Consider the following 70,995-nt stretch of genomic DNA (forward strand, 5'->3'; position numbering starts at 1 on the left):
TAAAATGATTCCAGAGGACTGTATCATTTCCAGTATAACTGGAAAAAGGGATTGTTGTGCCATTAAGCAGATGACAACAGTGTGGTGATGTCCTCCTTATGTCACCCAACTTTTCTTGACTGGTTGCCAGGGAAGGTCTCTTTTAGGAGACTTGACAACATGATCCAACAGCATGTGCCAGTTGAATTCTGATCCTGTGTACACAAGGGAATTTATGGAAAAAAATTACAGGAAACCATAGTACCTTAAAGGGTGGCCCACAGTCAAAGCTGAAGGGTTTTTCCCACTGTCCTCAAAAATCCCCACGTGTCTCTGCCGTGTCTCTGTCCACGTGTCTCACCAGCCTCTGGGCAGGTCCTTGGCAGCCCCAGAGACTCAGAGAGCTCCTGACCCAGACCCCGAGCCCCACATCACACAGTGGGACTGCTCCAAGGAAGGCACCTTGTGGGTGTCTGCAGCTTCCATGTGCTGTTGGCAAGGTCAGTGCCAGCTCTCCCAGGATGTGCTCTCTCAGACTGAGCAGGATGTGCCCAATTGAGCATCTTCCCCACCCCCTGAGCCCCCTCAGTGCCCTGCAGGGAGCTCGCCTTTGGTTGGGGTCTCTGCTGCCATCTCTGTTTTTCAGATTTCCATGAAAATGCCTCTGGAGATCCCAGCTTGCAGCAAACACAGCTCCCACACAACCACATTCCCTGCCCAATTGGGAACATCCCAGAGGAGCCGACTCCATGCTGCCCCAGGACCCAGCAGTCCTGAACATCTAGAATGTCCTGCCTGTAAGTGCTTCTCTGGTCTCATAGTTTTCAGGAGATAAAAAGCAAACAGAAAACCCCCAAAAAATCAACCAAAAACCAAATGAAAAAGACCAAGGAAGTTGTCAGCAGTGCCTGCCAATATTGAGTGATGTTTGCATCAGACATGGAAAGGGAGATTCACATCCCCGCTACAAATCCAGTCCTATATGAAGCTCCTGCTTCCCAGGGTGGTCCTCCTTGGGATGCTCTGGGATCTGTCTCTGAACAGAAAGGTTTTCTTCAATTAGTTTTCCCCTACAAAAAAAAGAAGAAAACAAAACCAAAAAAACCAGAACTAGACCATGATAAATCTGTGTATTTCCATGAAAACAAGGTTTAGTTCGAAGATTCCCAACTAGTTTTCCCTGGTGCCTTGCAGGATAGCAAGGGCCAAGTGCCCACTGCAGTGAGGAATGTTGGTGGTCTGGAATGTCCAGGCTTTTCTGCCTGAGGACGCCCTGGAATAGCACAAGACATGAGCTATCACACACCATCCTTTGGTCATCCCACAGACTCCGAGAGCAGTGTGTCAGGCTGCCTGAGCTCCCCAGGAGGCTGCTGGGGCCAGAGCTGCTGCATCCCATCGGCCTCTCCTGGACCCCTGACTGGCCACCAGCTCCCCAGTGCCTAGAGACACATTTCCTGACCTTTGTCAACCTCCTGAGAGAAGCAATTCCAAATATTAACCCACTGACTCCCTGCAGTGGGTCACTGACCCCGAGCAGGACCAGGCCCATGGGGCCACTCACCGAGGAACCCCCCAACGCTTCCCAGGGGGAGAGGAGCCCACCCACAGCCCCAGCTGGCACAGCACCCACCAGGTGCTAAGGGAGGGCTGTTTCTGGGCCGGAATTCCCTTCAGTTTTACAACTGAGATGATTTGCACAATTCTTCAGTAAGCATCCAAGTTCTCAGTCTTATAACAAGTCACTTTTGCTTGTTGTTATGATGATATTCCTCTAAACCTTTTCTGAATGGAACACCACTAAAGCCACCCTGGGAAGTGCAGCTCTGGTCTGCCAAGAGGAACACTCCTGGCACCATCCAGCTGGCTCACTCCACAGACCTCCCAGGTCTGTTTCCCAAATCTGATTCACAACTTCAGAGGATTTTGCCCCATGAAAGCTGGATTTCCAACTAACACCGAGCTGACAGGTGGAACTTACCTTGACAATTAATTAAAGGGTACAGAAAGGAACCAGCAAGAGGAAAGCAGCTCTGCTCTGTTCATGGAAGCCTGAAATTGGAGCCACTGAATGAGGGGAATAACATGATATTCATGTAGAATGAAATCCTGAGCATGGACGTGCTCTGTGCAGCCAGAGCTCGGAGCATGTTGGTGTAACAAAGGTTTTGGCAGCAGCACAGACAAAGGCAGGATGTCAGAAGGAATCTGCAGCCCCAGCCATTCCCATACCTCACACATCGGGGTCACGGGTTCGTCCTGCCTGGCTGTTCCACAGACCTGCTTGCTCGGAGTGAAGTCCTGAACTTCAGCGTGGGAGTCACTCCAGACTGCAGTGAGGAAGGGGATGGTCTGTGGACTCAATGTCCACTGAATATTTTATTGAAAAGTGATTTACTGGGGCTCATCCTCTTCCAAAATTCAAACCCCAGTTGCACTGCACAGCAAGGCAAGGGAAGAGCAATAGGTGCTGTTGCTATAATCCACAGGAAATCCAGGCTGTGTGCAGAGCCAGAAGGATCCCTGATCAGGCTTCGTGGGAATGAGAGTGATGAGTCCAAGCCCTGATCAAATCCCATGGTTTTCCCCTCGGTGTGGCATTCCGTGCTGTGGATGAACCATGGATGGTCTGTCCCAGGGTCTGTGGGGCCAGAGCAGCACTGAATTTTTCACACAGGCACAAGCACTGGATGCCAAGCTTGGGGTCCCCTTGGCGACACCCCAGGGTGAATTCTTGCTCTGCAGCATCAGAGGAGACCTGACAGGTGAGGCTCCTGGCTCAGCTCAGCCTCTCCTTCACGAGCTGCCATGTGCTGGTTGTTGCCTCTGCTGGTACGGACAAGCCATGGGCAAGTTGCTCAGGCAGCTGCCTGGGCTGAAGTTCATCATTGGCATGGCAGGACAGGGGGCATCGGTGGGACCAGCCCCCCCCAGGGAGTAGTGGGGTCAGGGGAGCCCCATCCAGGCAGCCCCAGCTCCTGGCACAGCCCCTGGGAGGCCAGTCCAGCCGACAAGACACACTCTGTGTAGCTGTGATCTGTTTTCCTGAAGTTGTGTTAAGCCTGGCTGATTCACTGTAGTTCTGAGGAGGCTCTAATTATGTCTGTGAGCCAGATGGGATGCTGACAAGGGAGAAAAGAAAAAGCAAAAAACCAAAAACATCCTTAGTCTTGTTTGAGGAGCAAGATGAGACAGGGAGAGCTGCTGCCACGCCAGGCTGGCAGTGTGGCTGGAGGGGCTGGGGCAGCATGAGAGAGGACAGTCCCACGCCAGTCCCCAGCTGTCCCCCTGCCCCAGACTGTCCCCTTAGGGCTGACATTGCCCCAGAGCTCCTGGCATACTGTGCTCGGTGCTTTGTCTGTTCCCTGGCACTCCTGGCACATAGTGCTGGAGCAGCCTGTGGTGCCATCACCCAGCACAGCCCAGGTTCCCCAGCTGGTGCAGAGGAGGGGGGCTCTGCGGGGCAGCACCTGGTGCCCCAGGGCTTTCCCTCAGGGGCAGATGGGGCTCCCTCTCTGCCCAAAGCCTGTGCCATCACCCAGCACCGAGGGGCAATGCTGGGCAGCTCTCCTGCAGCATCAGTGCCCAAACCAGATGGTCATCCCAGGCCAGTGGCACCAGCAGCCATGAGCTGGGGCTGGGGCAGGGCACAGCTCACTGCTCCCACTCAGACACACAGGGACCCCCCACCATCGCTCGCTGCAGTGCCCAGCCCCACCCCACCCAGCACGGCCGGGTGCACAGCCCCCTCTCTGGATCAACCAACCTGCCAGGTACAACCCCCGGATCAACCAAAATGCCCACGCTGTTGTAGTAAAACATTTATTGTTCAGGTGATAGAAGCTACCGTGTTTACAGCTCATGACCTCACCACTGGCAACATGGAACATGACCTGGGACTGCAGCTGTTGCCACCAGATTTTTTGTCAGAATTTTTAGTTATAAAAACCTTGGACACCAGAAAAAAAGGTAATTTAGAGTGGCAGTTGGGAGATGGGCAACCTGTGAGGGGGGAAGACAGTTCTATCGAGGCAGCCGACCTCGCTGTGGCCTCGGCTGCAGCTTCAAGTAAAGGTTTCGGTGGGGTGAGTGCGGTGCGACACGTCAATCCGTGGAGAGTTGGAACCGGATTGTTTTCTGCCGAGTAAGAACGTCGGTGGCAACATTTTCAGGGAGTGGAGAAGGGCTGGTGTCCTGCGGAGAGGCCCCGGCTTCTGCGCAAAGAAACAGAACAGACACGGTGAGGGGACAAGGAGCAGGATCAGCCCTTCCTGCGGCCGAAGCCGTGCTGATGTGGGACCTCACTGACAGTCCTGGGAGCTGCTGAGGGGCAACCCAGGCACAGCACCACCGACAGCCCTGGGAGCTGCCACGGGGCCGATCTGGACATGGCACCCACCGACGGTCCCAGGAGATGCTGCATGGCCAGCTCGAGCATGGCCTCACACCGAGAGTCCCAGGAGCTGCTGCTCCGGGGCCAGCCCGGGCAGGGAGCAGCAGCAGAGCCTGCCCTCGGCCTCAGCACCCACTGCGTTGGTGCTACCAGCACCACGGGGGCCAGGGCACAGCAGGGGAGTGTGGTGACTAATGGGAGACTGGGCTAATGGGAGACAGGGTTAAAGGGAGTCAGGGCTAATGGGAGAAGGAGCTAACAGGAGACTGAGCTAATGGGAGACAGGGATAATGGTACCAGGGTCCCCAGCCCCTGGCTCAGCCAACAGCTTCAGCACTGACAAAGAGTGCTGGCACAGCACTACTGCTGCTGCTGCAGCAGGGAAAACCCAACTAACAAAACAACCCCCAAAACCCCCAACAGAACCAGCAAAGCTCATTGTTCCAGAACCGGAGACTTCTCCAGTTTCTAGATTTGCTCCTGCTCTTGCCAAGGCCAAGGCTTTGCCCCTGGCAGGGACCCCGACCCCACACAGTGCCAGGGATTCCCACATTGCTGAGGACGCCAGAGCGGAGCAGAAGGTGGGCACGGACACAGCACTCGCCTTCCCGAGGTTCGCATGCATGAGGAAAGGTCACTGCAGCGAGGACATGCCATGTGTCACTGTCCTGCCCCGAGCCCCCACATCGACCCACGGCACAGGGACAGCCCTTGGGGCAGCTGTGCCACCGCCTGGCCTGGTCCTGCCGCCCCGGCACGGCTCCACTTACCTCGGGAGTGCAGAGCTGCCGCTGCCAACACAAACCAGGCACCACGGTTAAACTCATCCTTGGTTTGCTGCGGGTTACAGCCCCCAGACTACAGACTGGCCACGGGGAACCTGGGCTCAGGTCAGGCAGAGGTCCCTGCATGCCCACCGAGGGGTCTGGGCCCCCACCCCAACTGGTTCTCTGCATTCCCTCTCCCAAAGGGAATTTCCCCTCCAGAGGAGATGGCACGGCTTGGCGGGTGCCTCCAGAGCAGCAAACTGGCAGTGCAGAAGGAAAACCAGCTCAGACCCAGCCGGGCACACCAGCCTGGGCTAATCTTCCAGATTCCTGACTTGGATGCTTAAAAAGTTCAGTGCTTGAAACGACCTGAGGCGACACAGCACGACAAAACCAGGAGCTTATTCTGTCCATTTTCATACACAGTTCCCAACGTGGGGTCTGCAGGCAGCCATGTGCCATGTTTGCTCTTTTCCTTTTGAGTTTCCTTCCTTCTCAGCCAATCTTCCCTCTCCAGCAGCAGCTTTCACACCAGCTCTTGTGAATAAATCCATTGTATGAAAAGTCCACAGTCAGCAAGACCAGTAAACTTCACCTTTTGCTGGGCTTATGTTACTGGTGCGGGGTGTAGGTGCTGTAACCGGCACCGCAGCCACCCCATGCACCAGGACTCCTGTCCCACGGGGTCTGTGCTGCTGCGACAGCCAGACCCCAGCCACACTCCAGACCCCAGCCACGCTCCAGACCCCAGCCACACTCCAGATCCCAGCCACGCTCCAGACCCCAGCCACACTCCAGACCTCAGCCACACTCCAGATCCCAGCCACATTCCAGACCCCAGCCACACTCCAGCCACACTCCAGATCCCAGCCACATTCCAGACCCCAGCCACACTCCAGACCTCAGTCGCAATCCAGACCCCAGCCACACTCCAGACCTCAGCTGCAATCCAGACTCCAGCCACTCTCCAGACCAGTGACAGTCAGCACAGGGCACGGGTGTTCCCGCTCAGAGCCGACTTCCCTGGCACTCAGTGCTGCTGTGTCCCTGCCCACAGCCAGCACCGCTGCCGTGCAGGTGAGGTGCTGCCAGCCAGACCCCTCCGTGGTGCCTGGTGGCTCCTGGAACAATTCAGCACCACACAGCCACTGGCACAGGACTCGGCACTTTGCCTGTGGGGAGCCCTGGCTGGGCCAAGGGGCCATTGTGGGCGACTGACCCAGCACAAACCAACCTGGCAGCACCAACTCTGCCCCAGACCCAGCACTCTGACACACATCCAGGCACACGGGGACACATTTGCAAAGGGGAAAGGGGGGATCCACATTTTCTATAAGGACCCTGTGGACTGGCCACAGTTTGCAGCTTTTAAACCAGAACTCTGACCAACAATACAATTACCGCCAGGGAAGACACCGTGCAACCAGGTGGCTGCTGTTAGTGCAGCTTTAGGGGAGCGATAGTGCACCCCAGGTGAGCAGCAGCACCCTGGAACACGCTGGTGAATGTTCCTGAGCGATGGCAGTGCAGAGGTGTGCCCACTCTGTGAGTGGTCGTGCTCAGGCTCTGGTACCCCTGACACTCCAGGGTGGCCGAGGCTCCGGCACCGCCGAGGCTCCAGGGTCACCAAGGCTCTGGTTCCCCTCGGTTGCTGGGAAGAGAAGCAGTCATGGTAGCAGCTGTGGCTGTTACTCCTAGTTGAAGCCATTCCCGGGAAAGCAGTGTGCCCCTCTCTGTGCCGGGTGCCTGCCGTGGCTCTGGGCATGGTCTTGCCATGGCACGGAAAGGGCCTTGCTGCACCTTCTCGAGGGCACATGTGGCTGCACGGGACTGTCACCTGTCACGGCTCAGTGTCACTCCACCGGCCCGGGATGCTCCCAGAGCAGTGCCCAGCAGGGCTGTCGTGGTTCCCAGGAGGCAGGAGCATCCCTGTGCTCCTGGCATCAGATCTCCAGCCTCCAGCAGCTCTGCCACTGGCAGGGATGAGACCACCTCGTGCCAGTGCCCCAGCAGGAGCCCTCGGGCAGGCGGCATGTCCTGGCAGTGCCGGGCCCTTCCCAGCCAAAGTGACGTGTTCCCAGGAGCTGTGTCCTTTCTTCCAGGCATGGGGCACACAGCTGTGCTCCCCAGCTCCCCCTCCCTGTCTGCAGGGCCACGTGGGCATGAGGACGGCTGGCAAACGCACGGGGACACGCTGCAGAAATAAAGCCACGTTGGCACCAGAGCGGAGCAGCACCATGTATTGATGGTAAGGACACGCCTGGGCACAGCAGGAAAGCAGCAGGGAAACAACAGACACAACACAACACCCTCCTCCTCCATTCAGGCACGGCTGCACCAGCCTCTAACACAGCACCACCTCCAGAGAAGATCTGGGCCCAGGGGTGTGTTTCAGCCATTTCAGTAAGAGAAAACAACTTTCTGAAGCAGTTTCTCCTCCTCCAGTGCCTGTGAATAAAGACCCTCTTACCGCTAAAACCTCGGACAATCTATATCCGAGCAGGAGCACATGGAGCCGAGCCAGGGGTGGCACCAGGGGCTCATGTCCCTGCAGACCCCTCTGCAGCTGGGGGTGACACTGGGGCCACAGTACATCACACCTCCCGTCCCCCTGATATCCCCAAACTGCCCGATGTGCTCACACCAATCACCTCCAATGGTGAGCAGTTATTCCAATTTGGAGGAGATGACCGATGTTATTCTGATCCAGGAGCATCTCAGCACTTTTTCTGCCTCGCACTCCTGGCAAACTCTGGTTTTGCTGAACAGAAAGAACAGAGATTTTCCTCCTCCACGAGGCTTCCCATACTTTGAATCAAGCCTGAATAAAACACAATGTCCCACTGCACAGTTACTCCAGTGGGAACAGCCAATTTCGTGCCTGAGGCATTCCCAAGGGATGCTTCTCTCAGCCAGGGAGAGGAATTGGCACCAGAGGAACCCACAGCTGCCCAGGTCTCCGTTCCTGCACTGTCAGCAGAGAATTCAATCGAACATAGGGCCACGTGGTCCCTCTGCGCTGCTGACGCAGAGGCACCGTGGACAGAACATCAGCTGCAGTGCTTAGAAAATGACTCCTTTGAGTAAAAAATTAAAAATATAAAAATAAACTTCCCTAAACCACAAGAAGCCATTAATATTTTAACACTTTCACAAAACATCAGACACATTTAGGTCCAACTTTAGACAACATATAAAGCATTTTCATTTGATGTTTTTAAAAAGCACAATTAAACCCAACCCCTCAGCAGCAAACCTGTGACGCTGTCCCTGTGCCCCAGCACGGAGGGAAGGTGCCTCTGCAGCCCCTCACCAGGGCTTGGACCTTCGTGTTTGTTCCATGCTGGGCAAAGCCTTAACTATCATTTTGCCAGTCCCTGGACACACCATCCCTGTCCTTGGCAGCACCTTATTTCACAGCTCCCTTCTGTGCATGCAGCCCTTGAAGAGCACATGGGCTGCCAGAGCAATCCAAGGAGGGATTTATTATAATTTTTTCTAACTTTCCCAGCAGGAAGTGGTTTTTCTCATTCTGAGGCTTCGTTTCATATTTGGTCTCTGCATTTCCCAAGGGAAGCAAAAAGGGTTTCTAAAAAAGAAACAAGCCTCTTCCTTTTGTGTTCTCTACACTACCCTCATCCAGACTTCATTCTTCCATGATGGGCAATAAAATCACCCAGAGCAACCCAGGACGGCCAAGAACACCATCCCCACCCTGCAGAGTCCCAGAGAGAGACAGGGATACCAGGGGACATTCCCCTCACAACTGCCTGGGGCCAGCTGCTGCCCTGGGTAGAGCCAGGCTGTCCTCAGGCACCTGGTCTGGATTATGTTGCCCCCAAGAACAAACACACAGGGTGTAAAATTTAACTGTTCTCTCACTTTAATGGCTGCAAAGCCCATCTCGAACCTATTATTTGGCATCTGAGAATGCACAATGCACTAATGTTCAGAGTTAAGCTGTTGCTAATTTGAACATGATGACCATATGAGTTTAATTAATATTAACTGCAGGCTTCCCTTTGCAGAGCAGAGCAGCACACGCAGGGTTGCCACCCACCCAGCGTGGGGTTTGCACCTGCTGTCCCCCACTGCTGCATGTCCTGTCCCTACAGAGCGGCCCCAAATCACTCCAGCCCACGGGCTCCGCAACCAACAGCAGGTTAAAGGTGAGACCATCACCTTTAAGTCCCCTCACTGTGTTCAGGGACTGAAGAGAACTGGAACAAAACATAAAGTTTACAGCAGACATGCTCAAAAGTCTAGGACAGCAAGAGATGACCATCATCATCCCGATCAACCACCAGCGAGGCGCTGAACAGCCCCGTGCCTTCCTGCTGCAGCCCTGCCTGCACCCCCGGCCCCGCTCGCTGCCCTGCCCGGCCCCACAGCCCGAGGAGCCCCAGCCCGGCCCCAAAGGCTGCAGGGCGGGGGCGATGCCTGTGCCGTGGGCTGTGGGTGCTCAGGGACCGTGGGTCGGGCACCCTCCTGAGGAGACCTGGCAGGGCCCCGCTGCTCCACCTGGACCCTCGCCCTGGCACCGTCCTCGTCCCGGCCCCGCGGTGGGACCCGGCCCGGCTCCGGCGGGGCAGTCACCGCGAGGCTGGCTGGGGTACCGAGTGAATATTTTATTTTACACAACATAACAACACAGCGTTGTTGCTCCTGTACAGCATCTGCCTAAAAACAAAGGCAACACCATTGTCACGGAAAAGAAATGTACAGTCTGACCAGTTTAAAAAATATCATTTTACTGATTGATCCAGAAGTGGTTATTTGTTAGCTTGGAGGAAATTGCATTTCCTTTATAAAAGGCTTTTTCTGTGAAAACTCTCTCTTTTGTTTTCTGCTACTGCAGAACCAGGAAGCCAGTCCTAGAGCAGGGAAGGCACTGGTGCTGTTTCGTGCTTTTTTTCACCCCTTAATCTTTTTTTTCTTTTTTTTTTCTTTTTTTTTTAAATCTCTGAATGTTGCCTTCGATTTTGATATTAAATAAAACCAAACAAAAACTAAATAAACCCCTGTGTGCACTGGGTGGTTTATACAGAACCCCGCATGAACAAGCCATTAATCAGCGAGATAGCAGTGGACCTCCAAATCCAATTCCCCTGGAGAGGGAGTTTCACACAATGTTTGGTGTTTTGTTTATCGTTAAAATAAAATTTAAAAAAAAAAAAAAAAAGAGAAAAAGAAAAAAAAGAGCAGGTCACACAGTGCTTTCCAATATCCACTCAGAACTGGAGAAAGTTGCTTTTCCGCTATCGGCACCGGCGCTGTCTGCCTGGACCAGCATCCCGTTCATGGACAAGCTCCGTTTGGAGCGCAGTCCGCCGGCACCGGCGCCGCGGGGCTCCAGCAGCTCCCCGCCCAGCGAGCGCCGGCGCTTGGCCCGGGATGTGTCGGCCGGCAGAGTGAGGAACTTACTTGGCTTTGATTGTGCTCTTTTGTACGTGGGGGCGGCGGGGGCCGCGGCGGGGGCGCGGCTCGGCAACTGCAGGGCCGTGGAGTTATTTCTGTTCGAGTTCTGGGGCTCGGCGCTGCCGCCAGCCTCGCCCTGCGGCTCGGGGACGGGCTTGGGCCCCGACTTTCGCTTCTGCTTCTGCGAGAGGGAGGTGCTGGAAGTCCAGGCGGGAGGCAAAGCGGAGGTAGTGGTGGCCGAGTCCTGGCTGGAGCCGGTGTCCGGCGACTGCATCGTGCCGTCGCCGGCAGCCTTGCAGCACTGGACGCCCTCCTCGTGCCCCACAGCCTGCTTGGACACGGACTGCGACAGCACCCCGCTGCAGCCCTGGATCTGAGCCCCGTTCGTCTGCGAGTACACGTTGCTGACCTTGGTGGCCTTCTGCTGCCCGTTGTTGTTGCACACCTTGTAGCGGATCATGAGGATGATGATGAACACGAGCACCGAAGCCACGATGATCCCACCAATGATGATAATCATGGTCCCCCCCAGGAACTGGGACTGCATGAAGTGGCAGCGCACGTAATCCTGCTCGGTGGTGAACTGTGTGCAGCCCACGACCCTGGTGGCCGTCAGCGAGGTGATCCCGTCGTCATAGATGGCCAGGACGCACAGGTCGTACATCGTCCCCGCGGCCAGGTTGTTGACCAGGAAGGTTTTGCTTGTGGGAGGTATCATTCTGGGGGAGAAGGAAACCAGCGTGAATGACCCTAGCAGACACATAGGCACCTCCTGGCAGCCCTGGACATGCTGAGCACCACGGCTTGGCTGTCCCACCTCTGCCACAGCCCCCACAGGGCTGATCACTGTCCCCCAGCAGCTGCTGCCCACTGTTTGATGTGGTGCAGTCACCAACAAGCTCCCCAGCACAGCTTGGCACGGCAGAGTCTCCCATCAGAGCAACCACATCTAAAGCAGAATCACAGAATCCCAGGCTCGTTTGGGTCAGAAGGGACATTTAAAGGTCACCCAGTGCCACCCCCTGCCATGGGCAGGGACATTTTCCACTAGCCCAAGTTGCTCCAAGCCCCGTCCAGCCTGGTCTTGGACACTTCCAGGGATCTAGGGGCAGCCACAGCTTCTCTGAGCAACCTGTGCCAGGGCCTTCCCACTCTCACAGCCAGGAATTCCTTCCCAGTATCTGATCTGTATCTACCCCCTCTCAGTTTAAAGGCAGCACCCCTTGTCCTGTTAATGGGACAAAGAAATTCATAGAAGAAATAACCAAACAAAGACGGTATTGAAGGGTGTGATGGCCACGCCCAGCAGCAAAGATCTCCCCTGCACTTCCCCAGCACCGACACCGCCGGAAAGTACTGCAAGGAACATGGTCACAGACACTGTCCTCCCTCTGCTTCCAGAAAGCCGAGCACATTAAGATCCATTTAATCCATCTACCCTCACAACCCTACCCGGATCAGTTCAGAGGATTAGAGGTCTGTTTGGATTATCTAAAAATAACACCATTCAAGGTAACTTCCCCATCTGTGAGTAGAAAATGGCATGAGTCCTTCCCAAGGCTCCCACCATGAGCTGCCAGGGGCCAGGCTCTGCTCGGCCGGCCCAGCACGGCACGGGAAGTCTGGCGGATGAGCTGCCGGGGCCCGGGGCCCCACACCAGCACCGAGCACCCAGTACAGCCCTGCACAGGCTGGGGCAGCCTTACCTGTAAACAAGGGAGTCATCGTAAGTACCATTGTACTGGATTTGGAACATACGTATCCCAGGTATATTCCTCTGGAAATTGAATTTCAGCAGAGCAGTGGAGGACGTTGCTTCCGCAACAACCACCTTCTTATCCTGGCTGACTTTTGTATCCCCGTTGCTACTGCTCGCGTTGGAGCCCGACTTGGTGGACGTGGAGATATCCGAGGAGCCCGGGTCGGGCTCATGGATGTGGTTTGTGCTGTTCAGCAGGTGAGGCAGTTTGATGATGTGCAGGTCCACCGTCTGCGTGGCCTCCCCTGCCGGGTTGGAAGCAATGCAGGTGAAGGAGCCCGTGTCCTTCACCGTCGTGATGAGGATGTCGAGCGTCCCGTTGTCATACACCACGGACCTGGTGGCATTGGAAATCAGTTTGCCCTCAGGTGAAATCCAATGGATGGCTGGCTCGGGGTCGCCCCGGGCCTTGCAGCGCAGAGCTGCCCGCTGCCCCTCCAGCACCCGCAGCTCGTGGGTGTGCCGGGTGATGAGCGGGGGCTCGCAGAGGAACTCCTCCTCGGGGATCGACCAGAAGTACCGGCCCGACAGGAGTGTGGGAGAGGCACAGGTCTCCAGATCGTCCTCCCTGGAAAGGCGCCTCAGCCACAAAAGCTCACAGTTGCAATGCAAGGGGTTCCCACCGAAGCTCAGCGCAAACGTCGAGGGGCTGATAATTCCTGAGGTTGCCAGCACCTGAGCACGCTGGAAGAGTGGGTCAGGAGGAAGCTTCTGCAGTTTGTTAGACGTGACGTCCAGCCTGGTCATCTTGTGGAGGTGGGAGAAGGTCCCCTTAGGAATATGGTCAATCATGTTGTGGTCTAGACTGAGAGTGTGCAAACTGACCATCTTCTCCACGGCATCCCAGGGGATGGTTTCCAGATTGTTGTAAGACAAATCCAATTCCTCAAGGGCTAAAACATCATCAAAAGCTGTGGAAGAAATTAAAGTCAGCTGGTTGTTGTTCAGTATCAAGTGGTGGAGATTGGAGAGCCCGCTGAACATGTCATTAGTGATCTTAGTCAATCGGTTGCTGTTCAAATGCAGAGCCCGCAAATTGCGCAGGTCGGCAAACGCGTGAGGGGTGATAAAACTGATTGTATTCCGGGACAGCGTCAGGTCCACCAGGCTGGTCATGTTGGCAAAGTCTTTCCTTTTAATGTTTGTAACAAAGTTGTCTGCCAGCCGCAGCTCCACAGTCCTCCTGTCAATGTTGGGAGGAACAAACAAGAGCCCTTTCTTGGCACAGAGGGTGGCGAGGTTTGGAGACAGGATCTGACAGACGCAGCGCTTGGGGCAGATCTGAGCTCGCACTGCTATGCCAATGAACAGCAGAAACAAAAGCAGTTTTTCCATTGTAGATCAGGTTCAAGAGCCTGCAAGGGAGAGTAAATGGCAGTTAGTCTCTGTGAGACAAGCATAGGACATGATAAAAAAGCCAAGACAGACTGTGGTTAAACCATGAAGGTTCAGGTAGCAGTGTGCCCCTCTTGCTGCGTTACCTGGTTCTTTGTCATTCCCCTGTCCTGACAGAGGAGCGCCTGTGCTGCCTGCCTGGGGGACAGCTGAGAGACAGACGTGTTTGCAAACACACAGATACACACACAGACTCTCACATACAAGGGACAAAACGACTGGGAAGCCACTGGTGGCACTGCACGTGCAGCCTCTCAGGCCCCTCCTGCTAGAGCCCATCCCACCACACAGTGCACCTCTGCATCCCAACAGATCCCCCAGTCTCCTGGGCTGGAGATGCTTGGCCATAATGACAAATGTCCAGGTGTGGAAAATGAGGGGTGGTTCATGTGTGCTTCACTTGCTAAGCTGAAAGTCCCAGTTGCCTTGAAATCACTGCAGCTCCATGGCTTTACAGCCGTCTCCACTGAACGTTTAAGCTCTTAATGCTATTTTCAGAATAAACTCAGAAGGAGCTAATTTTATGTCATTCAAACCCCAAAAATGCAAATAAAACAAAAAAAAAATATATATAAAACAAAACCCAAGAATAGCCCCCACAACAGGGATCTAAATAAAAATGGATCACGGGCTAATTTTAGTGGATCACAGCTCTCCGGCTGCCGCTGCTCCCCCCGGAAAGCCCGGCGGCTCAATTATCCTTATCGCTCACAGCGCCAGCCCCGGCTCCTCACGGCGTGTGGGAACAGGGCCGACAGCAGCAGTGCCCACGCCAGCTCACTGAGATCATCCATCAGTGACTTTGCCAAAGGCTCCGTGGCGGGAGGGATGGGGGATGCTCCTTTGTGGAGCAGGTGAGAGCACCGCGGAGGTCCCGTGGAGAAGCACCCACGTGTCTGAGAGGGAATGTGCCATCGTGAGCAACGTAGCTCAGAGGGGCTTCACACTGGGAATGAAGCACCCAGCTCCCTTTGGGACCAGCACAATTACACGTGTTCAGATTGGATTACTCAGACCCATTATCATCCCAGAGATGCATTAATGAAGATCAGCTAAAATACAGTTTCACAGCCAGCCAGGAGCAGGAATCTTAAATTGTCATTGATATTTAAAGCCATTTAACGTCAGAACAACAATTACTGCTCCTGTTGTCCATCCATAACCCATCGGTGGTGCCATGCAAGCCGGGGAGGCAACAAAAAGGATGAGTGAAAACACCAGACTAAACTCTGCTTTTCAGCACTATTAATGTATTTTTTCCAGATACTTCTGAGGACTGCAGGTGTTCAGGACTGCTGGCTCCAACTCTTGAGTCCCCATTGGAAAAATAAAAGATCGTGTTACCAAGGTCCTCAGCGGAGTCTGCTGCAGTGGGCAGCGCTGGGAGCTGCTCCCATAACCAGTACAACCATCACCATTCCTGCTGCCGTTAGCTGTGGCAGGAAGCAGCATAAAGGTATGTTCTGTGGACTCAGCTTCGTGCCAGCACTGCAGGTTGGGGTGGCCCCGCAGGTGACAAGGACCTGGAGGAGAACGGCGATGCTGAGCAGTGGAAGAAAGCGCCTGGTGCGGCCCCCAAACCCCACTGGTGTCACCCGCTGGCCACCTCCTGACCTGGCATCTGCAGTGACAGCCAGGGGCTGCCACCTGCCCTTTAATCTACATCTGGCACGTACCAGACTGGAAGGGGCTCGGCGGCTCAGGGCATCTGCAGCTCGGCCACCGGGGTCCCCAGACAGCCTTGGCTGGGGACACTGCGCTCATTTAGATTTGCTAACTTAATGCTGCTAATTTAGGTTCGTGGCTGTGATTAAAGTCACATGCCTGGATTCAGCCAAGTCCACTCGAAGAACTACACAAGATTAAACCAAAATCAGCATGTTTATAAGGTTGGAAATACCGTTACAAGACAAAACAAATTAAACCATAGCCGGAATGACAAGGTTACAGAGAGGTTGCCCACCAGCAGAGGTGGGATTTTTGGATTTTAGGAGAGTTTTTGATACTTTCTCTGTCAGTATCCTCTGGACAAATGCCCAGCACATGGCCAGAGCTGGATGCAACGCCCCTCCTCTCCCAGCACACCTTGTCCCCCACACAGGGAACTCGCAGGGGCAGCAGAGCTGACATGGCTTACAGCTTCTTGCAGAAAACATCTTTTCCAATAATCAAATCATGATCTCATTCTCATTAACTGCTTCAAAGATTTTTTAAAAAGGAAAAGAAAGTGAATTCATACATAAAACAAATGCCAGTTTCCTAGGAAAGTGGGCATCACTCATTTACTGCTTAGTGCCTGCAACAGGACAGGGGTTGTCAAGCTCCTCACGTGACTTTGGGATTCACAAAAAAAGTCTCTCGTACACTAATCTTCAAATCCATTCTGTTGCTACATTTGATAATTTTGAGTGATTCATCTCTCTATAAAAATTAAGTTTGAGTTGCCATGGGCTGCACAGCTCATGGCCACACAGAGTAGGAACTGTGTCTCCAAAGAGCAGAGAACCTGTGAGCCCTTGCACACACTGCCAGGGGGCTGGGAGCCCCTCCACTGCTCCCCCATCAGCCAGAAGGGACTGAGCATGCCTCAGGCTCTCAGCCCCAGACCACTGCTTCTGTCTCAGAGCAGAGGAACTCCTTCCCCTTACCCCTTTTCCCAGGTAAGGAGCAGGTATGACTGGTTGGGCAGGGCCTGGGCTCATGGGAGCAGGGACCCCTCAGCACTATCACCCCCCTCCTCACCTCCCCCTGGCCACTCTCAGGTGGGATGTGCTCAAGCCATGGGTGACACTTTGGTGTTCCTTCCCCTGACAGGTGTTTCTCACGGGACTTCTGGGCTTCACTCCAGCTCCCCCCAAGATGTGGGACATGGACCACTACTGCAACACCAGCTCCACTCCAGATATGGAACATGGACCACTGTTCCACTGCAGCACCAGCTCCACTCCACATGGACACAGGGCTGCTGCTGGCCCTGGCTCAGGAGCCCTGAGCTCACCTGGGGCCAAGCCCACACACAGGCAGGGTGCAGGGACAGCTGGGCACACTCCAGCCCCAGCACCACACATTGCTCTGTGAGACCCACTGGAGGGGAAGGACAGCTCCCAGCACTTCCAGAGGAGCCACCTGCCACTGTCAGAGAGCAACAGCCATGGCATTCCCTGGGGCACACATGGACCCCTCTGGCCAGCCCTTCCCAAGGGCAGACCCCAACCACAAACCTGCAAGTCTGAGAGGTGCTGGGGCACAGCCAGAGTGAGCCCAGCCTGTGCAAGGCATGGCCACTCCAGAGCCCTCACCAGCAGCACCAGGGTGAGCGGCAGCGCCATCCCGGCACCCGGTCAGCAGCACACCATGGGAATGACCACCCACCAGTTCTAGCAACAAACTGAGGTCATAGGAAGTGATAATGAATTTAAAATTCCTGCCTGGAATGGATCCAAGGGACCTGGGACAGAAACACCACATCCATGGCTGCAATGGCTCGCTGTGCCCAACCTGCTGCGTGCTGGGCGTTTTGCCTCCTCCTCTTTGGAACACGAAATGCAGCCTCTGCAGATGTCTCCAGTGCTCCAACGGGTCACTTACATATTGTGGCTGTCACAACACGTGGGAGCAGCGGGGTCCAGGAGACCAATTAATTAGCAAACCATTTCCAGTGCACCCGATTCCTATTGGGATGGTCGGTGTTGCACACAGCCAGTGTGCCAGGGATACACACCAGGAGCTGCTGGAGCCAGCTGCCAACTCGGGGCCTGGCTCAGACATCCCCTGTCATCACTGAGGTCATGACAGAGCTATTGACTGCCCTTCCCACCTTCCAGAAGTTGGGATTCTCAAGGTCTTTGCAAATGCAATTTTGTGGTGGAGAAAAAGAAAGTCTGGAATCTGACAGTGTTCCCCTGCTGGGGATGGAGGAAGGGAAGTCCTGGTATCAGCCACCACAAGCACCCCACAGCCATGCTGAAATGGGGACATGTAAAGGGAAATGCTGGGATCTCTGACATTTCAGCTGCTGGGACCAGTGAGGTGGGGAAAGAGGAGTTTCAGTTTCCCAGAGCTCAATGGTTTGTAAACCCTACGGAATGTTTTGTTGAACTGGAAACAAAGTACCTGAGAAAACAAACACTTGGATCAAAGAAACTCAACATGGAGGAGCCCTGCTGGCCACCCACTGCTGCCCCAGCCAGGACCACATGCCAGGACCACAGCCACCACGTTCTCCACCTGCAACCCTTGCAGTAGGACTGGACGGGTGAATCCCTGGGGATGCCTCTGGGAAATCCTCTACCCTTGGCTTTGCTAAAGGGCTTCAGACAGGCACAAACACAACTGCACCACTCAGACCTCTGGGAATCTTAAAAGCAGGAGCCATGTGAGACCCAGGCCCAAAGCAAGGGCCAGGGGCAGCACTGCCAGCTCACGTGGGGATGCTGTGTCTCCTGGCATAATGTGTGCTTGTTCCTCAAAATCTCCATTTCTGATTTTTGCTGGTTTTCCACTGTCTTCTACACAGCAAAGAGCTCCAGAGAACCCCCTTGGCTCCAGCACTGCTCACCGCAGCTCGTGGCTGTGCTCACCTGGGACAGGGACACAGTGAGCACGGTCAGTACAACAGGCCCATGGGATTTCCAGGGATCTCATTTCTTTCCTTTTCCATTCTGCTCCCCGTCACGCCCCACGCTGTCTCTCTCACACACGTGTCCCAGCACACACATATATCCCAGTTTTCCACTCCGAACACTCAGTGAGCAGCACTCCCAGCACCGCTGCCTGCTATGCACTGACAGTGGCAGGCAAGGTGGTAGCATGCTCCCAACACACCTCCTGCACACTTCCAGCACACTCCCTGCACACTTCCAGCACACTCCCTGCACACTTCCAGCCCGCTCCCTGCACAGCTGCTGCTGATGTGGCCCCGAGCCCACGGGCACACGCGGGAGCTCCACACACAGCTGAACTGGGCACTCCTGCCACGCCCCGGAATAAAGGCTGAGCCAGCTGGAGCAGAAGGGGGGCTCTGACACGACACCCGGGGCTGCAGAGGAGGCAGCTCGTCAGGCTTTGGTGTCACAGACAGGAGCCCAGAGTGACCCACGGGGTGAGTGAAGGTGGCAGTGTGGAGCACGAGGCAGCTCTGGAAGGTATTCATGGCTGTGCCGTGAGATCTCACCGGGCGATCCCACGGCCCCTGGCACACCAGGACAGGGGCACGTCCCACTGCTCCACCAGGGACAGGGGAGAGGGACACTGAAGCCAGCACAAGCCAGAGCAGCTCGTGAGAAACACCCTGTGATAAAAACACACATGGAGAGATCATCTCCTGTTTCTAAGGGACAACTCCACACTCCCACCTCACCCACTGTCAAACCCAGCAGGCTCTGGTTTAGCTGTGTAACTATGCTGGGCTCTCCAGGCCTAGCCAAGAGCCTGTTTGGGCTCTTTTCACTGTATCCTCCTGCTCCCTGGGGCAGACAGATTATATAGAGCTTTCCAGCTCCTGAGGAGTCACTGTACCAAATGCTGCACAGATACGCCAAACACTAACAGCAACATCAGGATCAGCTGCTCAGCTTCCAAACGGGAGCAGGCCTAAGTGAATAATTGTTTAAACAAAGCGACTTTTAACTTATCAAAACATTTTTACTGAATTGGAGTGTTGTGGTATTTTAAAAACTAAGTGGTTTTGCAACACCAAAACACAAATGTGAAGGGATTTGCTTTGCCACTCCTCTGTCACCCCTGTGCCATAGCCATGCTCCGACAGCAGCGCTCCACGTGCTGCTGAGCCACATCACGAGGAAATCCGGGACTTCACTGTTATTGTCGAACACCCACCGGCACCCAGGGAGTGCCAGCTGCCGGGGCTGCCTGTGTCGGCACCACAGCCCCTCCAGGGGAGCGCGATTTGGGAGAGGGAGAGCGGTGGGGCAGGAAGGGCAGCAGCTGCTCCAGGGTCCAGCAAGGCCAAACCACATCCCATTTCCCAGTGGGCACTGGAAGTGGGACAGGGGCGAAGGGGGACCCAGGTACAAATACAACGTGCCCACACACAGTTTAATGGGAGGAAATCAGAAGCACAGGAGGTAGCACCGTGAAAGGGGAATTGGCAGCAGGATGGATCAGGGCAAAACTGGGAGCTTAACCATAAACAGATTTCCAAGCCTGAACAGTTCGTAGGTTTTATCAAGCACTCTAAAAATAACTTATTTCTTCCACAGTCTCGCTTCTGCACAGCCCACCAAATTAAATGAAAAGTAAACTAACAATGATTTACTCCAGATGGACATTTATTATCTGTGTAATAATATCAGGCAATTGTCACAGCATTAACTGAGGCCAATTCTTTTCTTAGTCATTGTACTCTTACATAAACATATAGTAAATTAAACAATCTAAAACCAGACGGGCATTTATTAGGGTTGTCTCTATGCTCGCCTGAACATCACTTGGGGATGTGAGTCATAAAACATAAGCTGGATTTTAAGTTCTGAAGTTTAATTTAATGTCAAGTAGCACCAGGTACAAACTGAATATCCCTCTCATGGAAGAACACCTATTTAGTATTTAGGTCTGGCCTATTAACTGGTAAATCAAACAGATGTGGCCAAATCAGCTACTGAGATGATCTAAGATGTGCCATGTCTACAGCAGCCCTGACACTTCAAAGGCAAACCCAGGGAATCTCAAGGAGATGAAACATTTCCATCACAATAACGGGTGACGTGCGCCGGCAGGATACATGTAATAAAGGAAGGACAACAAGAGATGAAATGGAAATTTGTTTTGCAGAAGCCAAGAATAGAACATGATTTATATGTACTTATTTTAATTTATTTCAGGCTGAATGCAATTTATCTAAACTCATCAAAAATTAATAGGCCATACAGAAAGGAGTAGTAATAAATCCAAACTTGGGGCACAGAGAGTACATCTCTTCTCAGTCACTATTAGCACTTCACTATCTAATTAATCCACCATGTTATATCTCGCCTGGAAACCCAGGTAATCCCACCTGGTGGGACGGGCACTGACCACACAGCCCCCAGCACAGCCCTGGCACAGCCCTGGCACAGCCCCTGGTGTGCTGTATCATTAAGGACACCGACACAGAGACAGAGACCACTCCATGCAGGGAGCCCCAGCAGGACCTGCTGCCCTGCAATGGGCCCCAAAGCTGCTCCAGCCCCCGAAGGCTCCAGGCCACAGTGCCAGAGCTGGAGCACCACGTGCCCCTGGGAGGGAGCTCCCCAGGGGAAGGCACAAGGCTCCAGCAGCTGAGCCCTCAGCAGAGGCTCTCACCCACCTCAGAATAAACTCCAAGCACTTTCAGGAGAGTTGAAACCCCTGGGATACAGGAGCACCTCACAACTCGGCCAACACCTAAAAAACTCGTGACAGCCACGTGCGGCACCATCCCCACACACAGCTTGTGCCCAATACCAATGGCACCAAGGGCAGGGACAGAGCAGGGCCAGGGGCAGTGCCAGGCCAGCCCCCAGCCCCAGGCCCATCCTGGTTGCCATGTGCTGTGGTGCAGCTGGGGCAGGACAGGCGGCACATCGCCCGTGCCAGTCCCTGCTCGGTGGGACCCCGGGGATGGGGAGCAGTGCTGCCTCCCCTCAGCCGAAGGCTGGGAAAGAAATGAGGGTGATGCAGTCCCCAGCAAAGAGCAAGCACAGAGCAGAACCCTCCCTGCCTCTCCTCGAGCCAATCCACAGTGGCTGTGCCAGAGGGGCTCCAGAGCCCAGCGCAGGCAGCCCATGCCCAGGGGCTGCCAAGGGGACAGAGCTCTGGGCAGTCCCTCCAGCTGCCCACGGCAACTCAGAGGAGAGCTTGGCCATGGAGCCAGGCTGGAACAGCTGCTCAACACACAGACATGGAGCCCACTGACCGCACAGCTGGAGCAGGAACTCAATGGACCCTGGTCTGTATTTAAATCCAAAAGAAATCAATGAGCACTCTAAAAGGAATATTTTCCTTTACCGAGGATGACAATTTCAGTGAAATACTGGGACTCATATTTTTTAAAACTTCAGATACATCTGTCAGGGTTGGGTAATTTTGCCTAAAAGAGAAACTTTCAATGTGCCATAAGGGAGAAACTATTTTTGCAATCTTCCCTTTGGCTCAAAATCTGCTGCTGGGATTTTTCAGGAGGCAGCACTCCGCACACTCAAAAAAACTGACGGCTCTAAAATACATATTTATGGTTTCCTGATATAGGGAATAAGAACAGAAGAAAGTAATGATAAGCTGCAGGAAATGTTAGAGAACTCCGGCAGCAGGACAGACAGCAAACTGGGACCAGCGGTGGAGTCGAGGGAAAACAGGAGTGAAAGGAAGTGTTGCTGTACTCCAGGCACTGCCCTGGTGCTGCTGGACAGGGATAGCACAGGCAAGCCCAGGGGTGCTTGAGCACAGGAGTGCTTGGCCACAGGGATGCTCGTCTGCAGGGATGCTCCAGTGCAGGCATGCTCAGACACAGGGATGCTCCAGTGCAGGCATGCTCAGACACAGGGATGCTCCAGCACAGGAATGCTCTGGCACAGGGATGCTCAGGGGGGTCTGTCAGGGATCCTCAGGCACAGGGATGCTCAGACACGGGGATGCACAGCCACAGGCGTGCTCAGGTGGGTCCTACAGGGGTCCCCAGGCCTGGCACCACACACCAGCTCCAGCTCACTGGCTGCAATGACCGACAGCCGCGGGCGGGAGCCCCACCCTGGCAGGACCTGGTGTGTCACTCCCTCGGATGACACAGTGTAACTCACTGCACCTCCGCTGGGTTCCAGGCTCAGGGAGTTGACCCTCCCAGAGAAAGTGAAATGCAAATTTGCAGAGCACGGGAGATAACATGCAGCAGAAAGTCAGGAGGCCAATCTGTTGCACAACTGGGAAATCACTGAGCCTGCACTATCAGCTCCCATCGGCTCCTCCAGAATCGACTCCTGGCTGCTTAAAGGCAACAGAGTAATGATGCCAAAGGGCTTAAAAACCTGTTTTGGAGAAGATCTGAGGTCCTCGGGTAGAAGGAAACATGTAAGGAAAGCTGTTGGGTGGGATGGAGACAGAAGCTCCGAAGCCTGTGAAAGGCACAGCCTGGCTCCGGAACAAGGACCGGTGAGCCGAGATCGGGACACGCGGGAGCACTGAGGCCTCACCAAACCCAACACTGAACCAAACTCTTGTTCAGGGACAGGGACTGGGTGTTTGCTGGGTCAGTACCTGCCACTGTACCATCACACAGTCACATCCCACAGGGGTCTCACTGGGACTTCCAAGGCTGGGGACACTGGAGGTTGGAGGGAGTGGCAGCAGCCAGAGGCTGCAGGGCTGCCATGGGACCAGCGTCCAGCATCAGTAACCCTCACATGGACCCTGATGGCATCAGCCAAACCACTGCCAATCCATCAAATATGCCAGGACAGGGTGGGAGAGGGGCTGAGCACGGCTGTGCCATCCCGGCACTGCATCCCAACAGGAGCAGGAAGGACAGGAGACCTCACTGCTCTCCATGGCCAGGTCTGTGGGAAGAGCCTGTGGTGGCAATGGTGAGGGATGTGAGTGGGAGGAGAGCAGAGTCAGCAGGAGAGGGATCTGGCCCAGGAGGTGCTGATGACACAGTTCCCCCCGGACACAATCATATTTAATTTTTCTATCAATTTTCATTAGCCTTTTCCCATGCCTCTGGTTCGTCCACAGCATTGCAGGATTTGTTAAAAATAAACCGTTACTGTCTCAGGGAGCTCCTTGGCCAATTATTTTAATACTCCTGGGTACCAGTTATCCAGCTCTGCCACTTTTAAACTGCCTTACTTAAACTGTCACTTTTTAACCTTTTTCTTAGCAGTAGAAAATAGCTGCCATGAGCTTGCATTTTGCTGCTCCTTTGCAAAGGGCAAACAGAAATAATCACAGAAAACTTCTGCATCACCCCCACGTATTCCCTGCTTTGTCTTGTGAGGTCCGGCCCTGTGACAGGCTTCTGTTTGTACCTCAAACGTAATTCCCCTCCTGCAGCTGGTACCTGACCCAAGGATATTGAACATTTCAATTAAAAAATTTCCACCAATCTCAGAAAACAGATATTCAGGCATAAAAAAAAGACCTTCAGTGTGATGAAATGTTTTTGGTGAGTGGGGCAAAAAATTAACACTATTGGACACCAGGAAGAATTTCTTCACTGAAAGAGTGGTCAGGTATTGGCAGGGGCTGCCCATGGAGGTGGTGGAAACCCCAGCCCTGGAGGTGTCCCAGGAAGGCCTGGCCATGGCACTCAGTGCTCTGGGCTGGGGGACAAGGTGGGCATCGGGCACAGGGGGGATCCATGGGCTGGGAGGGCTTTTCCAGCCTCAGGGACTCTGGGATTCTGTGGTCTGGCAGAAATGCGCCTCATGAAAGGGTGGCAAGACAGGGGGCTCCAGCAGCAATCCCTCCTGCACCCCAAAAGCCCCCTAGCCCCAATGCCAAAGGCTCCCTGGCTGCTGCTCCGGACCCACAGCTTTACAAGTCTCTGCTGGAACAAGTGCCTCGTTACCTCATTTGTTAATTGGCCACTTCTCCATCCCCTGTCGCCTCGCATTAACAAGCCCCACTGTCAGGGCAGCTCGGGCAGTACCCACACCGGTGCCTGCTGGTCATTAAGCTCAGAGCTCTGCTAACGAGCACAGCCTGGAGCAGAGCGGGGCTGTTCCCTTAATGAACCGCAGCTCCGGGCTCACAGAGCCCGCGTCAGCGGAGACGGCAGCGCTGACACCAGGAGAGGCTCAACAGTGACTGACTGCGACCTCATCCACCTCTGAGTCACAGTTCTGAACAGCTGGTGAACGTGACGACCAGAGATGGTGTGAACTGCTCCGGGAAGGGCTGACAGAGCCGCCCTACGTCCTTTCCTCTGCTTCCAAAACACAGATCAAACATCTTGTGGGACAGAAAAAAAATAATATAAGCAAATGAAACGGGTTTTCCTTCAGCTGGACAAGATCAAAACTACTTTATACAGATTTTTGGAAAAAGAAAAGATATCCTTAGCTGCTTTCAAGACTTCCAGCCCAGAGGAATTATTCTGAATGGTCATTTCCCTCCTCTACATCTCGGTGCATGGAGCAGATACCATCAGATCTGCCACGTGCAATCCCATCAGTTTGCAGGATTTATATCTCCCTCTTCTATGCCAGAAAATTTAATGGGTCTCTTGATCCTGATGTTCTTAACTCAGCAAAGAGTCTGAGCATTTCAGATAAGAGACATACTTAAGGCTTTGGCAAAGAAGTTTAGATTTTAATTGCTGCTTCAAAAATTGATCAGCCGTGCTGCTGTGGCAAGATTTCCATGTTCCATGGAATTTGAGAAAGAGATGCCAGCAGATGGACACCCACACCCTAAATGCAGCCGTATCAGGCTGAGGCTGATCCTGCCCCGAGGCCCCAGCAATGCCTAGCAAGGGCACACCACAGTCCAGCTGTGCCCAGTTGTGGCCAGCTGTGCAGCAGCTGACAAGGACCATGCCAGGCTCTGCCCATCGCACTGCACCCCTGCAGCTGTGCTGTGGGAATCTCCAGCTCACATCCCAGTTGTGGTTTGCAGAAGGTAGAAATCTTGGGAGATCCTGATGACCTTTTCCCACATTGTCCCAGCCATGGGCCCAGCACAGTGGGAAGGCGGGAGCCCCAACACAGACCCCTTCAGCTCCTGGTGACCACAGCACAGCTGCTCTCTGCTGCATCCCCTCCCTGTGTGAGCCTTCCCCACTCGCTGTGATTTTCAAAGGAAAATGAAGTCCAGGTGGGTCCCAAGTATTCCCACAGCCTGTTCCCCCCACTACTTCCCCACACCTGCTCCCCACAGAGTCCCCTGTTCGAGATGACAGGGCTGTGCCAGCAGCCAGGCTGTGATCTGCAGTTTGGGCATGTTTTAAACTTACTTATTTTCCACTGAATACATTTTGGTATAATTCTCTCTTATCTTAATTAATATCAGGAAAATCACGCCGTTCCCCTCTCACAAAAGGAGGCAGAGCAGCATTGTGCAGGGAAATGCTTGTAGAAACAAGGAACCTCCAACTCATACCTCAGGTAAATTAGTGTGACTTTACTGCAGCTAATTGAGTTATCCTCAAATTATGCGCAGAAAAAAGCAGGGACTTTGCTCTCCCCACAATGTCCTCGTTAAAAATGCATCACCACTCCTCATCTCTCTGCTCAACAGCACAGGAACGTGTGTCTGTGTGACGTGCCTCTGTCACACCCCACCCACCAACCTCAGCAGGTCTGGCAGGAAGGGGCCGAACAGGAGGGAGAGGGGACACAGAGGAGAGCCCCCAGCTCCAGAAAGCAGGACGGGGCCCCAGATGCCACCAGGGCAGGGAGCAGCACACAGACAGCATTCCCAGGCACTCCAGGTCCCCCACAACCACTCCTGCTGCTCACACACTCCTTGGATTTTCATGGGGAGGTGACAGAAAGAGAGAGACAAACCCAGAGATGATGACAGGGGATGTCAGCGGGAGTTCTTTAACTTTTGTTTCACTCTGAATGGATGAGAAATCCACCTTCTTCTTCAGAATTAATCCTGGGGAGCCTGCACACCCCGGAGCACCAGGGTTCAGCACCCCCAGCACTGCCCACAGCAGCATCCCCAGTGCCAGTGGGGTGCCTGGCTCAGCCAGTGCCACACAAAACCCCACCCCAGGCAGGCCACTCCAAAACTTGGCCTAAACGTAAGGAAAAGCCATCAAATGTGAAAAGTTTTGAGTGGAGTATTTTGTATTCCAACAAATGGCATTTTTTAGCAGAGTTGCTTAAATAGAAAACTTCCAAGGTATTTCCTGACGCAGAGGCAGCTGCCCCTTGGTTACACCTGCAGGAAATGTCCAGAGGTCTAAGACATGGATCTAGTGGCCCCAGGGATGAGCACAGGGGGCAGGTGCTGGTGCAGTGCAGGGGCACATTGGAGCAGGTCCCGGTGCCACACAAGGCCACAGCCATTTGCCAACATTTCAATTGTTGTTGCTGATTGTTTTTTTACGTTTTTTTGCTGTTTTTTCATTTAAGTTTTCTTATACTAAAGAAAGCAACAGAAAAGCAAAGGCATCACATCCTTCCTGCTGCACTAGAGGCTCCGAGATACACAACTACTTTCTCCTGCACTTAATTTCTGCTGAAAAGAACTGATGCCAATTGAATTTCTTTTAATAAAAAAAGCCTTTTGCTGAAAATAAAATTTTATTTTAAGGAATACGAAACTTTTTCTAAAATATTTTCAGCTTTGCTATCAAAGTTCTCCCTTGCCAATCTCTTTTGCTGTCTGGTCCCCTTGTTTAATTTTGTAATTAAGAATGCAGTGCGGGAGATGGAGAAAACTAAAGCACTTCAGTGTCTCAGTAAGGGGACAGAGCAGAGCAAAGCAATGCCCTGGGCAGCACTTCCAGTGCTCACAGGACTGACTCATTTTCAAGTCCATTCACCACTCGGAAGCTCCAGCACAGCCGATTCTGTGGGCACGGTGACCTTACATGGCTCCCAGGAACAGGACTTGTGAGAAAGGCCATAGAATCCCAGAATGGTTTGGGTTGGGAGGGACCGTGAAGACGATCCAGTTCCACCCCCTGCCATGGGCAGAGACACCTTCCACTATCCCAGGTTGCTCAGGGCAAAAGTAAATTTGACAAAAGTAAAATATCTTGGTGTCACGCTGCCACTCTCAGAATGACTGTGACCAGGAAAAGCACCTGGAGGCATCACCAGCAGGGCGGGGGCTGCCCAAACCCCACCAGGACCACCCAGGAGCTGCTGGAAGGAACACAGCCACAACAGGCTGTGCCAGAGACAGTTCAGGTGAGCTGCCAGGACCACTGCCTGGGAAAACATGGACCCTCAGGAGTCTCAGGAGTGAGGCTCCTAAGGCATGAAATCCCCCTCTGAAGTCAGGGAGGAGAAGGAATGAAGCCAAGACCTTCAACCCTCTGCTCCAGCAATCTGCCTGAGTGCCTGAGTCACCCCGGGGGACCCACTGTCACCCTACTGGAGGCTGTGGGTGCCCCTGGTAGCAGTCCCGGGGGGCTGCCTGCACCCCAGCCCAGCACAGGGAGACTGGGATGGTACCAGGCAGCACAAGGACGGCTCCTCTGCCAGCTCTGGCACTGAGGGATGACATGGGGACAGTGGGTTCCAATCCAGTTGTGTCACAAAGCCACAGCATAGGAGAGTTCCCAGGGATACGGCAATGCTCACTCTGCTTTACCCACTGAAATTAGGGAATGTGCTGCTTTCCTGTGTGCCATCAGTTAAACTCTCGTTTACATATGCACAGAGGAAAACAAACAAATTCCCAGATTTCCCAAAGCAGGGTCTCCTAGGGCAGGATCTCCTGCAGCAGGATCTCCTCACTCCCAGGCAGCCTTTCCTTCACACCACCCGAATGAGATCCGACTGTCCTCCCTGCATCCTCCCGGTGTACAGAGACACCTTCATGTGCCATTTCCTTCTGACACAAGGACACTCCACACATGCACCCACCAGCACAGCTGGAATTATACTGGAAAAGACTTTTCACAAAGCAAAGTGACTCCATTTGGAAGCCTGGTGCCCTTCATAAACCAAGGCTGTTGGAACAGCAGCCTGGCCCACACCTACAGAGGAAGGATCATCTCTGTCCCCTGTGATAACATGTGGGAACACTCCGATATGATGTGTGTGACACAGGCATTGTCACCTCTACAGCAGCCATGAGGTACTGTGGCCCAACAAGCCTGCTGCTCAGCCCTGCCCTGCCACAGCTCCAGGAGCACAGGGATCCTGCCCTCCAGGTCACCACGAACCACACACAGAGGAAGCCAACATTTGCAAAGGATCAGAGCATAAACTTTTAATTCGCAGAGATGTGGGGACGTGGCTGTTTCCATTCCTGTCCTCACATGCTGGGAACTGACTTTCCTTTGCTGTCCCTTTCCCCTTCATTAACCAGCACCCCCAAGCCCCAGTCCCTCCAACTATCATGAACACCCCTTCATTCCCATTGTCTTGGCTGGTAACCAGGAGCACAATGTGACTGCTGTTCCCAGGTGCCCAGAGGTTCTGTACCTGCAACTACTTTTATGGTGAAACAGCATTTGTGCATCAACACAAACAGACATCTTGAAGGACCAAGATTCCATCCCACGGCAACAGGACTGAACCGTGCTGGTGCACAAATCCCTGTACGGGCTGGAACGTCATGGCCAGGTCACAGTCCCAACCAGCTGCACCTGGGAACAGCAGGACACAGGTGAACAGAAAATCAGGCACTGCATGGCACCGAGATGGGAACAGGAAACACATCAGGAGAGCGGATCACTGCCAGCACGAGTGTGACGGGAGAGCTGCCAGGCTGTGACTGAGCACGGAGATCCTGAGCTTCCGCTCTCGTCCGCCAAGGAAACGGCTCAAATCTTGTCATTCTGGAAGGATTTGAAGAAGCTGCTCGAGCTTCATGGACAGAAGCAGTACCTGAGGGGTTTCACAGCATCACAGATGGGGCAGATGCAGGCAGCAGCCCTAGGAGGACAAGGCTGCTGTGGTGAGCACTGTGCTTTGGGCAGCCCTGCTGCCTGTGCCACCACCTGGTAGGGGGACAGCCCCACATCCCCCTGCTCCCCAGAACCCCCATCCTCTTGGGAAAGGTGTTTAAAGGACATCTCTGTGCATACCAAAGCTGGGAACAAATGCCAGCCCATGTGCCAGCCCAGTGGCTGGGAATTGCATTAATTCCCCCCAGCACCAAAAAAAAGTACCTGCTCCCTCCAAGATGGGTGTTCTATGGGAGATCAAGGGTGTAACCATCCAGCATCTCAGCACCCGGCAGGGTGGAAATAAAGGCCCTGGAGAGGCCTGGAGAGCAGGAACAGTCTGCTCAGGGCTGGGGTTTCCTTCGCCCCGCAGTGGGCGAGGGCGGCGCGGCCAGGGGGGCTGGGCAGTGGGGGCCAGGACAGCTCCCCCTTGCAGTGTCCTCAGCCTCCCTGCCCCACTGCCCCCAAGACCACCATCCTGCCCCCTCTACCTATTCCTTTTTTGGAAGGGGAAGAATTCACTGCTGGGGCTGTACCTGCCCCCTCTGCCCAGCACAGAGCTCACCAGCTGCCAGCCCCTGGCAGTCTGGGATTTCCTCCTGATGGACAGGAATTGCCAGACAAGCAAACTCCTGCAAAGCGCAGCCGAGCAAGTAAGTGCTACAAAATAAGAGCAATTTATTCCAGGGTTTACGAGTCAGTCTGTGGTCCTCAGAGATAATTCTGCTGTCAGGTGCTTATGTTCCTCCAACACTGCCAGGCTACACGAGCTGCTTTCGTGTCTCTATTAGCCACACGTATGCAGATCCCCCTTTTCCACATTATATTTGCATTCAACACGTAAAGCTTTGGTTGATCTGCAAACTGGCTATTTTGGCTGCAAACTAAGCACAATTCTCTCATGGGATTGCATGGAAAACCACAGAGGGCTTCTGACCAGCATTTGCTATTTGGGACACTGGAGTCTACTGGTCTTTCTGGAAAGTTCTGGCAGTCTGGAAACACCTTTTGAACCCACCCTGTCCCAGCTACACACTGGAGTTTTGCTGGCCAAGTTGCATTGTGTCTCTCACCTGGGAGCAAACCACCCGTCACTAAGATTTGAACTTTAATCTTTACTGTGAGGGTGGGGTGGCCCTGGCACAGGTTGCCCAGAGAAGCTGTGGCTGCCCCTGGATCCCTGGAAGTGTCCAAGGCCAGGCTGGACTGGGCTTGGAGCAACCTGGGCTAGTGGAAGGGTTCCCTGCCCATGGCAGGGGGTGGCACTGGATTAGCTTTAAGGTCCTTCCAACCCAAACCATTCTGGGATTCTATGACTCTATAGGGAAATGTGGCAGAAAAAGCCACAACAGACCCTCATGGTTCTGTGCCAGGCAGGGGGAGCTACGGGAGGGGCAACTGCTCCCCTCAGGTCCTGCTGCTCTGGTTTGGGGGTGACTCCCCATGACCCCCCATGCTGGAGAGCACAGCTCGAGACCAACCTGGCTGGTGTCCACACGAGACATCAGCAGGTCAGCCTGTCACTAATTGAATTATACCTGCATTACTTAATAAACAAAGAAAACTCTCCACATTACAACGATGTAATCCTTTAATTGGTTTATGAGCACAGAGTCCCACAGGAAGTGTCACAAATCCATCAGGATGCCCTGAGCACTGTGTTTCTGAGCTGGAGAGATAAGGAGTGTCATATGCCAGCAGTCGGCTCTGGGATCAGCTGGCAATGGAGTTGAGCCAGCACTGTGCTCTGCTCCACACCATCGAGCACACCCAGCACCAGCACCCCAGCACCAGTACCCCCAGCACCACTCCTGAGGGCTGTGGAGCCACCTGCACCGGCAGGACCCGGCAGCCAGACCCTGTCCCCCAGCACCGCTGCCCCTCCATCACGGGCTGCTGCCCATCCAGCAGGCAGAGTGACCCCTCTGCTCTGGTGTGCACCACAGAGTTGCCCCAGAGGGCACCCAGGGCCTCTTCCAGGCACAACATCGGGGGCAGGTGAGCACTGCAGACCCCCAGTGCCTCCAGCCTCTTGTCCGCACTGGGTCCATCAGGCCTTGACAACACAGCCCCATCTGACTCCCCAAACACACATGGAGGGGACGCTGGGTCCTCCTCACCCATCACCTCAGCCTAGAAATCCCCTCCTAGTGCCCCACACAACATGCTAACACAGGTGTAGACCAGAACCATGTCCATGAAACTCACTCCACTTTGGAAGGGCAGAGGAGCCTTAGCAGAGGGAAACCACACTGCAGGAAGCAGATATCCTGCTCCACGCTGCCTGGCAGGAGGCAGGGATCCTATTCCATGCATGCACATGTCAGCTCAGGATCGAGCCTCTGCTGTAAAAAGACCACATTGGCATGTGAAGCATCAGCAGTGTTGCTCCAGCTTGCACTGGTAGCCAGGCCAAGGGCAAGGAGGGCACGGGACACAGGCACTCACTGGCCACACCAGAGGGGATGGGGTGTGGGGCATGGGATTGCAGCTGGGACCCCACAGACTCTGTGCTCTCCCCACCATCTGCGCTGCACGAGGACATCTGGATTGCCAGGAACATGTGTGCTGCTCCCCAGATGTTTGGGGGTTTTCTGTGCCTGGGATCACAGGAACAACACACTGCACCCTTGGACTACAAGTGATTCCTCTGATCCATATATGGTAATCATAGTGCTCTTGCCCTTCACTTTTCTCCTTTATCCTTCACCTCTCTTCCCATCCCCAATGCGGACCAGGGAAGCATTACTGACCACTGGGGAACCATTTGGTTATCTGATTTCACCCACTTGCTCCAGCTGGCAAGGAGCAAGTCCAGCCTCTCCCCAGCATTACGAGTCTCACATCCTACTGGCCACAATTTCACTCCTCATTACTGTTCTTTATTTATTGTTATTATTTCAGCTTTCCAGATGGAATTTAAATGCAGTCACACACTCTGTACATTGGCTTCTTTAATGCTTCTTAGAAGGAATGAAGCTTATTCAGCTGAGCCCTTTGTGCCTGTCGCTGCCGCCGCAGGAGGCCCTGGCAGAGCCGGCGCGGGAGCACCGAGGGGCCGCGGAGCCGAGCGGAGCCGAGCCCGCAGCCGAGCGGCGCCGCAATCACGGGCATTCACCAGAGCAGGTCTGCCGGTACCCTCTGGATACACAGCACAATGCTACCCAGGAATGCTCATTTAAAAACTATTGTCCTGATCTGCTCCCTCAGGAATTAGCACAATCCTCAGCCAGCAGTAGCAGCAGCTGTAACCATCCATCCCGACCTACTGTGTCTTTTTCCACAGTGTTTATCATGTTTTCCTTCTAGAACAGGGAAGGACGTGGAGGTTGCTTCAACCCACAGAAGGTGTGTGTTTGCTGAATGCTTCTTTAATAACACAGGTTAGAAACAGCGTGTCTGACCCAGGGCAGGAACAGGCCATAATGAACATAACAGGAATACCAGCCCAGGGGGAGGCAACCCCCCATTTCAACTGTATCAGAACACTGTAGTGACGTCAGGCTGTGTGTGCTTGGCCTGTTACCAGCAAACAGAGCAAACAGCCCCTGAGAGGGGTGGCAGGGAGAGCCCAGCACCACCATGGCACACAGCAGGGCAGGCAGGGATAGCCCAGCACCACTATGGCACACAGCAGGGCAGGCAGGGAGAGTCCAGCACCACTATGGCACACAGCAGGGTGGGCAGGGATAGCCCAGCACCACCATGGCACACAGCAGGGTAGGCAGGGATAGCCCAGCACCACCATGGCACACAGCAGGGCAGGCAGGGATAGCCCAGCACCACCATGGCACACATCAGGGTGGGCAGGGATAGCCCAGCACCACCATGGCACACAGCAGGGTGGGCAGGGATAGCCCAGCACCACTATGGCACACAGCAGGGTGGGCAGGGATAGCCCAGCACCACTATGGCACACAGCAGGGCAGGCAGGGAGAGCCCAGCACCACTATGGCACACAGCAGGGCAGCAGCCCCAGAATCCCTGTCTCTGGGAGGTTCCCTGGTGCCCAGCACTTAGGTGTAGGTCAAAGGGGACACCCCAAGACCCCACATCCACAGCAAGGTGGGGTAGAACCCTGGACTGACCTCAGCCCGAGGCAGCTGAATATCCCACAGTGGAGCTGGAGGTGCCTGGGGATGGGGGAAGACGGCGTTGGGCCAAGGCCAACTCTGCTCTCCAGACTCCTGGCTGTGTCTCCTCTGACACCCGCCTGGGCAGCAGCTCCCCCAGGCCCCTCTCTGCACCCCCAGGACCGTGGTGGTGGACCAGCACAGCCCCACCACTGGGCAGAGCTCACCAGGTGCCCACCACTGGCAGCCCCCATGGACAGCTGCCATCAGGGCAAGGCCACCGCTTCTCACGCACGGCCAGGGCATTCACCACCTGCTCAGGTGAAAATGCCCCTCAGGCCAGGCACCATGTCACAGATCCTCTAGGCTCAACATTCAAGGCCAATGCTCCCTGAAGACCATGTGTCATGGAAAGAAACCCAAACTTCTCCTGGGTTGGCAGCCTCTGTCGAGATGGGTGTTGCTATGAACCTCCCAGCCCATGCAGAGAACCCCTGGGCACTGCCATTTGCTGTGGCTTTCTATGAAATGCTTAAAAGCCAGTGCTTTTAAAGCTTTTGCAGCACACACAACTTCATGCACAACTCCTCTGCTACTTCCAGGAGCTTCTCCATGCCAAGGGGTTCCAGAGAATGCCCTGTGCCCCCACCCCAGGCACCACGACACAGCAGAGACGTGGCAGGCACACGCAGGTCCTACATGGGTGGTGCTGCCCAGAGACAGGAGTCACCTGTGGTAATGAGGGCAACGGCACAGCCAGAGCCTGGAGCATCCCGGGCCATGTGAACGGCCCAAGGACTGCAGAGGGATTAATGACGCGCTGCCTAAGCCGACACAAGTACGTTAAGTGCCGATCTGGAAGCAGGACCGCAATGCCCAGACACCTCACCGTGGACAGACCAGGACAAAAGCATTGCTCTGCAACTCTGAATTGCACAAACAGCTGTGAGGGTCATGGGGGACTGAACAGCCCTTACACCGAGCTGCTTGCAGGACTCACCCACTGCTACACATGTACCTGGCTACACTCGTCCTGCTGCTGACCAGACCACGGGCTGAAATCTCTCCCTTCTGTCTCCAACACAGGAGCAAACCTCCCTGCCTTGGACAACCAAAGAGCTGCCATGGGGCACTAACCACATCCCCATGGTTACTTCCAAAACGCACCAGACCCTGAAGGAGGGCTCCTCACTGATCACCAGTGGGGGGATGCAGAGAAGGGAGGTGTGTGTGGGACATCTACAGGGTCCAGTTGCAACAAGAGGGGGGTTCCCTGCAAGGGACATGGAGTACTGGAAAGGAGGCTGCACCCACAAAACCGTTCAAAAAGCACAGTCCTTGCCACATGCCTGGGGACAAGGACACATCTGTTTGGAGAGGCCCAGGGCAGCGAGTGATGAGCAGCCCACAGAGGAGTCCCTTTGTGGGTGGTCTGCTGGCAGAGCCTCTGCAGTTACACATCACCCAGCAGAGGCTGATTCTCTCCACAGGCACCCCCAGCCCCAGTCCCCAGAACAGCCCATGGGGCCTGAGTGCTGCCAGACCCACAAGTGACACAATGAGCACAGGTCATCACCTGGGTCCACCCGCAGCATGTCCCCAGCCCACTACAGGTCATACCAAGGATCTGCACAGTCCCTGCTGGGACAACCTGCCACTGGGCACTGGCAAACACCACGGGAGGCAGGACTGGGGCTTGTACTGTTCTCATCCTGTTTCTTTACACTGTAGAGGTGGAAGATGTTCGACTGTCTGGGCTCAGTCGTGGCACTCAGGGCCCCGCCGCTCTCCTGGCCAGGGTGCCATCGCTGTGCAGAGCCCTTCCCACATGCCTGCGACACAGTCGGCTGTCTCCAAGGCAGCCTCGGCCAAAGGCAGGAGAAGAGCAGCAGTCACTGCTCGGGAGCTGCAATTTGGAGCCTGGTCCCCAAGAGCAGCATCACTGCAGCCAGGCACCAGCGGAGATGAGACATGAGGCTGACGTGTCAGGAGGAGCCGTGAGCACAGTGAACCTGCCCACGGCACAGCGACACCAAACCTGCCCACAGCGACACCAAACCTGCCCACAGCACACACAGCACAGCAACACCGGCTCTGCACGGAATCACAGCCGGCAGCAGAAGGCTCCCTGTGAAACACCACGTACCCGGCGGCACCACTGACTCACAGCTGACAAGGCGACAAATCCCGCTCGCCTTACTCAGACCCGCTCCCACGAGCCCTATCAGGGAGCTTTACATCAAGGGTTTCAAAAGTGCGTTGGAGAAAACAACAACAAGGCAGCTCCCAGAGCTCCAGCAGCGCTGCCACCAGCACCTGCCCTCCTGTGCCACAGCACCTGTCCTCCTGTGCCACCAGCACCTGCCTTTCCTCTGCCCACAGCACCTGCCTTTCCTGTGCCCATGGCACCTGCCCTCCTGTCCTGGGCAGAGACTTCACATCCCAGGCAAACTCTTAACTCTGGCTTAAACCCAGAGAAGTTTAACTCACACCTCACCCACGTGCAGCAGAACATGTTTGCATGACTCGGTTTAAAGCAATCTCATCCCAACCCTGGGACTAGCAGCGCTGTCACCAGGGGACTGAGAACACATCCTGAGGATTCCCATTGGTGTGACTTTCTCCACCGCCCTTTTTCCTTGTTGTATGTGTTTTCCTCACACACCCTCTGTCCCACAGCTGCAGGAGGCACAGAGCTGCCACAGCTCACTACGGTGGGCTCCTGCTTCTCTGTCTCCCGTGGCCAAATACAGAGACCAGGGAGTACAAAGAATTAGAAATAAATATACAGGGAATTTCAGCTATCTGGCAATGAAACAATGCTGAGCGAACAAAAACTGAAGAGTTTAATCTGTCTCCAATCCAAAAGAATTCCAATATGATCTTGACAGAGAAGCCTAAACAAAAACTTAGAGGGAAAAAAAGATATTCCATTTTAAAGCAAAGTTACCTAATCATGTGTTTTCATGGAAATGTTTTTGGCAAAAGACAGTTCCCAGGGAGAAGCTTTTTCTAGAAGAGCAACCTCAAAAGTACAGCATTGGACACAGGCTCTGCAGCATCAGGAACTGGCTCAAATGATCCGAGGTCCCGCTGGGCACGTGCTACGCAACTAGAGGCACCCACCAAGGTTCCCATTACTGCCTCAATTAGCCATTTGACAAATCACCTTCTGCATTATCCTGCCTGTTGGGGCAAATATGACTTGCAGAGCGATTTATTCCATGAGGACACAAGAGCTGCTGCCTGGCTCAGGCAGCAGGCACAGGGTGCCCAGCCTGTGCCTCAGCAGCCAGCGAGCCAGCCAGGACGGGGCAGGGAGCCCCTCGGACACCAGAGAGATCCTCACACAGCTAAATAATGGGATAACTGGGCAGTTAAAGCAGCTGCCAGGGATACCTGCCCCCACGGTCCTTGTCAGGGCACAGCTCCTAGCACCACACAGTTTCACACTCTACAGACCCACAGAGTCCCGGCTGAGGGACCAGGGGTGGCCCTGGGGCTCAGCACCTGTCCTTGGCTTGAGGGGCTTCAGGCAAAGGTGTCCTCCGAGAGCCCTGCGTTCACCTCTCCTCACCCCACCTGCTCTCCCCGAATGTCAACCCCTCTCCCTTCCTCTGCAGCCTCTTAGTTCTCCAAGAGCCGACAGTGAGAGCTCCACAGAAGACAAACGGGTGCCATCACTATCCCACGTCAGGCTGCAGGCACTCAGCCAGACACCGCTGGAACCACAGCCCCGTGAGCAGGCCTGCGGCTCACTCGGAGGTGTAGGAGAGGTCTCCATCCCTCCTTGAGAGCCCCACCAGACCATGCCAGCTCCAGAGAAAGGTACATAGGGACACAGACCCACCTCTGCAGCAGGACTGTGTGGGAACACCTTCAACAGCCTGGATCTGGGCACCGCACGGAGGAATTCCATAACCTAAGTTACTTCTTCAAGATTTGTCATTTTGTTTTCAAAATGACACCTCAAACTCCAGGGTACCAGAAGGTGTATCTGACTAATTCAAAGCAAATGTTTCTATTTCACTGCAAAGTACATGATTATTTGACATATATTTCTAGAAAGAATGGTTCACTCTTCAGCAACAAAACCTTATACTTTGGATAAGGTTTGGATTTGGCTTTCCAGGCTTGAATATGTCTCCAGTGGTACCTCTGTTCAACTACATTTCTGTCTGCTACCCAGCTACATGGACAACAACAAGCTTTTGTTTCCAAAGCATTTTAGGTAACTACCTCAAGAATAGTTTTTTTTTAAACACACACACACACACAAAGCCCACTCTTAGCACAAACTTCATCATATAGTCTCAGCAAGCACATTTTAATAGTGTGATATTGAAAAGTAATTTTACTACTAGCTAGAAAAGTCTGAAGACTGCAGAGGATATATTTAGATGTGTATAAATAGACAACACTCAGTGATGTCTGGCCCAAGGAGTACAAATCTTCCCTAATGCATAGAATGTGCCTGGCCCAAAACGCTTGAGCAGCACTTAGACAGCCTTTTCAGTTTGGCTCAGGCTCTGAGCCCGCTAATAGCGAGGCCATTAGAGCGGCGCTCCGGCCTCGCTGCTCGCGCAGGGAATATGCAAACATCGCTCTATAAAACCCAGCCTGTTACCACATCTGAAAGCACAGGCAGTATTGATCAGCAATGGAAAGTCATTAGCTCTCCAGCCTCTGAACCACCTCCACGTGCCCCAGAGGAGGGACGAGCCCTCCAGGCACCTCGGGGTGCTCCATCTTCCCAAGACAGACACCCCATGTGCCAGGCCCATCCTTCATGGTGCACCCACCTTCATGTCTCTAATCTTTCTCAAAAAATTGGGGAATATCTGTTTTTTTCTTGACACACTGCTGTGCCACATCTCTTCTGGGTTCCCACCATCCTGTCCCACACCGCCAGCCAGCCTTCCTCCCCCCATCAGCGCTCACACCTTCAGCCGCCAATGGGAGCCTCTCCAGACAAGAGCCATATGAAAAATTCAAACCAATCCCCTGGCATGGCATCCTGAGCACTGCTGCAGCCGAGCCTGGTGCTTCTGGTCACAAGGACGACAGGAGCGCTCAACCTGCCAGCTCTCACTGAGACAGGACAATCTGGAGCCCACTCCCACAGCTGAAGGTGTTTGGTGGAATGGGACAACCTGGAGCCCTCTCCTGCACCTGGAAGTGTTTGTTGAACTGGTGAACTAGTTCAGTTTTGAACTTGCACTGGGCACTTGAGATATCCAGGATTTGCTTCCACTGACTGCCCTGCCATGATAAAATCAGAAACTGCTCTTTCTGAAAGCAGAAAGATGAGCTAATATGCCAGGAGACGTTTCTTAGCAAGGCTTGTGACTGCAGGCCGAACTGGCGAGCTCTGGTGTTCATTCTGATCCAGCCTTACACATTTAAACACATTTATTATGCATTTAAACAAATGCATAATCCCTTGAGTACAGTATATATATAGAACCATGGATCGGGAAGGTGTTGGGCACCGAGAACACTCAGGCTCTGGTACAGCTCCTTGTGCAGAGTTGAACCTGGCTCCCAGATCAGCAGCAGAATCACCAGGCCTGGCTCCAGAGCCCACTGGCACACATCCCCCTGCCAGGACCGAGTATGGCAGCAGCACAGAGCCTGCTCCGATGTGGGGCCCATACACAGGAGCGGGGTGCCCAGCCAGAGTCCCTGGGGCAGCACGTGCAGCCCGGAGCACACGGGTCCAGCAGCGGGCTGACCCGGACACAGCCCTGCCGCACGGGGACAGACCGCTCCCGGCACAGGCGGCTCCACCCCGCGCTCCTGGACACAATCAGGGCCAGGATTGGTGCTGCCAGAGCCATCCCAGGGCCCTCCACCTGCACATGTGCACCTGGAACCAAACGGGCTAAATCCCGGGACGGATCCATTTCGCCTCGCCGGCGTGCTGCCTGGCTGCGCTGGCCTGAGCAGCCCTGGACACGCAGCGCTCGCCCGAGGATGCTCAGAATGCACGAGCTGACACCACGTGTCACGCAGAACATGTGAAATGGAAGCGTGGGTGGGGAGGATCACCAGCACGACAGCACGATGGCCAAGGGCAGGACTCCCGGCTCCACGGCAGTCATCTGGAGGCTGCACAGGGCTGGGCTTGGCTGGGGGTACCTGCTGTCCCACCCCTGGTCTCCAGGACTGGTGAAGCCGTGTTCATGACCACAGCTGGGACCAACACCTTCCTCTGCTCCAGACATGCAGCGTAATAAGAAACGGTCCCTGCCCCGGAGACGCGACAGAGAGGGGGGGAAGGGAGGGAGGAGGTGAAGCGCTGCTGTCCCGGGATGCTGAGGAAGTGCAGAGCCGGTGTCCCCCAGCCCATGTTGGCAAAGACCAGCCTGGGAAGGGGCTTCTCCAGTCCTCCTGGTCCAGATATGCCCGTGCCCGCCTCACACCGGCCCGTGCCCGCACCCGCTGCTCGCCGCCAGCTGCTCCTGGGCTCCAGGAGTCTGTGTGCTCCGGCATCCGCTCCTGGAGCCGGGAGGGCTGATGCTCCGACACCAACATGGCTGCGAGGCTCCGCCGGCTCCTCCACCGCTGCTCTGCCATCTCCCCAACGGGAACCTTCCGGCGGGGAAGGTCCATCCTGTCCTACATTCTCTCTCCCGCTGACAGCGGTGCTCGCCACGGAAAGGGCGAAGGAGATGGAGGAGAGCGCACCCGCATCCCGGGACGCGGGGGACCGCGGCGGCCCCCAGGAGAGAGGAGCAGGGAGAGCGGTGTGTGTGTGGCAGGCAGGGGCGCCGGGACGGGGCAGGGGGAACCGGGGGGTTCCTGCTCCCTCCAACATAGCCCTTCACCCCCTGAGCCGCGGCCCCGGCCCCGCGGGAGCGCTCCGGGATGGTTCCGCGCACAGAGGCGCCTCCGCCCGCTCGGGCAGCGCCGCAGCGCCAGCGGTGCCGCGTAACCGGGCGGCGGCGGCGGCAGCGCGGCGCGGAGGGGGCGGCGGCCGCGGCACGAGCGGCCCCGCAGCATCCCCGGCCCGCAGCATCCCCGGCCCGCAGCATCCCCAGCCCAGCCCAGCCCAGCCCAGCCCAATGCGGGCGGCCGCCGGCGCCGTCCCGCGGGCAGCGGCGGCAGCGCGGCCCGGCCCGTCCGCGGGGTGCCCGCCCCGCCGCTCCGCTCCGCGCCCCGCGCTCCCCGCCGCCGCCGCCGCCCTCCCGGGAGTGGCGTACCCCCGCCGCCGCCGCCCCCGTACCGGCGCCCTCGCCGCGCCGCGGGCTCGCCCTGCCCGGGCCGTTCGGGACCCGCCGGCCCGTCCCCCGCCGCCCCGTCCCCCGGGCCGGTACCGCGGTGCAATGCAGATGTGCCGGGCGCGACGCCCCCCGCGTTACCTGGAGCCTCCGGGGACGGGCGGCGGCCGGAGCGCGTCCCCTGCGGGTGCGGCCGCGGCCGGGCCCCGGCGGGCTGCGGGCGCTGGCGGCAGGCGGGCTGCCCGCCGCTCCGCCCCGAGCCGGCGCTCACCACCCGCATCCTACCGCGGCTCCGCGGCGGGGCTGCCCGCGGCCGGGGCGGGCAGGGCGGCCCGGGGACGGCCCCACGCGGCGGCTCGGGCGGGCGGCGGCACACGCACACACGCGCGGGCGGGGGCGGGGGGCGCGGGGCAGCCCGTCCGCATCAGCCCGCCGAACCCGCCCGCATCGCCCCGCATGGCCCCGTACCGGGCGGCCCGCCCCGCTCCGCGCCCGCCGGCGCTGACCTTGCCGTGTACCTGCGCCAGGTTAATCCTCGCCGAGCGCTGCCGGTCCGCGCCCCGCTGCGGGATCCTGCGCGCCGGGCGCTGCGCCGGACGGACGGACGGACGGAGAGATGGACGGACGTGGCCGGGGAGCGGGCAGCCCCGCCGCCGGGCCGGCGCCTCCCGGGTGCGGGTGCCGCTAGCGCGGGGCGGCCGGCGGCAGGGCCATGCGGCTCCGCGCCGCTCCGCGCCGGGCGCGCTCAGGCGGAGCAGCCGCGGCGGCGGGGCAGGGCGGGGAGCGCGGCGCCCGCGGCTCGGCCCTCCGCGGCGGCGGCTGCTGCGCCCATCCTCCGCGCCGCCGGCCTCCGCCCGGCCCCGGCCCCGGCCGCGGGCAGCCGCGCCGCTCGCTGCCGCATGGAGCAGCCGCCGCCTCCCCCGCGCCGCGCCGCGCCGGGGCGGGCTGGAGCAGCCGGGCCCTCCCCGCCCCGCCGCACGCACGGCTGAGCCACAGCCGCCCGGCCGCAGCCGCGCAGACGTGCGGCCGGGCCGCCCCCCGCCGCGCCGGGCTCCGGGCTGCGCGCCGCCGGGCGGGACCGGCACCGGGCACCGGGCACCGGGCACCGGGCACCGGGCACCGGGCACCGGGCACCGGGCACCGGGCACCAGCAGGGACACGGACACCGGCACGGACACGCCTCCGCCTGGCCCGCCGCGCCGGGGCCAGGTTACAGCGACGGGGACCGAGAGCGGCCGCGGCCCTCGGGCACCCCCCAAGTCCCCCTAGCCTCCGCCCGGGGCCCCGGGACCGGAGCGGGCGGCGGGCGGGGCCGGCGCGGGGCGTGCGCCGGGTTTTGACCTGATGGTGGATCCGACAGACGCACCGGCGGAATCGTCCCGCGGAGCGGGAGAGCGGGGTACGAGTGCGGCGGCGGCGGCTTCGCTCCGCGCTGCCCCGCATGGCGAGGGCTCCTGCCCACCCCCGGGGCGCGCAGCTGCCCCGCACCCTGCCCCGTCCGAGGACAGGGTCTGCAGCACCGGAGTTGCAGGAGCGATGATCCTGGCAGGAGACAGAAAGGCTGGGTCACCTTTGGGGGCAGTAAAGCGGAGAGCTTTGAGGGATTTCGGGGTCGTTACCTGTCTCCTGGATCTCTAACGGGGAGGAGAGTGCATTTCGTGCTACGGAATACTGACATCCTTTTCTAATGCTCTTTTGTGGGAAAATGCCGGGGATGTTGCAGGACCCGAAACAGAGAAGCGCTGCCTGGAGAGCCTGGCAGAGGAGCTGATTAACGAACCTGGTCAGCGGCCGGTGACCCTGCACCTGGAGGGATGTGCAGGCACGTGCCCTGCGGCCGCTTGGCAACGGCCTCGTTTCCTCCGACACCCTCCCGCCGGGACGGGAGGCAGCTGCCCACTCCTCCGGGGCTGCCCTGGGACTGTCTGCAGCCGGACCAGCCCGCGGGGCCGCCACCGCTGAGGGAACTCCGCGTGCTCGGAGGCAGCGGGAGCGATGCTGCTGGGACACACCGGCATCTCGCTGGGGATGCACGTGGGGGGAGCCCTGTCCCAGAAAAGTGAAGATGCAGTGGGAGTCCTCACACCTCTCTGCTGACGCTGTGCCAAAGTTTTTTGTGCCTTGGGATGCAGCGTCTGGTGTCGGTACGAGTGAGAACACGTCAGTGCTCCCGAGCTCAGGGCTGTCCGTGCGACCTGAGAACATTGAAGTGGAATGAGATTTTGTTTCGTTGGTCTCCACAGCAGCCTCTGACCCTGGTCTCAGGAGGAATGCAGCTCCCAGAGCCGCAGCATCCTCTGCCCTTCTGGCAGCCTCAGAAGCCACACAGAGCCAAGCAGGTGGGCTGGGCCTGTGAGTTAGGGCTTATCTTCTAGTCCCAGCAGCTGTTTCATGGAGCTGGTTCAAGCTGTTATGGGGACAGACAGGCTGGTAGGAGGGAATGAGTCTAATTCTTCTGCTCCCTCGAGGGAAAACTCACGTCAGCTGGTTTTGCTGGGGTGGGCTCTGCTGTCCCTCTGCCCACAGTCCTAGCGTAGGTCTTTGGAGCTGGAGAGCATCGTGCTCAGCCCTGATTCAGCATTCACAGTGTGCTCCCCTCTGGAGAGAGCAGAGAAGATGCTCCCTAGTAAAATGCCTATGGTCTTGGCTGATGTCCACCAGCGTCTCGGGCTTCAGTTTCAAGCATTTGCTACTCTGTCAGTTCTCTGCTGCCCCAGGAGCAGGGGGGCTGATGTGCCAGTGATGCCAGTGGTGCAGCTGGCATTGGGAGGGGAGACAAGTCTCTGGTACGGCTTCCCTGGCTATCATCATCATCATCATCATCATCATCATCGTGGCTGGGCTTCACGAATGAAGATTTGGGGAGGGCTCTACCCACGTTTGTTACAAGCGCGCTGGTGGCTAAAAAGGCCAATACGAGACAGGCGTGTCCGGTTGCAGAAGGCACAGGGACATGGAGAAACTCAGTGGGAACTCGGTGGAAGCTTGTGCTCAGAACCTGGAGTGTACTGGAGAGTGCACTGGTTTGTACCACCCAGCACAAACATACCATGAGGGCTGGTTCAGGGCCACTCTGAACTGGTCCCAGGACAGCAGAGCGCAGGAGCTCCATGTCCTCACAGCTACAGCAACCTCCTGTCATCTCTGGCTTCAGGGCTTTGGGCAAAGGCTGCTGCAGCTTCTCTGCCAGCCTGAAATCCCTCTTGAGACTGAGACGACACCACAGCCTTGTTAATGTACCCAGTGGGAAAACTCTTGGTCCCTGGCATGTCTGGGAGTGTGGGAGCTGTGGGTGTACTGGGGAGGTTCGCTCCCTCATGGCTGGGATGGAGACCTGGCCTCTCTGATCCTGGACCCAGACCTAAGTGACAGTGTGTGCGGGGTGCCTGTGCCTGAACGCTCCCTTCAACACCCGGGGTTGGGCTGTTTTGGGGCAAACCTCAGTGCCCTGGGAAGGGGCAGGTCTGTGTCCTGGCAGCGTTATGCCTGGTGCCTGGCAGTGTACCCCACGGATGGCACTGTCCTGCATGGCCCCAGCACTGGGGATTTACTTAGGTGAGCTCCCCCTTAGCTCTGGCCAGGACTCACCCTGCCTTGGGGACCCTCCCTACTGCTGGGGCTCAGCTTTTCCCCCATTACCCTTCTAAACAAGCCTGTGCAGGGGTTTTGTCTTGCTCTTGCCTCCAAGCAGTGTTAAAATGCTTTTTTCCTGATAGAGCCAGTAACTCCTTAACCTGAAGTCTTTCTCCTCAGGTATCATTTTAAAATTTCATAATTTCTTTTTTTGTTTGAAATAAGGAGAGCTTCTTGAGGAAAGTGCTTTGTTCAAATAACACGCAGAGCCACTTTTATGCACTTTCTAACTCTTAGTCACGCATCAGGGAGGGACCTGGGGCCTGGGCACAGTGCCATAGCCCTGCAGCGGGCTGGTGACGGGGTGCCGTGCTCACCCAGCCTTCTGGCCACAGCACCCAACCCACGTTGTCACAGGGCTGCCTGTCCCTCGTCCCTTCAGACCTCCTCCCCAGCCCCAGCATGGACCAGAGCGATCCTTAGAGCTGTGCTGGGAGCCGGCAGCATTCCCAGGAGTCACTGCCAGACCGCGGGCCAGGAGAGCTGGGCACTCCAGTGGGCAGAAAGGGCGGGATGCCCCATGTCTGCGGTGGTGATGGCTGTGCCGGCACCGGAGCAGGGAGCGTTCAGGCAATAACGTCACTGCACGCCGAGCACACAGCTTTCCGTGGGCACGGGAGCCCTTCCTGTGCCGAGCGCTGGTAGCGCGTGCTGCGTGTACACCCTAAAGGAGACGGGCAGCAGTGCAGGGGAGCAGCGCCCGGGCTGCGGGTTCTGACAGCCCTGCAGAAACCACGGCGAGGGGTGGTACGTGGTGCTCCTTAAGAGAGGCTGTGGTACCTCACCGGAAAGTGTTTGGAACCAGCGATGTTTATTCGTCCATACAGGAAGAAAATTCACTGCCCTGTCCACCCAAATGTCGTGTCACCTTGCATGTAGTGGATTCCCCTTTCCCAGAGCACCACGGAGATAGGGGCGCTTCAGAGGCCAGTGCACGCCAGCCTCTCCCTCCTGAAGAAGTGGGGAAGTGTGTGGAGTTACCCCCGTTCTCATTTCCTGGAAATGTTTTTCCATTTTAAGTTCTTTAGTCTGTAAGATGGGGGAGCTGTTGCATTGTACAAAAAGGCAGGGACCGATCCTGCTCCTTCCTGAGCGCTGCGTCTCCTTGTCACCAGGCTGGAGGTGAGAACCCTCCACAGCTGCCCTGGTGCCCGCAGCTCTCACCTTCACTGGCCAGGGAGGCTCTGGGGGAGCGATGCCCAACCTGGCCTGGGCAAACAGGCTGTTTAAAGTGAACTGGCATGGTGTTTCCCCCCAGGATACATTGGTGGGAGGTGAAGTCCCTCCTGTGCCAGCCCTGTGCTGCCTGTCCCTGGCACTGGCACTGCTGGTGAATCGGACCTCTCACCCAAAACCACTGCAGGGTGGGGGCTGGCAACAGTTTTGTCCTCAGACAGACTTGGTTCATCACATGGAACCAAACCATTTAATAGATACTTAATAGCTGGAGTACATCCTTTTTAAATTTTTTAATCAAAAACCAGCTTAAAGTCATTATTACAGTAGTTGTAGAGTCTATTTGATTGATCTTTTAACAGATTTGCTTTTTGAGAAATAAAATAAGCCACTGATTTATTTTTTTTTTTAAATCTCCTGCATGATTATATGAAGATTTCTAGAAGTTGGTACCTGGCTTGTTAAAGAAGTGCTTTAATTGTTAGACACAGGCTGGAGGACGAACACGGATGAGCTCTGAGTGTCCTGCAGTGACCTCACACCTGCCATGATTCTGCATCGCATGAGCACTATTTTGTCTAGGAAAGACCTTGAGGCACAACTGGGAAGTTTGCTCTGCCGACTGGGAACCTTGTCCCCCCCAACCCCAGACCTCATGGGCAGGCTCTGCCCACCCTGGAGCCAGCATGTGAGCTCAGGGCTCTGTCTTTGGCCACCTCTGTGCCCCACACGATGGCTTTACTCGTCCTCATGGTGGCCTGGTGGGGACCCAAGCTCATCCAGAGCATAGCTTGTTTAATTTGGATATAGGGGTGGGAGGCAATATGGCAGATGGAGACCCTGCACAAGAAATGAGAAGAAAGGGATTTATTGCAGGTCTGCGAATCACAAATAGAGAATAAGCCCAGTCATAATTTAGAAAAACAGCCTGTCCAAAAAAAACCTGTTACCTGCGAAAGGCTGTTTCCTTGTGCCAGGTGTCATTGTCACCTCCAGACACTGGGACCAGTGTTCCCAGGGCAGGCAGGGACCGGCGTGGTCAGGGAGTGCCAGGGGCTCACTGTGGCTGGCAGACAGTGCTGTTGTGTGGGATGGAGCTGAGGCAGAGCTTACATGAGGAGGGGGCTGCTGACACCATGGGCAAACCCATTTCTCCATCTGTAAACAGACTTACTTGTGTTTTTGAGGGGACCAACATAGCTGGAGACAGGTGGCAAAACCAACAGTGCCCCAGAGAAGGACTTAGGGCTGTGGTGCAGTGCTGTGATCTGATGGGCTGGTTTGGGGGAAAACAGCTCCAAATTTTTCTTCCTGAGGGTGGGATTAACCACGCTGGATCCAAGAACAGTGATTGCCCATCTCTGAATGCGGCTTCTGATCGCCCATCGCTGAACAGCTCGGCAGTGCTGGGGGAACGGTTGGACACGATGCTTTTGGAGGGCTTTTCCAATCTAAATGATTCTGGAATTCCGTAATTTCATCAGAGGGAAATGTTGGGTGTCCTGAAGATGGGATTGGCTTCACCTGGCAAACAGCACGGGCACCTTGTGCTGCATTCCCAGGGCTCAGCACTGCCCCCTTACCTGTTTAAAGCCAGAGATGGAGCCAAAGATGTGCTCCATTGACCATCTCCTCCCTGCTCCTGGAGTTTTACTAAGATGCTCCCTTAACACTTGCACTGTCTTCATGTTCAGGTTTTGGGTCTCAGTCTTTTAAAATTCTTCTTTATTCACATTTCTTTCCTACACAATTTATCCCTTCTTTGTTGAGACGACTTCTCAGTAGAAAACAGCAAAATTGCCATCCCCAGCCTGCCCCAATTCCCTTAGCACTGCCAGACCCATGTGCAGAGCTCATTTCCACAATAGACTGGAATTTGATCTTCTACCAGTTGCTGATTTAAGTATTTTCCTTAAGCCAAATTTTGGATGGAAAAGAGTGTCCAGTAATTCAAACTATTATTCTTCTGGATGTCCCATCTCCTATCTTATATCCAAGCAACAAGCAGAGGGCTCATGTTCAACTCACTGGGGTAGGAGGATGAAGAGCTACCAGAGACCTCATTTATACATAGAAGAAAGAATAATCTTTAGTATTTAGAGTCTCTACGGTCTTTAATTCACAATCTTTACAGTCTCTACAGTTGCAGTTTAGAGCCTACAGGAGCTCACCACTACCATAACCACACTGAAGTGAAAAGGGTGCTCCAAAAATGAGTCAATTGTCAATGCAAAAATTACTCCTGAATGCAGGCTAGAGTGTTGCTGCCTAGACAAGGAATGCAATATTCCATTGGAGCTGGAGGAGAAAGCAGATTTAGTGATTATTAGACATCAGCATCCCAAACAAGCAGAATGGGGAAAATAATAAGATAACTAATATTTTTGAGAAGTTGCTAATTGGAAAAAAAATTGAGACACATAAGCAAAAGAATTCTAGTAATAACTCTTCAAAAGAGAGTGAGCTGGAGTTTGGCATGGATCCCCACCGCTTCTGAGCTTGTTCAATTAAAATCAACACTGAATGGGTTTTCTTTCACTTCCATTACTCAAGCTGCATTCTTCAAAGGGATGGCAAATGAGTGATATGCATATGAAAGAACCACAGAGTATGAAATTACAAAATGATACAGGGTTTGGATATTTGCACTTTGAGATATTAAATCTTCTGAAGGAAAATATTTGAGCAAATTCTGAATAAAGAACCCTACAGAGGAGGAAGGAAGAGCAGCGAGATAATCTAATAAGGCAGAGACTCAGCAATTTCTAAGTGTTGAATTCCTGGGCTTAACCATGACACAGTGTTTCCAGCCCAGGGTCTGCTCCTCTCTCTCAGGGCATTTGCTACCTGGGTCTCATGTATGTTCATAACACAAACCAAGGTCAAGGTCCTGACTCAGTCTTGGATTTAACCCTTTCCTGAGATTTAGAGGTGCTAAAATCACTTCCTTGCTCCTGGTGCTCAAATCACTTCCTTGCTGCTGGTGCTCATTCTCCTTTCCCTTTTGGAGGCTCAGCATTGCTGCAGCTCCTCTCTGGGCAGGTGGGACCCTCCCAGCTGTCCCACACGTTCCACTGTAGCCTCTGCTCCCAGGAGGGCACTGCTGCTCCCGTCTTCCCTGGTGTCCTGCCTGGCCACAGACATGCTCCATCACAGCTGGCAGGAAGAGCCAAAGGAGAGGTGTCACGGCCATTTGGATCTCTCAAGTGTGGAGGACAAAGTGCTCTGTAAATCATACTTCATTTTATGAGCTCATTAAGAGATACAACAAACAAGCACAACAAATAGTGGCTCTATCTGCTTTGCCCAAGGGATTCACACAAATTCACTTACTCACCTCTCAAGCCAAGAGAGTCCATAACGTACAACCCAGAACTCTGAAGCTGCACACCTGTGAGCAGAGTAGATCCCAGTCCAGGGGTGAGTGCTCATCCCTCCTTCCTCATGGAGCAGACGTCCTCTCCAGTACAGCAGGAGGCAGGGAAGCCTCAGCAGTCCTGTTGCTGTGGGCTCCACTTGCTACAGCAGCTTTTGGGGTGAGCTGACTTTTACACCTCCCAGCTTGGTCTGTCCTATTCCCAGGAGTCAGCAGACTCTTGGGAAGGTACTGGCTGTGAGGATGGAGGACAGTGGCTGCAGTGCAGACCTTTAGCTCTTTCTGGACACCTCCTGCCATCCTGGGGCTCTTGCTCTGACCCAATGACCTGCTCCCAGTGCACACCAGGCTGGGCCATGGGCTGGGTCAGCCAAAATCTGAGCAGGAGTCGCAGGAGTAGTCACAAGGTGCCAGGTATCCCCAACTATTCTGTTTTATGAAGGGAGCGAGGGGAGGGCTTGTGCTGCCTGCTGTGACTCAGTCTGCCAGCCTGCTGTATTTTTAATATTATGTGCAGATTAAACATCATTGAAAATCACCTGTTGAGTATGAACCATCTTGCCTTGGCAGGCATATGCTGCATGGAAACCCCTTAGACAGTCACCTGATGGTCTCTAATCACACCAGAGTTCCACGCTGTGTTAAAATCTCAGGATGCTATGACTCGACAGTAATTAGCAGTAATTGTTTCCCACGAAGCCGCGGTATTTGACTAATAACTCTCTTTACAGGAGTCAGGGAGATCAGGGACGCTTGGGTCAGGAGCCATCACTGCTAATTACCCTCTCACTCCTGTGAGCTCTCGGCAGCTCTGCCGGTGTCCCCTCTCAAGGACGGGATCCTCGGTCCTGCGGGGTTTCATTCCTTAAGGAAAAGCGGCAGGTACATCATCCCTCTCTGACCTTCCTCAGGGCATGGACCGAGAGCTGCAGGTCTCATGGGTTTTGCTGCTGTTTGAAGTTCTGTTGGAAATGAACCCAGGCTGGGTTAGAGAAAAACAACTTCAATAGGCAAAACTCGACCGGCCCCTTGGGTGAGCAGCTCCAGTGCCTGGCTGTCCTTGTTAAAGATGTGTGTCTTACTTCTGCTCTTCAGTTTCCCATGGTAGCTTCCAGATACGAGGGGTTTACCCTTTTTTAATGTCCAGTCCCTGAAGAGGAGTGTTTTCCTTCTTTTCCTGTGTTTCTCAGGCCCTGGGCGATGTTTGCTATTGTGTTGGGAAAAGCCGTGGGTTAACAGCACTGTCCAGCCACCCCCAGCCCAAACCCCTCTCTTCCCAAGCCCCTCTCTTCCCACTCCCAAGCCTCCTGTCCTGCAGGACCACATGTCTACCGGCTCTGGGAATTCACACGGGACAATAGAGGATGCAGACTTGTACTGCCACATGGGCTTGAGAAAATACAGCTGCAAAAAAAAGGGGTTGATCATCTGAACAAGCTGAGAAATGCTGAAAATAGGAAAAAATTGGTTACCAGGGTTTTTTTCCCTTTGTGCCAGAGCTGCCTGGGAATGCTGGAGACTCCGGGGTGCCAGTGTCCTGGCACAGAGCCTGGCAGCCCTGCACCTCCAGGATGGGGACAGCCCCTTCCCCCCTGCTCGGGGTCTGGTCCCCACAGCTGAGTGCCTGTATCAGCCCGAGCCTGACTCCCAGGGAGGGCTGGAGCTGCCACCATGCTCTCTGCTCCGAGCAGCACCCTCCTCCCAGCCCTGTTCCCTGCCTGCCCGGCAGAGCTGCTGACCACTTGGCTCTGCTCTCCAGGAGGAGGTGTGTGAATATCAAGCAGTTAATCAGGTGCTCTGCGTGCTAGAAAAAACACCCAAAACCTGCACCGCAGCTATTTTACAGCCTCAGGAGGCGAGATTGCAAAGAGGCAGTGCCCTTGGGAGGTCGGGGAGCAATATGAATATGGAATGGGAATTTGGTGTGTACAGGCACATGAAAACATCCAGGAAATGGAAACTGTATCTCCAGAAAATGCCCTTTACATGGCAATGACCAAGCACTTCAGGGAGCTGCGTGGAGCAGCGGTTTTCCCTGTGCGCCCAGCCAGAGGCAGCTCTGGGAATGCTCCCCTCTGCGCAGGGGATAGCACTCCTCGGGAGTGCCTCTGCCATTTTCCCGGCCGTAGCAGGGTCCCCTTGCCTCGGGCTCCGAGAGCTGCTGCAGCCCGGTGTGAGCCCGCTGTGAGCCCCGCACAAACCCCGCCGCGGCAAACACCTCCTGACAGCAGCGCCAGCCGCAGCGGCCCCCGCCCGCGCTCAGCATCCTCCCGAGGGGATGCGCAGCGACACCGACCTGGAAACCCGCTTCCCTGTTTCCTGGGCAGGAGGCAGCTCAGGCTGCGGGAACACGAGCGCTCGGCACAGGAGTCTCTGCACGGCTCCGCTTGGACGGCCTCACACAGCCCGGGCGGGAGCAGAGCCGGGAGAGGGTGGAGGTCCCAGACGCTGTCGGCACGTGCAAGCTCTGCCCAGCAGGGACTGACACACCACTGTGGGATCAAAACTACTTCCAGCACAGATCCCAAATCCAGCCCCAGACCAGCTACCTGGAAGTCTATTAACTCTATCCCAGCAAAAATCAGCACAACAGCCAACTCACATACAGCTACTCCTTAATGCTCAACACTGCTTCCATGCAACTGGTAAAAACAATGGGCTATTTCTGGATTAATTTTTAAGTTAATCTCCCACAAAAGCCAGAAAATGGTACCAACAGATGCCTCCTGGCATCTCCTTCAGCCCTTTGCTGCAGAAGCAGCACAGCACACCCAGAAGTGGAAGCAGGATGTGGGAGAGGTGGGTGAGCAAGGTTCCTCCTCTCAGTGGACATTGGCTGGTGGATCCACTTGCCTTGTACCTCCATCTGCCAGTGTTGGTGAGGATGCGGATGCCGAGCCACTCACTTCACCAGCCCTGGACTGACTTCCAGCCTGCTTTCCATCAAAAGCCTGTAATTAGATGCATTCTCCGAGGCCTTACAGTGTTTGTACACTGAGCAATTACCAAATTCTACATTACAATTGTGCAATTAGCAGTTCTACACTGTTAATAATGAATTTAAGACTTGTGTAACAACTCTGGAGGGCTTCCATTTGAAGGCCTCATGAGGATCTTGTTTTCATTATAAAAACTAATCTGTGCACTAGCCTCCCATTTGCTGACTTTGGGTCTGGAAAGGACTGGTATTTCAATCTCAAAATCAAATTCAAAGTCCAGCACCTTCTCCTGAGTGGGGAAATCTCAGTTCAGCCCCATGGCTGAGATGGTGCGTATGGAAACACACGGTCAGAGAGAATTCCGTGGAACCAAATAAGGCAACATTCCTGAAGCAAATGGCACTCCAAACACTGTTACAGCCTGGCTTTTTATTTTTCTCAAGTGATGGCTTAGAACCACCAGATTCCCCATTAGCTCCTCAGAGTGGGTTTGTGGGCATTTTGTGGTTTATTTAAACAACCCACCAGCATTGTTAAAGTTCTTTGATGGTGACAAGGTTGTCATTGAATAAAAGTTAAATTAAGGGGTTTATCCAATTCCACTTTCCCAAACCCCAACACTAACAAAGAAAAGAAATCCAGCCCTGAGGTCGTATTTCTCTCTCCTCTCCTGTTGGATTTCTCCCTTCATTGTGTAACATACCAGATGGCAATTTCTTCCCTAAAAATCACCCTGGTCAGCGCTCAGTTTGGGAATACAGGAGTTATCATTAGATGCATTACAATCAACAGGAGGGGAGCAGCAGGATGGAACTCAGAAGCTGCAGGGGCAGTGGTGGGTCCCTCTTGGAGCTGCTGACATTGGCTCCATCACACACAGGGGAAGCTCCTGGCAGCTTCTCACTGAAGCCACTCCTGTAGCCCCTCCACTACCAAAACCTGGCCATGCAAACCCCATACAATTTACACTTTATTTGTGTGTTTGCTTTGCAGAATGATTTTTCTTGACGAAAAATGGGGCATTTCTGAGCGGCCCTGGTGGCTCATGACTTACGTTCAAGGCAAACACAAGACAAATGAGGCACCTCTGGAGAGCCAAACACCAGACAGGGCTCACTGCCAGGTGGTCCAGTGATAAATAACCACCACTATGCAGTACAGACTGAATAAATGCATAAAACCCAGGAAAAATAAATAAATCATGAAAGGGACACCTGAACAGGCCAAACCCCACAGCACTGGGGCTCAGGAAGTGGGCTGTGAGGTTCGAAAATGTGGCAGACAGGTCTGCAATGAGGAATCGTTTCTCTGACGTGTGCCATGCACCAGGTGTGTGTGATGTATCGTGTGAGACACCGTGTGCTCCGTGTGCCATTAATTATGTCACCAGTCGGGAACTTCAACAGCGTCTGTACATGATAAATGCTGGTTTCTGGGAGGGGAGGGGCCCTGGGAGGGCTGTGGGAGGTCCCTTCCTGCGGCACCTTGGGTCTGGGCAGCCCCAGCAGGATGGTCCCGGCAGGACAGCCCAGCAGGATGCCCTGCCATCCCTCACGGGAGGGACAGGATGGCACAGGTGCTCATCCATTCTCAGTCTTCTAGGACTTGAATTCCCTGCCAAGTACCTCTGCAGAGCCACAGCAGCCCTGTCCTACACCCCAGGAGGAGGGCAAGGACTGCCTGTGCTGGGCTAGGGCAATGTGCCCCAGGGATGTGCCGTGGGGATGTGCCTCGGGATGTGCCGCAAAGATGTGCCCCAGGATGTGCCACAAGGATGTGCCCCAGGCACTGGCCTAGCTGCTGCCCATACCAGCTTTCTCTCCCAGTGACGCTTCGAAGCCTCAATGGTGTGATCGGACCAGGGGTGCCCGTGCAGGTGCCCACCTGCTGAGTCCCTCAGGCTTTCCCCGCTCCCTGCAGACCTCCACGGGCTCAAGATGCTGCTTTCCCGGTTTCTGTGTCCAACTGTGGCAGTGCTGCTCTGCAGGTCAGGCTGGATGAATGGCAGCTGAGGTGTTTGAGCACCAGCCTGCACTTCCCAGCAGGTTTCCAGTCACAGGCTGCACCCGGTGCTCCCCATTCCCGTGGCTTCTGACATCTCCGAGTGGGAGTGGAGCCTTCCCCTGGGAGACAGCTGGAGGAGCAAATGTTAAAAAAACCCTGAAATATTTTATATTTGTATTTCAACGTTTTTCCTTTGTTTGCAATGAAAAGCAGCTTGAAGCACGTAGTTAGCCAGAGTAATCCTTCCTGTGTGTCCAGCTCACCTGTATTACCCACAGCGCACTGCAGCACCGGGTGGGAATGGAGCTCCTTCCTGATGCTTTGTATGGAAATCCAAAGGAAGGGAACACAAATGTTTCTGTGTTATAGAGGATTTTTTTTCAAATTAACTTTTACATAAGCAGCTTTGTGAGACTATTTTTAAAACCATTGCTTGGGGGGATTCCATACCTGTCCCGTTTTCCTGCTAAAGGACAGAAATGAGGTAACTCATCTCACATGGGGCAGGGGTGGTGCTGCAGCCACGGGGCACTGAGTGAATGAGCAAGGGACATCCAGGGCAGAGATAGGATCCTTCACCAGGTCACCTGACAGCTGGAGGAAAACAGACACTAATTCAGAAATAAGAGGACTTCAGATCCGAAACTTCACCTACTATATCAGTGATTCTGTTAAAAATATAAGCTCTATCTACAGGTTTTACCTTACTTAGATATTCAGATTATCGGGGCTATAAGTATATTATTTCTGCAAGATGAAAGATAATCCTATTTCCACTGTGAGAGATACAGCAGATGATATAAACAGCCACTGGGTCCAACCAAAAGTCCATATGATCATTTATCCAGCATGAGCAGTGACAGAGAGGAGTGTGCTTCCAAACACCAGATCCTAAAACTCTGTGCAAATCAGTTACTGTGTCATGGAAAGAACCAAAACCTGATGCTGGGAATAACAGAACAGGTCTGGAGAATATGGGCTGACTTTGCAGATGAAATCCTGAAGCCAGAAAATCTGGCAGTCTGGCAGAAAATGTGCCCAAATTAATGCAAAATATGAGAATGAAGGAATGAGACAGACCTGAAAACGATGATGACAGACTTGCACACTGGCTGACAGCACTTAACTGGGAAAGAGCCCAAAGCCTGCAACCCCAGAATATTCTCTCAGTTTCCAGTGATTTGTGGCTCTGATTGTTTTGTTTAAAATATAAAAGCAGGACTTTATTTTCTGTGATAAATTTACTCAGCCACTTTTGGGTTCAAGTGATCCTTTAGCATTGGTAACAGCAGCGCCTGGCTCTCGAGCTCGTGCAAGACCCACGGCGTGCTCCCCAGGGGTGTGTCATCCCACACCTCTGGCTGCCACACACAGCTCAGCTCGGAGCCTCCGGCTCTTGCTTCCTCGAGGATTTTCTGCTCTCACTTCAGGTTTGCAGGAAGTCTCTGGAAAGGTCCCCTGAGATGGCCCAGGAGTCAGTGGTTGGCTCTAGGTGAGGGCAGTTCCCAGCCCTGCTCCCAGGCCTGGCAGGGGCTGTGGTCGGGCTCTGGGGCTGCCCCGGGGGTGTCACGGTGTGTCAGTGCCGGGGTCCGTCACCAAGAGGAACGTGGAGTCACAGAGTCACAGAACCAGGAATGGTTTGGGCTGGAAGGGACCTCAAATCCCATCTTGTTATACCCCCTGCCATAGGCAGGGACACCTTCTGCTGGATCAGGCTGCTCCAAGCCCCATCCAGCCTGACCATGACCCTGCAGGGAGCAATTTGCCCTCAATGGATCCAGAATTTTCCATAACACCATCAGAGTATCCTGAAACATCCCACACTGAAGGGAAAGGTTGTCCTGAGCCCCACCATCCTAGCCTGGAAATCCAGTCTGCACCCAAAGCCATGGACTTCCCAAAGCAGCTTTCCTCAGGCAGTACAAGGCTGGCAAGTCCCTGACAAACTGCCCACGTGTCCTCGGGACAGCCCCAAAGGGGTATTGGACTCCCAGGTGAGATCCCACCTTCCCACCGCTCCCACGCTCAGACAGGGAGTGTGGGTGCTGCCACACAGCCACGCCTAGAGCTTCTGACAGTTTTAAAGCCTCTGCTTAGCTGATGCCTTTAATATTTATACATATAAATCACACAGTTACAGAGCTCTGATCTCCCAACTGAATTTCTTTGCGTGCGGAAGGAATCCATAGAATTATTTCAGCTGGAGTTAACAGTTATATCTCAAACATACATTTTTTAAAGTGATGAACTTAATTTATCACAGCTTGCTATCAACAGGGCCCCCATGATCTCATGAGCAAATGGAAAATTGAGAAGGTAAAAATGAGGGCAGGTTTGATGTTATAAAATTAAGTGGGAAATTTACTGTGATGTTTGGAAAAGCCTGATATTTTGAAAAATATTTGAGATTCCCACTGGTGAGCTGACTAAGCTCTTCTGGGTATCCTGTAAGGGCAAGGCTGTCATTTACTGCCAGCTCCACATGTTCAGCAAAGCTCAGAGAAACCTTCTATTTGCCCAGTGACTAAAGTTTTCAGCCCAAGTTTTATCACCTCAGAAGGTTTTATACAAGATCAGGTTTGCAGTTCTCCACATTACCTCTGGAATTATTTAAAAACTAAGATGAGGCAGTCTAATTATGGAAATTCAGTAAATTAGATCTACTGGAAAAGAGTGAGAAAGGTAATTTTTTCCTCCTATTCCTAGTCAAAAGTCCTGAATTTTTTTCTACCAAATTTTTTATCCTAATTCTTTAAAAAAATCAACTAAACTGTGAGTATATTCTCTCACTGTCCAGGGAATTCAGGGCATCTTCCTCACATGGAAACACCAGCGAACTTTGTGTCACTGGCTTTCATTTATCTCTACACTGAGTTATTTTTGTGGTCACACTCAAACTCTCACATTACAAAACAAAGAAGTCAAATCCAGCTGTCCCCCCTCCCAGTGTTGTCCATACTGGTGTTTCTCACATTCCCATTGCTTTTTTTGGAGTGTTGATGCTGCCTGGACCTGCCCCTCTCTACTCCTTCTGTCCACACAGGTGTCCCAGGGAGAGGGGGCAGCATTTGAGGCCGTTTTCCCTTGTCCTGTCCCCTGTTCCCTACGAGCAGAACCTGACTCCCACCTGGCTCCACTCTCCTGTCAGGGAGTTGTAGAGAGTGAGAAGGTCTCAATATTTGTATAATATTGATATTAATTATCACCCTGCATTGTACACCCCCCCAAAATCTAATCTTTCCCTGGAATGGAGTTGCACAGAGGTGGTTAACAGGGGCTAAGGAGAGCATCACACTGGGTTTGTGGATTTGATTCTGTTCCTGCAGGTTTGCTGGGCACTGCCAGGAAGGTCCCCAGCGTGGGCAGGTGGTACCACTGGTACAGCCGTGACTGGAGATGGTCAACCACGTCACCCTCACTTTTGAGGGAGCCCAGAACATTTCTGTGAGAACATTTTGGGCTTCTACATGCAGCAGGAAGGCCCACGTGGTGTGGAGCTCACGCACCCGGGCAGCAGCTTTCCAAAGCTGGTGCTGCCCTGTGTTACCCGCCCGTGGGCGTCGGCCCCTCCCTGCCCGTGTGCCACCGAGTTGTCCTGTCGGCACCTCAGACGTTCTTACTTGTTGGAAGTCACAAGGTCACCTACGCAGAGAGCAATTGGTTTTCATAATTCCTATTCATTATGCAAATTCATTATTTACAGAGGCTGTTAAGCTGCAGTGGATGTGAGGAACAGTAATAGGAGCCGTGCTTCTGACAGAAGGAAAAAATATTTGAGAGAAGATGAACTAGGGCTTGGCCAAATGAGTAAAAAGTAATTTGGAGAATGGGAATGCAGACCCTTCCCGGTGAGGAAGCGACAGAGCCTTTGGCAGGAGGCCGAGCTGGGCGCGGGGACAAGGTGGGAGGTGCTGCTGTGCCGGGCGGTGCCGCGCTGGCCCCGGGCATCCCCCTCCTCGGGGGGCTCGGGCAGCCCCGGCTCCCACATGGCAGCTGCCGGCTCTGCTGGGCAGGCTGAGCTGGTGCCAGCAGGGCAGAGCTGGAGGCTGCGGGCACCAGGCACTGCCCAGGGCATCCATCCCTCTCCTGGCTGTCCCCGACACGGGCATGGCATCTGTACCACACCAGGGGGTGACAGGAGTGTCTGCCAGACCTCCCTACCTCGCCCGGAGATGCACATTTCAGTGCCCACATCTCTACAGAGGAAATGTATAAACCATTAAATTAATTTTATTTGAGGCAGCCTGTAGCTTCATGGTCTAGAAACTTATCCATGGCTTCCACTCCTTAAAGCAAACACGTTTGCTGTTCTGCTGTGCTTCTTATTTGTTTTTTGGCTTCTTATCTGCCTTCTGTGGGGGAGCAGAGTAAAACTTATTAATTCACTCAGCACAAAACGTCAGCTGGAGCCTTGCAAACAGGCTGGCAAACATTTGGAGGTTTTCCCTTCGCCTGAGGTGCCATTAAATACAGCTATGAGTCCCAGCCCTGGGGTACCCCCAGGGAAGCCTTAATCTGACACACAATTCACACTGAGTCAGGACACTGCATGGACTCGCTTTGGGGTGAGTTTTCCAGCAGCAATTAGTGCAGACTTGGCCATATTTTTAATACATTGCACCATTTCGATGGTTGCTTGTCTTTGAGGGGCCAAGGGAATGGAATTACTGATTTACTGGTCTGTCACTGATGTGAGAACCAATGTTCCAGCTGAACATGAACTGGATGAGACAACATCATTGCTTTAATGCCCTGGTCTTGTCTCTGCCACCTCTATTACAATGGAGCCTGACCCTCACACTGCCAGCCCTTCCTTCCCTCCTCCCTTCAGGTGCTATTGTCATTTTGGGCCCAGGACACAGACAATCAGTGACTGACCCTGCTGGGTCAGTGCCAGCCAATACATCCTTCTGGCACACACAGAAGGTGGCTCAGGAAGGCACCCAGGCTCTCTCTGCCCAGCACAGCAATGCTGCCTACCACGAACCAGAGTGGAGTGATGGAATTGTTGATAATTGCTTGTTATTAAATCCATAATTAACTCCAGAATATTTTTGCCGTGCTGGGTGCTGATGGGTGGACTAGAAGCAATCGCTGTCCTTATGCTAACAGTGCCCACAGGGATAACTCACTACGGGAGACGGCAGGTTGCTAATCTCCATGGGAAAATAAAAGGTTCCTTTTTGGACAAATGTCACAGTTATTTTTGAAAGCTCAGCAAACAAAGGAAAAAAAAATCCCTTCCCTAGAAAATCCTCAGCACCAATTACAGAATCATTTTGCATCTTATCTTCTTTCACTCTCCCCTCGTGCCTTGAAAGTGTTGATGTCAACATGCAGAACAACAGGCTATGCACAAAATCTTATTATAGTCTCTTCTTTAGGATCCACTGGAGAAAAATGTGATTTTTCTGTCTGTGTGTGTGCACAGGTGTGTGTACTCAGCTCAAGAGCCAGGTAATGTCTCACTTGTTCACAGTTTCTTCTTCACCCACAATGCTGAGCAGCTCCTGCCTCTTCTGTAGGACAGGGATACGTCTGGAGGGTATTTGCAGCACCACAAGTAACCCTTGTGGAGGGCAAACATGGAGTCACAGGAAGCCAAGGGTTCCTAATGTCAAGGGGATCCATCACTCCTTCATTTCATAAGCCACCACAATGCCTGGGGTGAGGCTCTGGCTGGTCCCTGGCACTGAACCCTCCTCCTGCCCAGCTGGACAGAGCACAGCACTGTGGGAAGGACCTGCTCCCTGTGCAGCACCCCCACAACAGGGGACTGTCCCTCGTCTGGCTTCTCGAAAAGGTTCTACCTGATCCCAGTGGGTTCACTGATGGAGCTCAAGCAGGTACCAGTCACATGGTTGTGTGACCAGAAGTTAATCTCCAGCACTCCTGAATCTCCTGCCTGGCTGCTGCTCCAATTAATCCTGCTTTAGCTCCCAGTCAGACTCCTTCCCACTGCTTGTCCCATGCTCCTGCCTGCTCCCTGGACAGGCTGGCTCCTCAGCTGCAGATCTCCTGGGGGTCTCAGTGGGGATGCTCAGCCCACACTGAGGGTCCACAGCCCCACACCCAGGTGTCTAGGGCTGGTCTGGCTGCTCCAGTAGCTCATAGACCTCTCACTGTTCTTTGGCAGCTCCCTTCTGGAAAGCATCTTGAGAAGAGAGCAGCTACCCATAAATCCTGCTGAGGGCTGGAGCTGTGCTGTGCAATGGCCTCAGAGCCTCTGTGACCTGAAAGAACCATCACTGGGGTTTATTGTTACAGGGAAACTCACTTCCCACATTCACCCAGCTTTCACCTGTGATTAGAACCTCAGGCATGACAGGTAAATTGCTCTTTGTCACTGGAGCAGAAAACATCTCCCTTTTGTATGGGGTATGGTAAGGGCAGGCAAGTTAGGTGAGATTTTTAAAATGCAGTTTTGTCTGTGAGCTTCAGAGCCATCGTGGCACCGATGAGTTCATTTAGCAGCACCACAGTCAGTCCAGAATGGAGGAAGGAGCTGCCTTTCTCCTATTCAGGCAATTCATAGATGGGAGTACATCTCCTTTTTAACCCTGCTCAGTTTACTTTTTTCCTCGGAATTCTGGGTGTACAGTCCTGTCAGTGAAACAGGACAGGTACAGAGCACACTCTATGCAACATCTGCTAAAAGTAGTGCAGGAATGGTGCTACTGCCTTTTGCAGACTCAGAAAAAAAAACTCTTCAAGTCTAATTCCCTAATACAATCAAACACAATCATAAGCAAAATCATTCATGCTAACTTGATTAGTAAAAAGAGAAGAATATGCTAACGAGGTGTCCTGAAGCATCTCTGCCTGAGTTTGAGCACAGTGCCACAGCTCTCTGGGCATAGATTAATCAGTGTAGGTAAACATCCCCTTCTTCCCTTTCTCTCAAGATCTTCTGGTATATGGAAGACAGGTCTGTATTTGGGTTGTTCGTCACCAGGGCTGTGGCTGGTCTGCATCTCCCAGACCAAAGGGCAGGAGAAAGCACGAGGCTGTGCCCAGGGGCAGGTGATGGGTGGCAGGGTGATGCAGGTGAGGCTGTGCCTGGGGATGGGGTGAGTGATGGTGGGATCTTTTCCTTGGCACCAAGGCAAAGGAGAAATATCTTTTCCCATCTGGACCCAAAGGGATCTCTCTAGAACTTGCAGCTGGTTTCTTGTGTATGGGAGGGCACAGGAATTCACAACTGGGCCCGTGCCCTGCCCTTAGCAGCCTGTGTTCCAAACCATGAGTGTCACATCAGCACAGTGGGTACTTGGCTCAGGCTGTGAGCATGAAGGGTCACTCTGATGGCTGAGGCAGCAATTTTTCTTGTTTTTCAGGAAAAACACACAGTGTGCTCCCATCAGCAGCCCTCCACAGCCCTCTCATCAGCCGGGTGACCTGCTCCTACCAGCACAGCTTCATTCCTGAGTTAATGGATGTATGTCTGTCTCCAGGGGGGATGTTTGTCTGTCTCCAGGAGGGATATTTTGTTTGCCCATCCCCGAGCCGTGTGAGCCCAGGCTGCAGACCAAGCAAGCTGCTGACACGTCTGCAGTGAGTGCCCAGGCTCTGGTGGGGCTCCTGTGATTTTTTCCCCTTTCCAAGATGATCCATCAGCTCTCTCTGCCCAGAGTCTCAATATCAACTGCAGATCAGAGGCATCGTTTTTCCTCTCTGTCAACAGGGATTCTGCTTGGGTATGTAGGTCAGAATTGGCCCTTTTCATCCCATTGTCTGCCATACCTTTCATTCTTCACAGAACCTAACATTTCTCCTCATTTTTAAAAATATTCCATTTGCACCTCTTTTTTGCTCAACCTGGCTGTATTCTCCTGGCATTGTGGCCTCTCCCCATTCTCTGTCTGACATTAGAAACAATGCACTGAGCAATATTTTATACATGATCTGAAATTTCCTTAAGCCTTTGAACCTTCTGCTCAGATATCCTTCTGGGTTTGTCAGACAGATACTTCCATTACACAACTCAAATGTTCAATAATAATAGTCTGGATCTTTTCAAATATCAAAACTTCCTCCCACTGGAAATCAATCATCAGACAAGAGACAAGTAGGGTAGTTGAGAATTGCCTGCCAACTTTCCTTCACTGTAAAGGCTGATGAAAGCAGGCAAACTCTCAATGACTTGTCAAAGACAGATTAAAGAGAGAAACTGAGAGCGTAATTATGGCCACACAGAAACACAGTGTTTGCACAGACATGGGGTGGTGGGGGCACAGAGAGGGGAAGATGTGTGGGAAGGGCAGGTGCACATCCAGAGCCAGCAGGCCGTGAATGACACTGAGTGGATGTTTCAGGAGGCCTCCAAGAACAGACGAGGGGATGACAGACCTGACAACACTATGTGAAGGATGTTGTGAGTTCCAGGATGAAGAGCAGTGTCACCTGCCTGACCCCAGCCTCGCTGGGCATGCACAGCTCTGGTCCCCACAATCCAAGAAGGAAGCAGAGAGACTGGAGAGAACCCAAAGGAGGGACGTGAAGAATGACCCAAGGGTTGAAGATTCTGCCCTGTGAGGAACACCTGAAGGAGTTTGGTCCCTTCTTCCTGGAAAAGAGAAGGCTCAGGGGGATCTCTATCACAGCACCCCAGGACATACCAGGGGGCTCCAAAGAGGATGGAAGGTCTCTGCACAAGGAGCCCCATGGAGGAGAAAAGGGGTGACGGGTACAAGCTGCACTGGGAGAGGTTTTATTTCAATATAAAAGAAACTTCTAACAATGAGAACAGTCGCTCGCTGGCACAACCTCCCCAGGGCCAGGCCGAGTCCCCGTGGCTGGAGGGTTCAACGTGCAGCTGGACATGGGGTGAGAAAATCTCTCTCAGCTCCCTTTCCCGTGAAAGGCTGGAGCAAATTATATTTCAAGGTCCCTTCCAGCCTGGGCTGCTCTAGGATGCTACATTTCTGCGATCCATAGAAAATAAGAGTGCAAAAATATGATGGGATTTTTCAGTTGTTACTGTACAGAAATGTTGCATTAGTGGGTCAAATCTGGTGGTCCTGCCCATCCCATGCCCCCCACATGCACTGGCAGAGCCACACTCAACTCAAGCCAACACTGCTCCTGATCCTCGGGTTGCTGGAGGGATGGGGACACGAGGGCTGCCATGGGACCCGTGGGACTGGAGCTGAGCAGAGCAGGAGCCCCCGGAGAAGGGGTACCCAGAGCCACTCCCTGTGCCCTGTGATCCCGTGTCTAACCCCATCCCCTTGTCCAGCCTCTTCTGTGCTCCACAGCAACTTTCTGTGCTGAGTCAAAGCTCCCCTATGTTCCCTCTATCCCAATGTCATGCACACCATACTAAAGCTCAGTGTGTGTCTATCATTAAACATCCTTTTATTTATGCATGAATAATTGAAACTTTGCATTATTAATATTTTAATTAACCTTTACACAAGGTTTGGTGTTTTTAATGCCTTCTTTCATCTCCCTGAGCCATCTCTATAATGTATTTAACTGCTGATTTTCTCTCCTGTCACCTGTGTGAACTTTTTAACATCTCTGCAACATGTGCAGGGATCATCTTCAGAAAGAATTTGCTATTGAAAACCATGGACTTGACTCCTCATAAAAATATTTCCCCGTTTGAGATTCCTACCATTGTTAAGTTCTCTCTTGGAAAGGTTGATGCACTTTGTTCTGTGCTGCTGCAGCTTCTCCTGCCTCATCTCACATGAGGAACCTGGGTCATTCCTCTGACTCACAGCTGGCAACACGGAGAAATAAGGACACGCTTTTCTGGTGAATTGCTGTTTTGTTTAATGTTCCTGTCACAAGTGCACAAAGGCATTAATGAAGCCATGGTGAAGCTCTGTGTCTCTGTCCTGTTTGTAGCACAGTGTTGGTGTCTCAGCACAGCCCTCCCACCAGTGATAACCCACTGGAGATAAAGCTGAAGGACTTTGTCAATACAGAACTAACCAAGTAAACAAACAAACAAAGCAACGTCATTGGAAAGGTATAAAGGGGATTCAGGTGTGCCTGTCTCCCCCTGAGCTGGAGCAGTGTGTGTACTCCCACATTCACCATGAGAATCAGGAAACCTCTGACTTTGTGCTTCAGAAGTCACCTCATTATGCCAGCGTGAGCCTCTGGCTCAGTGGGAACAAGGCCACTCCTGCAGGTGGTGCAGGTGGAAGTCATGAACACTGAGGGGGCAGGAAGGTATAAACAGCTCTCTCAAACCGAGCCCCACTTGTTTGCTCACTGTCCCGGCGATGTTGCTGCCGCACAGCCCGGGCCAGGCAGGGACCGGCACTGCTGTGCTCAGCAGCTCCATCGTCCGGCAGCGCTCCCAGCCCTCCCCACCATCTCACACCTGCACAGGTAAGCAGACAAGCTCATCTGCTCTGCCTCCTCCTCAGATCGCTTCCACAGCCACCTCTTTGGGGGCAGGAGCGCAGACAGCAGAAATCAGGCATATCTTCTCCTTATGGACCTAAATCTTGTCTGTTTGAGCCCACAAAGCTCAGTGATGTTTGGGGCTATCTGAGAAAATGAACATAAAATCAAACTAGTGTGTCTGGGGGAACTCAGCCACTCCTCTCTCTGCTCCACTTCTGCCTATGGCTCTTACTGGTGTCAGAAGCTGATGACTGAAGAAAGCATCAAACAAGTACACAGGGATTTTCCTGTGTACTGATGGCGTTATTGCCAAGTGACAACGGCATGTTTGCTCCTGGACTCACTGCCTAAGAAGTCTGGTGCTTAATGGGAAAAAAAATAACAGAGTAGGAATTAATAATTGGGATGAGGAAGGTTTTCCATTAACTGATCACATATGGCAACTAATTCAGCTTAGAATTTGTCATTGTCACTTTTTCAACATAAATTCAGAAAGAATGGTGCTTCATTAAATCTGTAAGGCTCTTCCAGAGCAAGCAGCTACTGACCACTCACAATAAGTAATTAAAAGTCTTTCACACTAGAAAGAGCAAATGTTGGTGGAGATTAATTGATTTCCTGTTAGCATGTGCTCAAGACTGATGGATGTACTGGAGGTGCTTTATCTCCATCCACTTCATCTCAGTCAAGTGCAACCTTTAGCATGCAACTAATTTCACTTTTTCATTAGTAACTGCTGTTAGAGTTAAATACCATAACAGTCCAAGCTATAGTTCCAGTTTTTCCTCCATTTACCATGTAATCTCCAGGTGATAGCTTATTTTATACCAAACTACACTTAAAAGAAAGACAAACCAAAACCAAACTGGTGGTAAATCCTGATGATTTGATTCATTCACCTTTCTCTGTCTCTTCCTCTTCGCCCATTATGTTTAATAGTGCTCACCCTTTGAGCATTTATTGTTTGCACCTCCTGTGTGATCTCTGGGGTCAGAGGATGGGTGTCTGGGTGTCTTTCACTGTGCAAATGGGAGTAGAAATGTCCAGGAAACTCCTTCTCCTCTCTCTTGCCTTTAAGCCAGCTTGGCAAGTATGGAATGGTTCAGCCAACTGATGCAAAAGAGGTTTTAGGCATTAGACAAGGAACATCTCTAAGTATCATTGACCCTGCCTGAGCCTCCATGCCCTTTCCTTCCTTCAGAGGGATTTACCCAGGGATACCAGGGCAGCTCCTCACCCTCAGTGATAACCTGAGCAGTGTCTGGTGTGTGCGTTGTTAATAGATCACAGTCATCTTCCATATGCTCAAAGTGAGGTACAAAATAAATACTCTCAGTGGTGCATGAACACCAGATCATGCCTATTCTGTGTAGAAAACTTCCCTGTTCTACCTCCACTAAATCCTGCAGCTCAGCAGCAGCTGCAAAGATTTAACCAACACTACTGTATAAAAAAAGTGATTTTTGAAAACCATTCCCATACCTCCTCACAGTATCTGGACTAAATTTTTTATTAAATAGCTCGTTGATTTCAGAATTATAAGTTCAAGTGCAGTGAAATTGTGTGTAAATTCTGAAATGCAGCAGTGAGTTTGTTTCTAAAAATAGAGAAAATGTGAAAAAGATGGATTATTTCCCGAGTGAGTTGAAAAAGTTCTAACACTTGCTTGAAGACAAGGTTTTGAGGCTGAGCTTTATAGGCAGAAAACATGCCCACTGTGACTGGGTGAAGGCCCTGAGGCCGGAGGGGGCTGCAGCAGCAGAGAGGGGTTCTCACAGCTCTTCTCAGTTCTGGGCTCAGCAATACAAACGGGGAATATTCTGATACAGTGCAGAGCACATTGCGCCCAGTAAAAGTTTTCTGTAAGCTCTGAGTTCTAAAGGCCCTTTGGAGAGAAGACAGTACTGTTTGTATTGCTCCTGAAAACTCTAACTGTGTTTTGACTTTTAGTGTGCAGAATTGCAAATATTATAATTGCATTGTTATTGTATTAAATTCCTCCTTTAATGAACAAACAGCTGTGTAATTGCAGCAATGAATTAACACCTCTGTAATGGTTGGTTAAGCTCTTTAATTGTACTCTCTGTTTCTAAGTGTTGGGCTTCTCTGTGGAGCACAGCCCTGGGTGCCAAACACTTTGTACACCCTTAGTCTGGAAATTAATTTCTGCTCTAATTTACCAGGGAACACAGTGAAATCCTGGGATGTGTTCGAAGATTTGATATGTCCTTGTCCTTTGATCACCTCACCTGTACCTCCCAAATCAAAGTGCTCCACAAGGCCCAGCAGACTCTGCAGGTCCCAAAGGCAGCAACCAGCCTTCGAGCTCTCTGAAGGAGGTGTCTTGTGCAAGTTCCCAGCTCTGCCTCAGTGAAGGAGTTTGGCTTTATTGCCACTGAATGTAAGAACACCCCAGGTGTGGGGCTCACCAGTGCTCGTGTCCAATGTGAGAAGGTCTCTATGATTTTTCATGGACAACTGATATGTTTGACTTTCCCAGTTGCTTCCCATGGGCTGGACTCTGGCTTTGCTCTGGAGGCTGAAGGGATGGAAATCCCCAGAGCAACCCTCTGGGCTTTCTTCTTGCCCTTTAAAACACACCCCCAAGTTAGCTCCTCATGTGTCACCCAGCACTAGAATAGAGCTGTTCCTTCTCTCACGATGCCCCTGCTGCCCTCAGGGATGATCATTGTCAATTTGCCTGTAAGGGGCTGCTACACCCCCACTGCTCTCACAGGGCTTTTCTCTGGACATGCATCTTCCTGTGCCAAGAGCCCAGTGTGCATGTACAGAGGAACAAAAACAAGGGAGATAAAGCACTATCGTAGCTAAATAAATCACATTTCCAAATGAAGTGACATAAGAGCTATGCCATATGGCTCAGCAAGGAAATGACTCACAGCAGCTGGTCTAAGAGGAAAAGTTTTAGTGACTCTGTCCACAAACAGCGGCAATACAGAGCTTCAAAAATAATTTGTGTATCTGGCAGAAAAATTTGATTATCAGCTCTCTATCCTACTGAACATGTCAGAGGTACACTTGAGGAACTGCTCGTTCTCTGAGCCTGCAGTGACTCACCAGGCTTTGATGGGCAGCAGCTTTTGGTGGAGTTGTTGGCTGCCGGTTCCAGCTGTAGCCATGGCCACACAAAGGTCCTGCTGGGCTTGCTCTGGTGCTCCATCCCAAAAGCAGGAAGCCCTGATACCCTCAGGTCCTGCCTAAGGCACCAGGAAGAGTTACACGGTGATGTCTTTGCCCAGTGCCAGGGGCTCTCGTGGGTGTGAGGAGCAGACAGGGATGTTGAAAGTAAAGGGGGGAGGGAACCGGTCCCTCCTCTCGGTGTGTTGGCACCATTCAGTGCCTCTGAGACTCAGGGAATGCTTAAATAAGGAAAGGATGGGAGGCGCCAGTCAATTCTTTGTCTTCTTCCTAAGCAGAATTGCTTTTCCTCTGACTTGGGAAGCAGATGAGCCTGATTTTCCTGAGAAACTGCTGGTTTCATCAGGCTCCTGTCAGAGTAACACATCCAGCTGGCATCGGAAACAGGAGCATTGGCAGTGTCAGAACAGGGAATAACTGTGCAAGTTATTCCTAGTTAATGAATATATGGGAGGGAAGGGCAGTGGGAGTGAACAGCCATCCATCCCTGTGTGCTGTTGGACTGACTGCCCAGAGCATGGGCGGGTTTCTGTCCCTCATGTTCTCTTTTTGGGAAATCAAACCAACTGGGAAAAGGTGGGTGCTAAATCCACGAGTGGTTGGTAACTGTCTAGAGCAAAACAGATGAAAGCAAGCCTGTACAGCATGTTAAATATTTTCCAGATGAAAGCAGAAGGGACTATAGCTGGGAAGCTGAATGGGATCAGGGATGGATTATTTTAAAAGGAGGACAATTAAAACAGACAAGTGTGAGGAGCAAAGCTGCAGAGGAACAGCAAGAACAAAGCAGAGGATCAGAGAGGGCACAAAGAAGTGTGGGGAGGGGGAGAGTAGAGGAGGAATTTCTCTGTTTGTGTCACAGAGGAAAAGGCAACCTCTGCAGGAGAGGGACAGCAGGGCAGGGGTAGGGAAAGGCCTGATTTTAGAGTTCCCTACCCACTCCTCAGATGTGTCCAAAAGCTGTGCTGGGGAGCAGGGACCCACGGAGCCCTCCCCACCCTTGGACCCCCCCAGCTCTGTGAGGTGCCACTACCCTGCAGGAACTGCCCACCTCTGCCCTTGGTCAGCCCTTGCTGTACTTTCCAGCTGCCAGCTCTGCTTCCCTCCCCTTCTCAGCACATGGCTCAGAGCACTCATCTCTCTGAAGCTTTTCTCCACAGGTCGGGTCCTCAGCCATGTCTTCTCTGGCACATACTGCATTTACCATCAGAACTTGGAAATTACCATCAGTAATTGAAAATTTGGGGTCAAATACTACTCAACTGGCTTTAAAACTGCTTTCTTTGTTTTCTTTAAAATAACCAGCCATCTTCATATGTTTTTATTATTTTTCATGGAAGAGCTGTCTTGATCCCATGTACTGTGCTGATGGGTACTGCCTTCTCTCAGGGAGATCCCTGCCATCTCCCTTCAACAGTAAGTATTAATATGTGCATCGTGGTCACTGGGCTGTGACCCAGCACATCAGGGTTATGTTCAGATACATTTCCAGCTGGCAGGGAGAAGGCAACCACCCCATTTCACTGACCTGTGCTTTGGTGCAGGATCCAGGTCTATGCTTCTCCCTGTGGGAAGAGCTGGTGGCAGGGTGCACACTCTCACTGATGATGGGAGACTGCACATGTTCCCCCTCAAACTCCTGCCCTGTTCCTGCAGAGCTGGCCAGGGTCTCACTGGGATGGGGGTGTTGGAACTGGGGCCTGGGCAGCATGGGGACAGCCAGTCTCAGTGGGAGGACAGCCAGCCTCAGCAGGAGTAACAGGGAATCAAAACCCAGGCAGAGCCTCCCACCAGTGCCATGCAACTGCTTCCTGCTGCCCCAAGGGTGAGGACAAAACCAACAGAGGAGAGATCATGGCATCCTGCAGCCCTGCCCTGGCACCCGGGTACAGCCGTGTTGGAGCAGGGAGCAGGTTCCCTCTCAGCAGAGAGAAGGGGTTTGGGGGGAGGGTTCCTGTGCAGTTCTCTTGCTCTCTGTTGCCTGTAGCCATGCCAAACCCCCCAGCAATGTGGCCAGCCTGCAGGAACAGCTCCATCCCGGTGACAAAGTGCTGCTTAGGGAGGTCAGAGATGGAGCCCAAGGTTTATACTTCAGTAAGTCTTCCACAGCAAAGTAAGAACACAGGTGTGATACCAAACACATGCTCTAACATGGTGAGGGACACAGGACCTGCCATGCAGCTGAGATCTGAGAGCCTCATCTTTTGCCAGATTGGAATATTGTAGCTCCAGACTCATTTGCAGAATTAACTATGCCACATTTGCAAATCACTGCAAAGAAATTATGGTGATATTTCCTCTTGCTCTCAGCTCTGGTGAGAGCAAATTTTCACATCCTCCTTCTGAACAGACTTTGAGAGAAAAAAACCTCTTCCAAAGAGGTCTGTGCAGCAGTACCATTGTGATCTGAATTCGCCTGTGCCGCACACCACATGACCATCCTGCTTGTTCTATCTTGAACAGAACTGTCATGACCATCCTGCTTGTTCTGTCTTTTGGTAGGTGATGAACTCACATCAGAGACAAGGTCTCCCCACAGAGGTGTGAAATACCAGGAGACCCACAGGCTCTGTGCCCTGGGAGCAGGGAATGTGGAGCACAGGAATGCAGGTAGTGCGGGCCAAGGGCAGCACTGGGAACACTCACCTGCTCTGCCCGGTGAACTGTGTGAGAGCAGAACACTGAGATAGCAGCCAGTGCTGCTGGAGCATTTGCTTGGAGTTAGGAGAGAGTGAGCCCAGGCTGGAATCAGAGGGATGTCTGCTGGGGAGCCCAGAAAGAGCTCAGGAGATAAGCAGATATGTCTTGTGACAACCTCCCCAGAGCAATGCAAGGGTAATGCACAAAAAGCTTACTGGAGAAATGTACTCAAAGGTGCTTCTCTGTCATTGCTGAACTTATATTTCTGTAACACTGGGTGGGGTTTTAAACAAATTTTTCTCACACTGTCTTGCAGCACCCCCTTCCCACACAAGACACTGGCCATCAGCTGCTCCGGTGCCAGGAATGTCACCGGATCAGGGCGGGACCTGACACTGCTCATGAGCAGAGCGAGGAAGGCCCAGGAGCTGTGGCTGATGTGCTCTGCCAGGGCACTGCCACAGTGCTCAGCCTGCACACCCAGCCACGAATCCTGAACCAACAGCCTTGAAAACCCAATCTCAAAAAATACCCAGTACTGGGAAGTGTACAGAAGGTGCTGAGATCAGCTGAGTTTAGGCCATGAGCATCTCTGTGTGCTCCTCTTAACTCTTGAGAAAACCAAATGAATCCGTATGCTCAAATCCTGCCAGGAGTAGTCAGTGACACTGAGATTCAATGTACCAAGGAAGAAACTTCCCTTATCTTTGAAGCACATTAAAATGGCATTGGCAGACAGCAGCTGATACCAGCTTCACACGAGGTGAATGGGAAAAGGAGAAGCTGAAATTTCACACAGCACTGAGAAGAAAATGTGTTTCTCACACCTTAGAACGAATACTGGGTCACTTCCTGGGCACCATAATTCAGGAGTAAATGGATCTGCACAGGAAAAATGGCCTCTAGTTTCTGGAGGAAACTGAAGGATTCAGTGAATCCTTCCCATTTCCAGCATGCAGGGTCAGGTTGGTACTTGTCCTTGTGCCCGTTGTGTGGGCACTGGGATAGTGTGTGGGAGCTCCTGGCTGCAGATACTTTGAAGGCTGCTCTGTGCAGGGTGTTTTGCCAGGAAAAACAAACCTTCAGTGTTTCCTCCATGCTTGGTTTGTACAAAAGGCTTCTCAGGGAGCTGAGCTGAACCTGTGCTAT

At 53.5% G+C, this 70,995-nt stretch overlaps 1 protein-coding gene across 4 annotated transcripts; it reads right to left on the minus strand.

Annotated features, from left to right (window-relative positions):
• Window positions 1–3,787: 3,787 nt before the first annotated feature.
• Window positions 3,788–41,181, minus strand: LRFN5 (leucine rich repeat and fibronectin type III domain containing 5). Of its 4 annotated transcripts, XM_032691735.1 has the most exons (4): window positions 41,061–41,175; window positions 12,264–13,671; window positions 10,564–11,276; window positions 3,788–4,193 (listed from the first exon to the last, which is right to left on the minus strand). In XM_032691735.1, the coding sequence occupies exons 2-4, from the start codon at window positions 13,649–13,651 to the stop codon at window positions 4,084–4,086; spliced, it is 2,211 nt and encodes a 736-aa protein (XP_032547626.1). In that variant the 5' UTR covers window positions 13,652–13,671; window positions 41,061–41,175; the 3' UTR covers window positions 3,788–4,083. The 4 variants fall into 4 exon arrangements, with proteins under 4 accessions (XP_032547626.1, XP_032547624.1, XP_032547623.1 ...); XM_032691733.1 differs by lacking the exon at window positions 3,788–4,193 and having other exon boundaries at window positions 9,748–11,276; window positions 41,073–41,181; XM_032691732.1 differs by lacking the exon at window positions 3,788–4,193 and having other exon boundaries at window positions 9,748–11,276.
• Between the last annotated feature and the right edge of the window lie 29,814 nt (window positions 41,182–70,995).

Source organism: Chiroxiphia lanceolata, chromosome 6 (assembly GCF_009829145.1).
Source record: "Chiroxiphia lanceolata isolate bChiLan1 chromosome 6, bChiLan1.pri, whole genome shotgun sequence".
Taxonomy (NCBI): Eukaryota; Metazoa; Chordata; class Aves; order Passeriformes; family Pipridae; genus Chiroxiphia; species Chiroxiphia lanceolata.

Bases quoted from the DNA above. Each gene is read 5' to 3' on its own strand.
- LRFN5 (XM_032691733.1), bottom strand. From the start codon at position 13,651: ATGGAAAAACTGCTTTTGTTTCTGCTGTTCATTGGCATAGCAGTGCGA. The intron at 11,277-12,263 runs GTAAGGCTGCCC...CTTCTCCCCCAG, and splicing joins GATGACTCCCTTGTTTACAG to AATGATACCTCCCACAAGCA.